The 60948-nt window shown below is 41.3% G+C and overlaps 2 protein-coding genes across 3 annotated transcripts; both read right to left on the bottom strand.

Moving 5' to 3' along the window:
• Nucleotides 1–35359: 35359 nt before the first annotated feature.
• On the bottom strand, nucleotides 35360–47958 carry epm2a (EPM2A glucan phosphatase, laforin). The gene is made up of 4 exons (XM_030046544.1): nucleotides 47571–47958; nucleotides 46518–46692; nucleotides 38561–38805; nucleotides 35360–35860 (listed from the first exon to the last, which is right to left on the bottom strand). The coding sequence occupies exons 1-4, from the start codon at nucleotides 47815–47817 to the stop codon at nucleotides 35577–35579; spliced, it is 951 nt and encodes a 316-aa protein (XP_029902404.1). The 5' UTR covers nucleotides 47818–47958; the 3' UTR covers nucleotides 35360–35576.
• Nucleotides 47959–53849: 5891 nt separating this feature from the next.
• Nucleotides 53850–58403, bottom strand: LOC115356345 (F-box only protein 30-like). 2 transcript variants are annotated; one of them, XM_030047463.1, is made up of 3 exons: nucleotides 58247–58403; nucleotides 55654–57773; nucleotides 55056–55250 (listed from the first exon to the last, which is right to left on the bottom strand). In XM_030047463.1, the coding sequence occupies exons 2-3, from the start codon at nucleotides 57706–57708 to the stop codon at nucleotides 55056–55058; spliced, it is 2250 nt and encodes a 749-aa protein (XP_029903323.1). In that variant the 5' UTR covers nucleotides 57709–57773; nucleotides 58247–58403. The 2 variants fall into 2 exon arrangements, with proteins under 2 accessions (XP_029903324.1, XP_029903323.1); XM_030047464.1 differs by lacking the exon at nucleotides 58247–58403 and having other exon boundaries at nucleotides 53850–55250; nucleotides 55654–57708.
• Nucleotides 58404–60948: the final 2545 nt, after the last annotated feature.

The following is a 60948-nucleotide window of genomic DNA, read 5'->3' on the forward strand; positions in this document are numbered from 1 at the left end:
AATCAGATTTGTAAAATATATTCTGTTTAAATGTTGTTTAGAAATGTCAGGTGTCACGAGATATTTCTTAAGCTACACATTTTCAGCCACAGCCCTCCATTTAATGATTGTGTGGGCAGAAATATTGGTGGGATTTGACATTTTGGTAAGAAGTGTGTTTTGGGTGCAAAAATTTGCTTGCTTATACCAGACAGCCAATCAATGAGAAGTTTCTACATGATCTTGGCCTGCAGGGAGTGAGAACGCCCTTCAAACAGAAAATCTAAGTTCAAACTCCTGTTTTGGAGTGCACCTGCCCTGCTGAAGTGTCCTTGAGCAAAACACTATATCCCTACATAACAGAAGTTCCCTAAAGGGATCAATTAACAACCACATTACTGTTATTATTGTGCCTTTGCTCTGGATGTGTGAGTGTTTTGCGCAGTAGGACGTCCATGAGCTAATGAGGTGATGTTAAATTACACTTCCCTTATGCGTGTCGGCTGCTGTGGGTGCAGTTAGCCGATGTTTGTGTGAATATGCACAGTGGTGTGTGTGTGTGTGTGTGTGAGTGCGCTGAAGCGTGGCTGCACAAAAATCATTTCCAATGCCAGAGTTCATGTTTAGCTGCAAGGTAAAATTATGTTTTAAAGTTAAAGTTTAACTTTGCATCATTGGGACTGAATGGGAGGTTGCATATTGTTCTCTGGACTGAAAAAAAGGAATGCATTTATTGTAAAGGTCATTCAGTACCACGGTGGCTATTGAGTTTCTCAGAAATTTGCCCTTTTCCTCTTTCACTCCCGCAACAAAATGCACACACACAGACACATGGATACATACTGTAAAAAAAACACACACACAGCCGCATCTTGTCCACTGCTGTCTGATGTACACACTGAAGTCTGGGAGGAAAATGTCAGGGTGAAGAGGGGGGTTTGAGAGGAAAAGCATCCGCCTGGCCATTCTGCTGGTGAATATTGAAGCAGACAAGAGGAGAGCGGCTAAAACTGAAGGTGAAAACTCTGAGGAGCACAAAATGAGAGATTGGGGAGAACATTTCAGGGAGAAAATATCGCTTGCAGAGGGGAGAGGAGCCTCATGTCTCAGTCGCTACATCAGGGTCATTAAGTAAAGGAGTCGGGCTAAATATATCGCAGAGGATGTATCACTGCAAAAATCTCCATCTTAACAAGAAATTTAGTCTCTTTGGTCAGTTTTACTATTTCACTTTCTTTTAAAACAAGTGAAACATCCATCAATGGCTTGAGATAATCACACGTTTCCAATGCTAATCAACTTTTTGCCACAATTTTCTTGAATCAAGTGTCATTTTCTTGATCCTAGAGTGCTTTTCAACATAAGCACACTTGTTTCACGAAGATTTTCTGAGGGAAGTGAAACATCACTGGAAACATGTGGGACTACAGTAACTCATCCCACTGGTTTTAAGAAAAACAGTTTGATGATTAAATGTGAGACTAAATGACTGGCTAAGAGGGAGAGTTTTTGCAGTGTAATTGCAATCTGTTGCTGGAAAAAAAAAAAAAAAAAAAAAAACAGCAATCAGATGAACTTTTCCTTTAATTGCGATTTGAGGGTTTTAAGTAGAGAGAACCCAGCCTTAACAGGAAACGATCAGGATTTCAGTGGATTGTGTTACTGATTATGAGTGTGAACAGGTAATCAGTCATCAGGGGATTTGATAATGACCTTTCGGTGTAACCTTTCCACAGCTGCCACTAATGTTGTCTGCTTTTCTGTCTCCCTCTGCACTTCACTCGCTCTGACTCACCGCTCACATCTCGGTTTGTCTCGACAAATTTCTAAAAACGTTAAAAATGTTAACTGTCGTGCTCCCCTCTGCCTTGATTTCTCTCTCTGTCTCGTTCACACACGGACACGGACACAAACACACACTCCTGCCTGAACCTTGCCGCCCTGTTCAACACTTCCCGTGGGTGCGTGTGAGGGGGAATAACCTCTGCACTGCCGGTTCACCTTCCCTCCTGAGCTTATCTCCTCTTAATGAACACAGCCACTCGTTAATTCCTGACAAATGGACACAGGGCTGCTTAAAGTGGGGAGAGTCACATCTATTACCAGCCACACATATTCACCGAGCTAATGCTAATATGAAGAAGACTTTAATGAGGGCTGTCTCGACGTCTTAAAAAGTGCTCGGTGGCGTGCACTGCATGGTGCAGAATTCATAACAAGGGGCCGTGTTTCACCTACACACTTCCTCTGTTTCCACCAAACGTAATTATGATAAATATAATGCGCTTCCTACACTGTTTCAGCGCTCTCTTCTCTGACTAATAAAATGAGATGCATGCTTGCTTGAGTAATGTTAAATGGTCCATGCAGATGTAACAGTGTAATATAGGTTCAATTACGGCATGAGGAGCTCAAGCTGAATGCTAAAAGACAGCTTATTCGTGAGCTGACCGAGAAATACTTTGCAAGAGGGAAAAATCAATGCATGTCATTTATATCCTGACCGAGGCCCTACATACGCGACGTTTCTAAATTAACCAATTCACCCTGACGCTTGAAACTGCAATCAAACCTGCATGTCAAACCGTTTTTGAAGTGCGCGCCCCCCCACACACAGGTTTGACCTGCGCAATTATTCAAGGTGAAATGAATTCAAATAGCCCTCTGATGAAACTGGCACAAGCTTTGGGCAGAGAAGGTAATCGCAGCCACAGAATGAGAAACCCAAGTAGGGCAGCAGCTGGCTGCAAAGAGAAGAGGATCGAAGCGGAATAAAGAGATCCTGCTCAGAGCCTGAGGGCGAAAGCGGTGCCTCTGCCCTGGAACAGAGGGGCGCCATCAGGACACCGGCAAGTCGACTTCTTCTTTCATTACACCACGGATGCAGAGAGGCGTCTGGTGCACGGGGACGCACAGGGACCTATGGCACAATTCTGCTTCTACTCTGCTTTTAATACTGCTAGCCTATACTTCCCGTGGCCCACAGTCACCTTACCTCAGTTGCCTTTTTGTTCTCCTCCTCTCCCCGGCTCAAATGGCTGAAATTCAGCAGTAACTTCCATGATTAAAACTGACAGGCTGCAGATGAGGGCACCAATCAGACAGCCGTCTCTCCCATCATTTTCTTTTTCCAGTAGTCATAAATTTCTTTCAAACAAATTAAAGTCTAATGTCGCTGAGCTTAATCTTTGAAAGGTCATACTTCCTATTGCTCAAGAGACTTTGGTGCATATTAATCCTACTTGCTGATCTTAGTGCGGCATAAATGTACATCCTCATAAAGAATTAATATGAACGGTACTCACTTTAAGTCAAGTTAAGGCAAACATTGTAGGAGCCTCAGAGGTCAGTCGGCCCTTTATTAGTAATGGACGAGCTCCTGTATAATATCAGTTATATAATATCACTTTATACATCATCATATAGATAGTTTATAGAGTATAGGCTGGAACATTAGTTCTCTGCTTTCTTCCTCTAAGAGAGAGTTGCCTTGAGCTGCTTCTAAGTTTTCCACTGCCATTAAGTGAGTGCTACTCCCCTTTCACATGAGTCTTTAATAAGTCACTAGAATGACTGATGAAAATGGCAATGTCAAGATCTACCAATGGCATCAATAAAGCTACTTCACCTTGTTTCAATCTTACTTTTAATGTTTAATGTTTTCAGTGCCGTCATAAATTGAGCAACAGTTTTCAGCGGAGGTGTCTAGGAGAACAGGTCGAGCCTCTGGAGGAGCTCTGCTGTGCACAGAGGGAAGCTCCTGTCGTGCTTTTTTTCCTTCACCTTCCCAACAAAGCATGGGCGGTGACACCAGACTGAGCCTTAGTACATACTGGACCAGAGCAAATGAGTTTCTGCATAATCTATTCATCTTGAGACACGGTTATTGCATGGTAAATGGGTGGAAATATCATTACTGTTTGTTTGACACAGTGGAAATAATCTATTGTAAAGGTCCAACCCAGAATCTGTGGGACAACACCACCCGTGGAGCAAACAACACTTCTGCATGTGCTAAAAACTAATACCTTGGGCAGTGGAAGCCTGAAGAAGAGGGGAATGGATTTGCGATTGCACGGACGGTTGCTGATTTGAATCCACAGATCACCGGGGAACATTTCTCAGGCTCAACATCGGTTACATTGCATCTTCAAAATTACAAAGAAATCTGTTTGCTTCAATTAATCACACCCCTCAAGAATTTCTCTGCACATCTGTGATTGATAACACTCCTGAGCAGAAGTATAATCGAAAAAGAAACCTCATTAAGCAAAAACCCAACAAAACGCCATGAGTTGTGTTATTAATAAGCAAGTTGTCACTGATGCAAATCATCTCTGAATCTGTTGTGATAATTAATTGGGCCACTCATGCAATGCTAATCTTACTTTTGTTTTTGGTTGTGCATGATAAGTTTACATCCTGTTTTCTGGCTGCGCAAACCCCATTACAGATTAGAGCAGAGTAGAATAGACTAGACAAGTACAGAAACTTTACTTTCTCGCTCGACTTGTTGAAATTTGCTGTTGGCTTCACTTTGGTAGAGCTAAAAGCAGGCAAGATAAAAACAAATCCATAATTAAACAACACAAGACACAGGGCAAATACAGCAGAGCTTCCAGGACAGACTCGAGTTCATGTAAACCGGAATGCTGGATCACCAAAACTACACATTTTCTACTCTGCTATTTCATTTTCCTTAATGTGCATATTCATGTGCATGTGCACCAGCATGAAATTACATAACTTTTTCACTTTAGCCATTGAACAGGCTTTCTGCAGTTCAGTCACCTCCCTGCAGGAAAATAAAGCCTATAGGCAACGGCTGTGTGAGCTCCAGTCCAGGGACGCAGCTTTCTATCTTTCTCTGGCCTTCTGGCTCCCGGGCCAGACTCGTATGGGAACTTTTCACGCAGGACTGCAGTAATACTGATTTTAACGACTGTTTGTGCGGTTTTAATACGCCCTCAACGCCTCACGTTGGCGCTAATAGCTCAAGATAGTAAACCGTAACAAGGATTTCAGTAAATAGAGCAGAAAAACACTTTCACCTCACTTCACAGCACTTTATCAAAGTCACTTTTAAACTATTCCGAGAGTTTTGTAGTTTGCCATCGAGTCCTGGATCATGTATTTAATGCAATCTTACAGTAAATACTACTCTGATCTATCAAAAGGCTTATCTTTATCTGACGGTTTTCTCATAGCTGTGCTTGTGCAATAACAATCTACAGGCTACAAATCCTGAGCTGAGCTGTCTCCTAATTCACCTTGTAAACATGGTGTCTCTTAGTGACAGCAGAGGCTCTCAGAGGAGCTGAAATCACTGCAGGCGGGACAAGCGGAGGAATTTAGCGGTTTTCAGGATCGGCTCAGCTGCTCAGTTAGATGTCAGGCTGAGAAGCTACATACAAACTACTCTGTTAAAACATGAATTTTTAAAAACTGTTGAAATATTGAGTCTGGATTTATGCTCACGTCACACCGGCTAATCCAAAGAGTGATTCTGCTTTCGAAACCTCCAGTTATGGTAGATTGTGTTTCTCAAGGTCACTGTGTGTTTTCCCGTTGAAACTTGACTTCTGAAACCTCCAGTTAACCAGCGATGACGTGCCCGCTGCCCCGGTTCTATGCTCCTGCTGAATAAGCTGAATAAGTTTCTGTCATCCACAACAGAATACATCCCCAAACATCCGTGCATACAGGCAGGCGTGTTCGTCAAACGATAAACTAAACGAAATAACAACTTACCTCTTGTGTATCCACTTGGCTGGCCAAATACAATTCAAGCTCATTACCTGGATTTCTGCACGTGTGCATTTCTCATTTCTCTCTCTCTCTCTCTCTCTCTCTCTCTCTCTCTCTCTCTCTCTCAGTTCCAAGGTGCATTTGCTCCAGGTGGAGAATTTCATTCAGGTTAAGAATTCAGCGTGACACAGATGCCAGGGGCCCGTACAGTATCTCTGCAAATAATAAACTCTGTATTGACTCAGTGATGCTACGAGATAAATACGCTTCTCATAAATTACCCCCAGTGAGCAGTAACGATGATCGTCCATTAACCCAGCAACACAATAGCTAGATCAATGCCGCCCTGGCACCGAATGCCTGGTGTTATAATTGTCTGCACGAGCTGATGTCCTCGTATAAATGGGCAGATCTGGAGCTGGGAAAAACAGGCCTGTCTCGCGTTCAACAGTCGACCAGCATCAATTCTTGGTACCAATTTATTTTATGTATTTGTTTATTTATTTTATTAAACAAGGACCATCCACAAAAAAAGCATTCATCTCAAACTGAGAAGGGATGATTTACGCCCGATTTAGCTATTAGCTATTTTTCCATCTGCGGTCCCTAGGCAGGTATATTAAGAACTGGGACCGTATTTCTCCCCCGAGTCCATAAAATATGATTTCACATATCTATTTTTTTCCCTTCCATCCGAGGTAGCTGCACAACATGATTGAGTATTTAAGGAGCCTGGGGATAAACAACAGGCTTCACAAAGACATCAGGAATATACATTGCTGGCTGAGCACAGAGGGATGGGATGCACCAGGGGGTAATTTGTTGTGGACGCTGAGATTCTGGCTGTATGCCAAACGGATGAAATTCCCCAGTTGGAGTCGTCTTTGGAATGCAAATCTGAGAGTACGGAAACAATAAAGGAAGGTGCGTCTTTGATCGATCTATAGGTGCACTAGCTCGTCACTTTGTGTTTGAAGAAATTCACAAAATTCACACAGGAGCACGGTAGCCCACCCTCATCTGTTATCTGAGATTGAATTAAATGCCAAATTGATAAAATTGTTAATGATTTAAAGGTAAAAGTTCTTACAAATGTTTTTTTTTTAAGCTGTTTCTTTGCTCTGTTACCAAGTATTGCTTCAAGGAGACTGAAGTCTTTCTTGGGAATTTTTTTTTCTTTTCTTTTCTATTTTTTTTTTTTTTATGAAGGCTGTCTTTGAGTCGTGTTCTTTCTCGCCAAGGATAACTTGTTCTATGGACTCAATTATTGTTCACCCACTGTGCCCTGTCCTCTGCATCTGTCTCTAACAATATGTCATCTTCTCTTCGCAGTCGGTCATGACGTCGATGTTGTGGCTGTGATTCTGTCAAAAGTCTATTCAGCCGTTTGCAGCGTCTCCCATATTTGACGCTCAGATTTTGAAGAGAAAGGTTTTTCACAAGCAGAACAGTTGCTCATTTTTACCCCACCCCATCTGTCCTCTTGTGTTTCTTTGTGTCTGTGCCATATAAGTTTTCACCCACCTTTTGTGCTCTGTAAGCATCTCAATGATGAAGATGGCTTTGTTTTTCTTAATCTCTTTACTCGTCACTTTTTCTCCCCTCTGCCGCTCTCCCCTTTGTTCCTTAGTAAATTGGATATCCTTTTTGGATGTGTCCTGCTTTGCACGCATCTCAGGGTGCCGTCACAGACAAATATAGGTGGGGAGCGGGAGAGGGTGGGGAGTGAGTGTGTGTGTGTGGGGGGGATTTTTTGTTGGGTTGCTGCTGGCCTGTGAAACAGTGATAAAAGCCAAGTGTGAGATGTAACCGCGGAGTGAAAATGACATTAAAATAATCCTATATAAATAAAATAGTCCCATCTTTGTTGCTTTGAGTAAGGTCAACATCGCCGGTCAGCTGTGTGCCAGCATGCACACCTGTTTACCTGCAAGCATGTGTGTGTCAGTGTGTGTGTGTGTGTGTGTGTGTGTGTGTGTGTGTGTGTGTGTGCGCGGTATTGGGAAGGTTATTTTTGAAAATGTAATAGGTTTCAGTTTACGAGTAGTTTCCCTGTTAAAATGTAATTAGTGTAACTATTTTAAATACCTCATCAAAGTAATGTATCTAATTACACTTGAATCCTTTTTGATTACTTTTCTAACAAATGTTTTAAACTGCACAGTAAAGCTGAAAAGTCTTAAAAACATCTCTTTAAACCAGACAGCATAAACCTCACAACAGAGCTCACCATGGAATGCTGTCAAAATTTTAGCTCTTCAGTATAACTTGAATTAAGATTAACATTAAGATTTTTTTTTATTATTATTATTTATTTTTAAGCATAACCACCCTAAGCAAATCAGTACAGCGACCCTGAAGGTTCAGGGAAAGATTTTTTTTTTTTTTTTTTTGCATTACCTCGTAATACTTTTCTACTTCCGTTCCATTCCCTCTGAGCAGTATGTTTTCACTTGGTTATTCAAAGGTATTGCAAAGCTATTGTGAGAGACTGCAAAACATACAACATGGTGAGAGTTTTGTGAGGGAGTGCAACACTTTTTGTGAGGCGACGCAAAAAAAATAAAAAATAAAAAATAAATAAATCTCACTGTGACCCTTTGGAGCTCCGTATGAATACTATATTCTACCTTTACATTTTTTACAGAAAAGAAACATAATCAGACATAAACCCTTTGTAATCATCTATATTTTGGTCTGTAACTGTAATTTAATTACTTTTTTTCTCAGAAACGGATTACAATTACATTTATTTTGCAGTGTAACAAGTTACTCCCCCACACAACTGTGTGTGTGTGTGTGTGTGTGTGTGTGTGTGTGTGTGAATGGCAAGTCTGGTAATAACTACATTGTCCACTTTTTCTGCTTATGGGGGGATTTTGGGTCTTTCTCCTCAGCCCGTTTGGTTGCCATAATTAAGGAGCAGCCAGCTCAGAGCAGCTAAGTGGAATGCTTCCCCATCCAAGGCCAAGTATCATTAATCTGTGTGTGTGTGGGTGTGTGTGGGTGAGAGAGAGAGAGAGAGAGAGAGAGAGAGAGAGAGAGAGAGAGAGCTGAAAGCTGTGTGTGTGTGCTGAAAGACACACACTCACACTTGGACACACATGCAGCATTTCTCACTGCTGCCAAAGTTGCCTTTCAGGCAGTGCAGAAGGTCAACCGTAATAGTGGCCTTCCTCAAAGCAACAGATAAAGTCAGGATTATAGAACAGATTTCTCCCATTTCAACCTTTTCTGCAGACATTAGAGTGAACAGGGTTAGTTATTATAACAAGCGTTTTCAAGTCGAGTTCCCAGAACTTCCCCCTTCATCACAATAATGAGCTTGGGGCGCTTTATTTATTTGTTATACCGTACATCTGGAGAACCCAGCACTAATAATTCCCTCTTCTCTCCTATCTATAATTTGCTGTGAAATGAAGGCTGTGAATTGTATTCCAATGCATGTTTTTAATTAATTGCAGCTTGTTACATTTAATTATGCAAATCAGTTGATGGATTTTGGTCAGGGGGATTTTTAAAACAGAAAAGCAATTTTTCCGTGCTTGTGCTTTGAAAACATCCACACTAACAGCGGAATTAAGTGGAATATGCATGCTAAACAGAAACATATGTTATTCAATTGCAGGCAAACAGTGCAGTTATTTTAGCCATTCCAATTTGTGCATGTGAGTCAGCTGTAGGTTTTTATGTTAATTATTCGTTTGCATGGCAGTATAGCTCTATTTATTCCCTGCTTATTTGTTCTAGGTTAACTTCCCTATGATTGAACAAGCTGTGGCGTTCGGTACGAAATGGAGAACTCGGTTTTACATACACAACTTATAATGCAAGAGGCAAAATGTGTCTTTGGTAGAAAATTTACATTTTTCGCACACACAGCCACAGGCTCTGGAGACTACCAAGATACCAAAAATACTATTACTGTAGCAGTAACAAGCTACAACAGAACTGCTACCAGACCATGGAAGTGGTGCTGAAAACTGGCTTGAGGCTGTGCCATGTGAATGAACAATGCTGTCTGTATCCATTTCATTAGAATGTGTATGAGTAGTGTGCACCTGACTTTTCTTATTTTAATTTTCTAACTTTCCTTCTTTCACTTTCATGCCCTACTTTGTTTACTTTCACATTGTCTAATGGTTGTATTTCTTATGCAGATTGCTTTGTCATTAAAAAAAAAAAAAAAAGTTTGTGTTTACACCAATGCTATTGAGACTTGAACCTCTGTGACAGTTTGCATTAACTATCACGTCTAGTATGTAATTAGACGCAAACTTGCCTCTGTTCTGCTCCATTACTTTTCATTTCAAGTGTTTAAGATTTTGTCAACATGCTGATTCGTTTTCTATATCGACTTAATCCTTTTCAGGGTCAGAGGGGCCTGGAGCATAACATTCAAATTCCAGACCGTGCATCACCTAATGAACACTCATTATCTTGGAAAAAAACAATTTTGCGATTGCGAGTCATCTTTCCTGTGGATGCAAAGTATGATCCTGTAGCACAGCAAAATATTTATCTCAGTGTGAGCTTCATTCATTCATTTTTAAACTGCCTCGGGTCTGCAGGCGGCAGGAGACTTGAGCCTATCTTAGCATACGTTCAGTGGAAGGCAGGGAGACTGGAAACTACAGGGCTAACTCATTTACGCTGAGCCAAAGTCTCACCACCATCTGTGGCTGGAAGCAGGTTAACCGGCATTTCAGTCCCTTGCTCTGTTCCCTGCTGCAGTCAATTACTGGCTTTGGCTCAGACCGGCAGAGGTGTAAAGGGGTCACCCGCTAAATTTGTGACCTGCACAGATGCAATGATACGGAACATGCTCTACATTTTAGGCAGGTAATCCTCAGCTTAGGCTCCGGTTGAATAGTCAAAAACACAAAACAAAACAAACAAACAAAAAAAACATCTTGTGTCCTTTCCTAAAAACTTTTCCTCGACCTAGATGGAGAAGGTCATGAGGTCAAGGAAACATGTGAAGGAGAATTCATAAGGACTTAGGAAAGCATGACAGTGGTGCTAAGAGAATCGGACTGCACTTAATGAGGCTACGTAATTATGTGATTATCATTAAGCCATGGTGAAACTACAATCTTCCAAAAGTGGAAAACAAAAAGCACATCTTAGATACTTAGATACCTATTCATTTTTACCGTGTTGTTTCATGCACGCTTTATAAAGGTGGACAACACGGTGGAAAATATTACTTCTTTACCAAGGTTGAAACTGAAATTAAAAAGGAATATAGGCTACCAGTTACAAAAGTGAAACCTCCTTACACAGAAAAGACTGTCCAACCACAGCTTTAAAGTGACTTCCCAGTACACATACATTGATGTCTGCTATAGATGTAAGACCACAATCAGCTGAACGTTGGAGAAGGCATCTTGCCCACGTAGATACAGCGCAGGCATCCCATCTGGGTTTTAAAATACATCGGAAACCGAGTCATAACTCCAATATTGTGCTGATGAGATATGGTATGCCATGAATAGGATGTTTAATGTTGTGAGGATGAAGGGTCACTGTGAGTGCATTAACCTATGAAATATGATAATGAACAAGTAAATCACCATCTTTAGGATCGGGCTCTGTCTTAGGTTCTTTATGTAATGACAGAGCAGAATGTCAGAGAAAAGGCCATGTCACCTGCTTTCTTTTAGCAATGGGGAAAAAAAAGGATATAAAAAGCCCTGGTTTAGTATAAAAGTGGCGACAGATAGACATAAATACTTTCACACCTATGGGCAATTTTAGTGTTCAATCCATCTTGACTTGGATCTCTTCGGAATGTGGGAGGAAACCAAATGAGGAAACCCACGCTCCCACTTGGAGAGTATTCAAGCTGCACATAGAAAAACAGAGTCAAACCACCAAACTCCTTTGTTAGCAGCACTGTTTAGGTGATGATGCATTAGCATGTGGCATTCTGGGTACAGCACTGAAAGTCACTGACAGTATACGACTCTGCAGGTTGCCAGCTGCTATGGCGCACAGATTGATGGTGATGTATCGCCAGTATTACTGTGCCATTGTGTTCTCTGATAAACATAGCATCAGTCTTCATGCCTGCCGGCTCATTTATCTCCCAAGGCCTAGCTTAAAAAAAAAAAAAAAAAAATCCCTGCTGCACATACACACAAATGTGTGACACAGTTCCACACTAGGATGTTTGTGAGTGTGTGTGAAAGAGGGGCTGATATGTGGGTGGCAAATGGGACAGATGCTTCACTTCTCGATGCATTCAATATCCTCCTCGTTCTCAGCCATTCTTTTCTGTCCATGAAAACAGCCATCGGGAAGATATTAAAACCTGATACAATCTCCGAGAGGCTCGGCCATCACACCCCCAGGAGGCTAAAAACAGAGCGACACAGATGGTAAAGCAAAACACAGAGTAAAGTGAAAAAGTATAAAATGAAAGCTGTGCTGGTGTTGCTAATGAACTTCCTAGGGATCGGGGTGATTGTCCATGGAAGAGACTCCATAAAATCATAAAATACTGAGTTAGCAAATACTTGTTCTTTTTCTGTGTGTGTGTGTGTGTGTGTGTGTGTGTGTGTTCTTGCATTTTAGAATGTGAAACAGTGGTGTACTCCACTGCACAATAGGCCACAGAAGTCTGACGCAACATTGAGCACAAACCTTTGTCCAAGTCTGGAATGGAAAATGGTGGAAATGCATGCAGATTTGCACATAACTGTCTCTATCACCGCCTGTGATTTAAGCTGACATTTAAAGCTTTTATCTGCAGCTGCATCTCTCGCAAATGAGACCGGAACCACTGAGTTCTGCCACTGCGTTCCACCTGAGATAATTAACTCTGCAAACAAAAGGCTAACATCGCCGTACATGATACACACGTCACAGCTGGTTGCTTTGTGACCGGGGTGACTGTAGCATGCCACTGAGCCAAAAAAAAAAAAAAAAAACTAAATTAGCAAGCTACCATGTCCATTTGTTCTATTTCTCACATGAGCAAGGAGTAAAGACAGATGTGTTATTATCCTCTGGGGAGGGGTTAGGCTCCCCATATCCTTGGATGGTTACCATTAGTCAAGGCTTTTCCTGCTTTGTTAGGCAGCACTGCACAGCTCTCAGCTCTCACATTAAATACTGCACATTGGGAGTTAGTGTGGATCTGGGACCTTTATCAGATCTGGTTCAATGTGTCTGAACCGTCTATCCACACACACTATTAAGAGCTATCACTAAAATATAGTATAACAAGATGCTGGGTGTGTTTTCTTTAACATCAATAAATCTTTACTACAGTTGAGACATTTGTATAATTACCCTAAACAAACATGCGCATTGGTTAGGCTGGTCTCCTATATATATGAAGTGACCAAGACTTCCTTAACCCTGTAATGCCTGAACCATCAAATAATTGATAGAAAATTCCAATTCTTTGAAACTGGAGCCATTATTGGTCCAACTAAACAGCCAAAATAATAATAATAATAATAAATAAAAAAATAAAAAAATAAAAAAATTCAAATAGCAATTCCCAACTATGAGTTTCAATTTGTGTCATATTTGGCACTTCATCAGGTAATTGATTTTTTTTTTTTTTTTTTAACAAACAAAAACATCATAAAACACAAAAATTCTTTAACACATTGGTAATTCCAAACATAAAAGAACACTTTTCCTTCCAAACACAGAAAATAACACTTTTTCCATTATTTAGTATTATCTTTTTATTATTTTGACCAATTTGGTGAAAATGACCTCAGTATACCTGCTGTGTTAAATTTAAGACAGTCATTTTCAACACGGTTTTACAAACAAAAATGTTATGAAATGTTAAGTAATTTCACATTGCATCAACTCAGTAACTGTTCCCATCGATGTTTCAGTAAAAATTTGCTGTACAAATGCTGTACAGTTGATGTGCAAGGCTGAAAAACATCATATCTTAAATATGACACGTGCGGCTTGATAGGGTTAACAACGCATTACATGGTGGTATCAAGGAATGGGTTAAAATGACATGCCAGCACAACAGAAACAATGCAAAGTCAGTTAGGGTCCTCAGTTGTGACACTTGAGTAAAACAGTCACCTATAAAAAGTGAAAAAGTCCACATTAGGATATTGGTGAGGTGGCTGATGGGTCAATCAATGTGACTTTCATTCAAACAGCCTGAGTTTGAATCCACTTTTAGGTGAGACCAGTGTTTGGTTTTTGTGTACGTTACCTTGTTAACATCAACCATGACCTTCCCCTAACTGTAACTAAGTTGTTTTGGTGCTTAAACCTAACCAAACTCTCATGTAGAGCTAATGTTGGCTTGATGTCTGTGCACACGTGTGTGCTTTGGCGTGGTTGCAATGCGTAATTTGAACCCATGGTGGTGTCATGTAATTTTTCATTATTGACTTTGCATTGGCATTGATTCTGTGGCACCACCATGTGATGCCTTGTTAAGAAAGTCGTGGTCTTTTCATGTTTCTATGAGACCAAGTTGGCACTGGTAGCACCTGCCAGGATCTACAATGGCTCTTGATTTGTGTTCAACGAGGTCGTTTCTCACAAAATGTTCTAGTCTGCCCTCATAACACATAATGAGACGGCTTTATTATAAAAAAAAAAAGAAAAAAAGAGGAAAAAAAAGACGAGGAAGGTCAGTAAAATAATAAAAATACTAAAACTACATCCATTTTTCTGGCCATTTCTCTGTTGTATCTTTTTTAAGATGGCACAAAAAATTATTAAGCGGAGGCAGCATCACTATAACTCTGGTCATGTGAGGATGATTTTTTTTATTATTATTATTATTTTTTAATTGCACTTGTTAGATTAGATTATAATAAATACAGGAAAACTGTACTTTTTCATATACACAAAAATGTCTAAACATTGACGTTGAATTGGTTTTGAATGAATCAAAAGCCCATGAATTTCTCTCATAAATTTTCTCAAAAATACTAACAAATCAGAAACAAACGACGAGACAACTTCTGTGGCTTTTGTCTTCACTGGCCAATCAGAAGTGCGTGGTAAACAAATGTATACATATAATAAATTAAGAATGCAATATGTCAACAAGTCAACAAGAGTTATACTTTCTATTAGGGTGATGCAAAAAAGCTGTATGAGACATTTTTGTTGTGGGCCTTGTTTGGCAGGCAAGCAGGCAGAGAATACTTTCTGGTGCACTCAGCAGCAATTATTTAGCAGCTCTTATGCCAGATCAAATGAATCAGAACTTGTGCAAGTGTTAATATCGCTGCTTTTTCTCTAAATAATTTCTGTGGCATTTACAAAATGTTCTGAACCCGGTGGAGAGGAGTTTTCACCAACCTTTGCCATATCTTGTTCGTGCTCTTGTCTTCTGACACTCGTTTCATTTCCTCCCATTTCTCTCCACTTTCCATTTTGAAACTTTTGCTCATCAGCGAGACGTCGGCGTCTTCACTCAGGAAAAATTGGCCCACAGCCTCCGATCCAAGCCCAATCACTCGAACAAAATCAACCCTCTCTTCTTGTTCATCCATCCCTCCATTTCCTCCCGTCTCTTTTGTCTCAATGCTTCAAGGCAATCAGAGCCTAACGCCGTCTCTGCCCCCAAATTACCGAACTCATTCAGAGACTTTGTTCTGAAGAACTCATGATTTGCTCTCTCTTTTCAAGCACCACGCAAATACAGTCATTATTACCACGGTACATTGCTTTTCATCATCAATTTCAGTCATAATAATTATGTAGCATGTATTCTTTTTTTTTAATCGGTGTGGAATGTCTTTTGTTAAAATCTTTGTGTGAACTGTGTCAGATAGAAGTTACATCCACTCTCTTATTTTCTGTGCAACAAAACTGAATGAATTAAATGAAAGCCGTAGACATGATGAATGCCATAGACATGATTTTCAGTGAATTTCCGTAGGCCTGCATTATCATATCGTGCCTCCGGGGTTTCAGCATATGTGAATAACCTTCTCTCACTGATAAGTAAAAGCGTGTTATTGTCCTCTGCGGAGGGGTTAGACTCTGCATCCTCTCATGATTACCATTAGTCAAGGCTTTTCCTGCTTTGTTATGCAATATCGCACACCTCTCACTTCTTTCAGATGCACGCACTTCAAATTGGGAGTTGGTGAATCCGGGACCTTTATCAGGTCAAGGTTTCTGAGGAACTGAATCAAAGCGGTTTTCTATCTGCACACGTTTCTAAGATGAATTGTAATAAGACCTTTCTGTCCTCAAGAAGTGGTTTGTAGCCTCAGGACAGACTCTGATTTTCATCTGTAATGAACAGGGCAGTGTTAGCCTACAGGTGAGGGAAAGCAATCTTGTCACCAGAAGGAAACCAGTTTGAGTCCTCAGATTAACTCAGAAAATCTCGGTGGGGGAAGTAAATGAGATGAACTCCCTTGACAGCTTTCATCACAATGTTCCCAAACAAGACATTTAAAACAGCTTGGTGTTGCACTTTAAAATCAATAAATCACCACATTAATTTGAGACATTTGCATAATTACCCCCAAACAAAACAAAAGCACTGGCAGCCTGCTACAGTGCCAGCACAATAACATTTTTGTGCCACTAAGTAATTTTCGCAAAACTGGATGGCCTTATTGCACAAAACATGAGGAACGTCCACTGTTGTTCCAGCACAGACACAGATAAAGGTTTCAGACTGTCTTGCAGTGGTAGATGGTGAGTGAGTGACAGGCTGAAAAATCACTTGCAACATGTTCATCATCTTCCGTAACGCAGAAAGGACACCATTTCAGCAGTGAAGCAAAGAAGGCAAGACAATTCCCAGTTTTGAATAAATGGTGTGTGTGTGTGTATGTGTGTGAGTGTGTGCAACCCTCTCTTTTCCACAAGCTACACTCCAAGGCTTCTGTTGTAAATAAGAAATAAGAATGCATTCTTCAATTGCCAACTTGTCTGCTTTAATAAAAGTTGAAGGAGTTTACAGCACCTTGAAACAGGGCGAACAGGGACAGTTTAATAGATTGTATTCATTCATGTTTTACCTCATGCACGGAGGGCTTTACAGTTCTGATTAACAGCCATTCAGCTCCACTGCGTGCTCTTCATTGTTCTTCTCAGCTTAGTTGAACGAGTACAGCTACTCTAGAAACTGTTTGACTTGTTCGGTTGGCTGCTGCAACACAGGGCCGATTATTAAACGAAGCGGACGGCTGTCGAGAATTTCCACTTGAGACTTTGCACCTCTGGAGTTGAAATGCTGAAATGGCCAAGGTGGTAAAAACTTATATGCATGTAATAATCATGTGAAATTAAATATGGAGTCTCACCTGGGTCTACTCCCTTTTTTCCCCCATGTTTTGCTTTTGCTACTCCTATATTAGGGCAGGTAATCAGAGCTCAGGTAGACCTCAGGGAGGGCACTGACATACAGTTTTTGACCAAACTTCATTGTCAGTTGTTTGTTCTTGGTTATAACAAGCTTTTAAGGCTACTGTGACAAACCATTCTTTAACTACAAATGAATGCTAGTTATTTTTTACATCAGATCTCTATAGTCTTTATTTGTACTCCAGTTCGGAGTGTGTCTGACTGCCTTCCCTATACCTGGAGCCTCAGGCAAGTTTGGTTTTTCAGTGACACTGTGCTGCAACACACTGATACCAAACAAAACTTACTTCTGTCTTCATGTCTTCACAAACAACAGTGTGGAATTGGGCTAGACTGGGCTGGACTTGGACTTGAACACACACACAAACACCCACATATACGGGCACACACACACACACAAACACACACACAGAATTTAATTTGATCTCTGGACAAGCTTGCAGCATCATGACTCAGTGTCAAGCCCACATACAAACATTTCACTTCTCTCCACTTCGCTTTCTCTCTCTCTCTCTCGCTCGCTCTCTTGTTCTTTGCAGTGCGAGACCCTTCTCCCTGAGGGTGAAGGGGGTTGAGAGCGAGTTGGAAAGGAATATTTGGCATGGCAGTGCAGAGCAATGCGTGAGAGGTAAGTGGAGAGTCGGACGTGTCAGAGCTGGCTGAGTGCTGAAGAAGCAAAACCACTCTTCACAGTGGACAAAGGACATGGCTCTTAGCGCGAGTGAGTGCTGAGGCTGAGAACCCTGACAGCGGTGTGTGTGGGCTGGAGTTCATACGGGGCTTTTAAAGTCAGGCCACCGGACATGATGCCATGGGCTTCTCACAATGATGGATGCCCAGAGCAGTAGCAGATTTTCTCAGCAGATTTTCCCTAGAATCTGCACCTGCTGGTTTTCAGAGAGGAATACATCAGAAAAAATAAGCTTGAAGATGTTCTATTCTGTTTGGCGCTTATAAAAAAAAAAAAAAAGGCTTTTTGTTTAGTGGAATTGTTGCTAAGTGTTTTGGGAGGAGGGTTTTTTTTTTTTTTTTTTGCATCACCACAGTTTGAAATACACTGTGAAACCTCAGTGTGTGACAACTCTTCTGGGGAAAAGACAACCATGCCTGAAATGAATGTACTGTCTATTTGTTTTTTGTTTGTCATGGAACATCACAATGATGCACTTTGTTTCCCAGTACAAAAGCCAGGATTTTGCAGAGGATCATCCAATAAATCTACTGTTCCCTTTGTAACATCTGCTGTGCAAAATGGTCTTTCATGGACTCTCAGGCCACTTTGCAACACGGTGAACATTTAGACATGTTGGCCTGTTTTGAACATCAAAAGTATAATCAAATCAGGGCCTTTGTCTTTTGTATTTGCATGCAAATTGTTTACACAGGTGGTAGCCTCATCTGTTGAAGCCATTACTTTGAAGGCGTTTGACCAAGAACTTTCTCTGCATCTATTCTGTGATTCATGCCTCTTTTAATTTGTTGAATCATGTCTTGGTCCTTTTTCAATCTCTTCCTTGTCCTCCACCCCAGTGAGCAAGTGAAAAGCATTTCTGTCTTTCTTGGCAAAATGAGATATTGTCTTAGCCATGGCCTCTTTGAAGCATGCCAAAGAGTGAAAGGCTTGATTTCTCTTGGTGTGTGTGCATGGCAAGAAAAAAGGTTGGAGGGATTCACGTTTGACTGCATCTGCTTGTGTGTGAGGATGCACCGTTTACCGTACCCACTGAAGCATGGACCCAAACATATTCCAATTTTCTGCCTGCGGAGATGCCAAACTAAATTAACAGCAGACACAAAAAAATGAGACAATGTAGTCAGGCCTGGCAGTCAACGAAGCAGCCAGCGCTTTAGTGTTTTTCCCCGTGTCTTCTTACTAATGGACATTATAAATCATGTGTTTATTTAGAAAATACTACTTTTAAAAGGCAAAGCCAGCAGACAGTGGTATGGCGGTGTGAGGCATACTAAAAATGGAGAGAGGAGAGAAAGGGGAAAAAATGGGACAGTGTGAGATGATGGAGAAAGCACAGAGGATGGGAGATGAGGGAATGGTGAAAGAGAATGACAAGACCAGGAAAGTGAAGGTGGAAAAAAAAAGAGAGCGTTAGGGAATGGGTGATTTTGGAGAATGAGAGGAAACGCAAGGGTGAGGTGAGAGGAGAGAGAATGAGATTCACTCTGAGGCGATATAGAGAGCCGAGATTAGATCACAGATTCTATTGGGTGACTGTCTCACCTGAGTGATTTACAAAATGACCAGAGAAGAAGACAGAAACTAAAAGAAAGGAGAAGGCGGGCAACCTTATAAGACGTGCAGACACAAGGGGAGAGAATGAAAACAAGAATGTTTAATACAAAGGAGAGTAGAAAGAGATTTAGGAGGAGGAAGAGGAAGAGGGTGAGGATAATGAGAACCGCTGATCAAAGTTTACTCACATTTCCGTTTTCCACCCAAAAGTTTCCCGGCCAAAGTTCCTGGATCTTAGAGGCTTTCAGGGGCAAAGCATAGCACTAACTTCAGCAAAGCACTCATCTGTAAATTTAATTCATACGTGTATTAGTTGAACATAAGCACAAATAGTTGTTTCTTTCATGACTGTTAGGGAATATACGCTATTGTCAAAGAAACATGTAAAGAATGTATTCTTTGACATGTTCATGCTTGGCTGCATGTACAACACGTAACTTCTGCATTTTATATTTTTTAACTTGATCAACAATTTCATTTGATGAATAAAATTTGTGAGTGATCATTTTTTTGGCAGCATTTCCTCAAGTTCACAGAACATTCAATTAAAGCTGTGCAGTTACAGTGGAAGTCTGGATTTTTTTTTTTTTCCCCACGCGATCCTGGAGGACCTCATTTGGCCAATACGTTATCCAACATGGGCTTGGGACGCCATCTGCAGCTTTGGCATAATGTTCATTATTGCAATGATTGTTTGAGTCATAAACCAAGAAGTCAGTGTATTTCCTCATTGCTGCATAGGGGACTTCCCATTGGTCTGAAGGCCCATTAGTCTGATGGCTCATTATCCTGAAATCAAATGCCCATTATTCTGAAACCCCCCACAATGTGAAAAATGCCCACTCTGCAAATGTGGTTATGTTGAGGCAGGGGTTTCCCCAGGTTATGGTGAGGTTAAACAGGTTAAACAGAGTGGATGCATTTCTCAGCATGGATGACGAACACCAGCAGTCACTGAACTCAAACAACCCCCGAGTGTGCATGTTTGGAGCAACGGGCCTTGGGAGCAATGGCCGTTTGTTTTTGGGATAATGGGCCAGCTAATGGGTTTTCAGTCCAATGGGACATTTTTCAGACTGCCGGGGTTTTGTTCCTATGTTGCTAGTTATTAGCTGCTAACACTACCAGCCAGTTCTTTATTTATGAACCCAAAATGTGCAGAGGAGCTGCTTCATACCACAAAAGACACTGATCTCAGTCGGTTCACCAGGGTGACATCCTCAACGCGGTCTTGGCTCGGTTGTTTTAGTCTGCATTTGAGTGCAATTGCCGTTTTCACAGCTGCCCACGCAAACCACGCCGAGGTGGCAAACACACAGGGATTCGTTTCAATCGGATCCAACAAGGCAGGTGTGAAAATGCTCTAAGAATAAGTTGTGTCTCAGAGGAGAATTTCGGCGAACAGCGACTGCTCTGTGTCCAGGATGGATTGCGTCATGTGATTGGCGGTGGGCCGGCTGTGCTGTTGGGTTGTCTACAGGTTCACTTTGGCTTGGGAAACAGTGGCCTCTGGCTGTAGCTGTCATCGTGTGTTGTAGCCCAGATACAAATAGCAGGAGGTTGACTGGACTTTGAGAGCAATAGTTTAGTCCCGCCATCCATCTTCCCAAGGTAACACAAGAACCTCAGAATTTGACGGAAACAGAATTCATTCACCCCTATTAATGGGGCAGAAATAAGTGCAAGGGTAAGTATGCTGTAAATTTATTCTCAGTTATCCATGCACTGCTGAAGTGGCAATGGCAGCATATGATTAGCGAAGCAAATGAGACCGTGGAGTGAGATAATGGCAATATTCAGAGAAACATGTAATTTCCATTTGTTTATGCAAATTCATAAATGTGGAAAAATTTAAAATGCCCCTCAGAAAAATACACAGACCGTTTTGAATATGTGGAAAAAAGTAAAGTATTTGAAGAGAGGATGTGCTGTGACTTTGCCTTTTCTGTCACTGTGTGCTGTAGGCTATTATCTGTCCAAAGAGACATCAGTCTGCTGGAAATGTGACATGAAATTACCCACAATCCCCCTCTGCCCTCCCATCAACTTGGCAGTTTCACAGCCCCCCAGAGTTGCAGGATAATTTAGGGAGGGATTTCAAGTGAAATTGTGTGTGCTTGTGTGTGCATCTGCATGTGTGCGTGCGTGTGTGTGTGTGTGTTTCGGGGAATGAGAAAGAGAGAGAGAGATAACTGGTATACTCAGGTTGAAAGATTGACATTGAATGGAATGGAACTTTCCTTCTGAAGATAAAGACAGATAGGAGAGGAGCCCAAAAGTGCAAACGTCTTCCCGCTCCCGCTTGATTTGCAAAGTCATGATCGACTAGATTCCAAGCGAGTGATTCGGCGGGAAAGGAAAACTCTTCAAGTGTCTCATTAGCTACGATATGAACTTCACCTACTATTTTACTCCTTAATATCGGCTTGCTTAAGAGTGCCTGACAGCTTGTGGTTTGCGAGACTAATTCACCTTTGAGTACTGCCTCAAGGCATCGCCATCACATTCATGCTCACCAAACTTTGAGGCTCTACTAAAAGGCCCTCATTAATGCCTGTGGGAACTTTATCCGACCAATATATTCCTGATTTAAGTTATGAACACCTGGCTCGGTCCCTAGACTAAGGACAGGCCTCATCTACTCTCCATCTGTCTGGCTGTGGGACCCAGATGTGCTGACGAGGAACAGTAATGAATGTGAGGTAGAGAGAACTGGAATTCAGGACAAGAGGGAGCAAAATGCACCGAGCAGTGTGCTTGATAAGGTAACCAACACTCTTATAGTTACATTCCTAATAAGAGATGTCTGCGCTCTAAGTTTGTGCGTGCAACTTAGTTTTTAGCTATTCAAATTCATGGCTAACACCGGTTTTCTTGTAAAAGTCCATTTGACTATCTCTTCACAGAGCTAATGTAGAGATGGGCAATCCAATCTTCTGCAAAAGGCCTGCATTCATTATCTGTTGACACTGGTGATTTATGAGTCTGGCTGTCCGGGGCTCTGGCAGCCATATGTTTGCTCATCCCGACACACACGGGACTGTCCTATTAATGATGTTCGGATTCATCATCCAAAGACACAATAAACACACCAAATGAACTTTTAATGGTATCGACAGCGCCAGAGTTTTCTTCCTTTCAGCTCCCGGCTTTGCTAGACAAGCATTACAGAAAGACTTCGATTTGGACAAGAAAAAGCTCCGCAAAGCAATTCTTGGTTCAGATGAAGGGTGCTGTTGCCAAACGGCGACAGAAAAATCCCCCCTTTCCAATTGTCTAACAGCCAGCACAGTATTAGGATGAAAGAGAGAAAATCACATTAGGTCCAAAGATGTCCATTAGCCGAGGGGTAATCTGAATGTGCCTCCCTTTGTGTTGAGTGAGTCATTATCTGGTTAGCCTCTCTAATGCTGTGTAAATGATAAGATGCACATCATCAGCTTTCAGCGCTGCGAATACCCAGGCTATATGTAAGACTTTGTGCATAAAACGGTAGTTAGCTCGGCATTTTACTGCTTACTGGTGTCGTCTCGTAAATCTAACTGGTCATTTTAAATTTCTCCTTTAAACGACAATTAAACAAAGGTGTGTTTCTTAGAGCAACTCCTCTGTGTGACCAGAGAATCAGGTGTGATTATCCACAGTGGTGAAAAGAGGTCAGTGGCAGTGTGTGTGTGTGTGTGTGTGTGTATTTATATATGCTTGTTGGAGTCTGGTCCATCTGTGCAGGGTTGTTCACTCCTCTGTGGTAAATGTTATCTGTTCTGGCAGGGAGTCCGTGTCAAATAGCGTGAGGGTGAGGAGGGTGACGAAGAGGGTTAGAGTCACGGTCTGTCCCTGTCAGCTCTCCACAGCTTTCCCTCTCTCCCTCGCTGGCCTGCTGGGTCTCTATGATCACCGACAACTGCGGACATACTGGGACATCAGATGGGACCGTGGCAGCCATGTTGGATCCATTTTCCTCAGTGAACGCGCAGCCCTGCCTCGGACTGGTACCCAGAGACACTCAGGGGACATTGGATTGGTCATAGCCGGGAGCGGAGCCACCACAGGCGATCTCTGCCCCGAAGTCGACGCTTCCCCAGGAGATAAGGGCGGAAGGAAGAAGTGGAGTGTTGAGATAAGATAAAGATAAAGGCAGAGGAATGTGGTCGGGGTTGAAATCTGCGGTAATGATCTTGTGCTTTGTACCAAATGTGCCAGTGTGTGCTGCGACATGTAACTGCAAAAACAGAGAAAGCACTTGAGTTAAATGAGGGATACAAAGTGGTGTGTCTTTGCGGGAATTTCACCATCACAGTCTGTGCCCGCTGGCTCTCAACAGGTCAAGGCCGGTTTGAACTTGAATCTCGACATTTTTATTTGGGCTGCACCAGGCTTAGTTTGTAAAGTCCTTAAAAAATGTATTATAGCATATTTAAGATGCATTAAATTAAATATTGTAGTAACAGAGCGTGTGAAACAGTTATGATTGATGGCTATAGCTGTAAAGCTGGGTTTACAGTGCATCATAATGACTTTTGTAGAAAATGTGAAGTGATCGGTTTTGCAATTAAGAAAATAGCCTCACTGATTGAAAACAAAGTGATAAGCACAGGTGTACTAATGAGGGGATATTTATGTGGAAATTACCTAAAAATTAGGTGTTTGCCACCTATTTAGTTGGTGATTAGGTAATCAACTGATAATTGATATATATAGATTTTTTCCCCCTTTTTGTTCAGGTACAGGTGCACATGCTGACGCGGCTGCAGGAAGCTAAACCCGGGAGGAAACTGATGACGAGCGCACCAAAAGATTCAATTCCACCTCTGAGACCCTGTTCACCCATTTCTTATTTTCCATATCACAACGCTGCACGACTGATTCCACCCATCAGTTCTTTGCATGTGTCAGTGCAAAGAAAAGAAAGACAAAGGCACAGGAAAAAAAAACAAAATGCACAATCCAATCCCAAACTGCAGTCAACAGAGAATTTCACTCCTGAGCTCACCCCATCCGATGAGCATCAAAGCCGAGTGAGGCGAACAGGTGAGGGCTATCATTTCTAACCGTGGAGTGCACACCTTCAGAGATACACCCACCACTCAGGTGTCAATGCAGTGCACACATACACACCTACTACACATGCTATTCAGACTCACACAACTTCTTGCCTTATGTTTCTGGACAGATTTTTTTTTAGCCAAATCAACCACCTAGATAAATTCCTGTGCATTTACTTACTCTACAAGTGCTCAGCAAATGAAGTGATTCTGATTATTAATAGATGCGTTTCATTCTTTATGCAGTAGCACCTTCCTCCTCCCAGCTGACACTTTAAAAATGCATTTAAGAAAACAAATGCTATTGTTTAAAAGGACAAAATAAACCGCCACAATAAATATCACATGGCAGCCTCTTTCCCTATGGAGCCTCGTCGAAATGATAGACGCATCTTTCACTGGATCGTTTAGCGCTCATTGATCTCATGATTACCATGTTAACTGAGCTGTCAGCTTTGGCATCTGGCATCACTGATTCAGGCGAGGGGAAAGAAAATGGTGAGGCAAGCCCACTTATCATGCATGGCCACACAACCTAGGTTCTCTTTCTTTAAGTGCTCGTCGGCTTAATTATGGGCTAAAAAGTTCTTTAAATGAGCTCCTTTCGCAGAGCAATGTATACCTGTCCAGTCTGGTTTGGCTCAGGCGAAATGACAAACTCATGGAGAAGAAAGCACAGGAATACTAAAACTTTGTACACCCACACATGCACACACACAAGTGCATTATTCTCCAATGAAGACATCTCATTTCTTTGTGATGTGTTGCCTTCCGCCATGTTCCCAAGGAAAGCCACATGATGGATTATTGAGACCGGGGATAATATACCATAATCAAGTCCAAAATTAAAGCTTGGGACTTGATTTAGAGAGGAGGCAGAATTGACGGATGTGTTTTGATAAACCTGTCAAACATGTCTGTCTTTCTCTGGAGCCAGATGAGGTTAGAAACTGGAGTGTGAGCACCAATAACAGTTTAATGATATTGACTTATGGCATCTGAAGCCCAGATTTATAATGCTGTAAATCTATTGAACAGCACTGGGAAAAAAACGAGCATCTTCCTCACACACAACCAATTTGCACCAAATTCAATTAAATATCTTCAGGGGATCCCCGGTGTGATTAACATTCCAATCAAATACCTTTTAGTTTGGTTAGAATACAGAAACAATGGAGAATTGCTCTCATTTCATTAAAACAACTGTTTTTAGACCCACAGGTTGTCTGCTCTGAAAAAGGCTCTCGAGAGGCAAAGCGGTTCATTAGGATTATTACCTTTTCTTACTCAGAATTTCAACTTTTCTCTATGAGTTCAGTGCGCGCTCCGAAATAATACTTTCGTCTGTCTCATAAACACAAAACAGTGAAGAAATCCACTCGGTGAAGACAACTTTCATAAGAGGTGAGTGAAATAAATGAAGTCTGTTATCACCCGTGCGCCTGTTCCTTCGCCTTACGGAGGAGAATTACAGGATTAATTTTGCAACTTATAAGTCTGAGTGCAGGGATAAAGCTTTTATTGTTAACAATGCTGCATTTGTTAAACTGACGGCGCAGCTGGCTTAGGAGAATAATATCCATTCATTTCAAGTGGTCTAACTTTGAGTTGTTAATGCGGGCTGAACTTTAAAGCCTGAGAATGTGTTGAAATGCGTGTGTATGTTTAAAAATTCAAGATTACAATAGTGAATGCAGGGTTTGTGGTGTCTTTTGGTATTTTGGCATTGTCTTTAGTCATAATTCAGTATCATACATTGACTCATAGTTCATGGAGATCACCAGCTGCACACATCAGGGATTAAACCCATAAAAGTGGTTTAACGATCCAGAAAAAGAGGTGTCATTTTGGATCTTTCTCTGCAAGACTTCTGTCTGTTTCTTCTCAGCTGAGGTCAAGGTAGGGTAATCATCTCAGAGGACACGCGGCAGACAAGCCACCAGGGCGGCCTCTGATTGCCGCCTTGATGCCTATCATCTCCGAGGCCACAGATGATCTAACACAATTGCCACGGACTGCCGCAGCGGTGTTTTTCACTTAAAGGGTGTCATTTTCATCACAGCAATAATACGCCAAAGGCCGTTCTTTACTGTGATTACGGGTGTGACTGTGATACAATCGAGAACTTTCAGATGACGTGAGACACTCCGTGTGGTGATGGGAACGTCGGCTCTTTGACAAGAAGCCGCTCTTATGGCTCCTTTTTGAGAGCTGATCAAAAGTCACACCCCCCCACCTCCGCCCCGCCCCCTCGGGGTTGGGTGGGGGTGGGGAGTGACACAGTTTATCTATGATATATGCAGGAGATACAAAAATACAATTTGATAAATGAGCTTTTTCATGTTTATCTATTTATTTCATTTTATTTATCACTTTATTAGGCTATTATTCTCTCTCATTCATTTATTTATTTGAAATTTGCTCCTGTATTGCTCAATTCTAAGAGTTTTAAGCCAAAGGGGCTTAGCAGGTCGTTCCTATGCTGCTGAAATAAGATCAGTCTTACAGGCACAGAGATTATTGTGTTTCATTGTCGTTTTTCTCTCCTTAATGCTCTATTCTGTTTTAAGTGTAAAGTAACCGCACTTGGGAACCATCTCGAATCACCACAAAGAGCTATCAGAGAAAGTATAATATATATCATCAATATGAATAATATTATTTAATATTTATCCTAAAAATGACTTTGGTGTCCATCTGAATCCAAATACAGTTCCTCCTGCGTCTGGTCAGAAAATGTGTCGTGCTTGTTGTTATGTTGGCTAAAACAGCTGTGATATGAGAGCAGCAAAATCTCTCTCACGCAGCCATAACCCTAAAACTAACCACCTGGGAGCCCAGAACTCTGCTGGGATTCATAATGAGGTCACATAAGGTACATAAAAAAGAACATTTCTCAACTAGTATGATTTTGTTCCTATTGTTCACACCAAAGAGCCGCTCAAAGGATATTATTCAATGAACGTTTATTATCAGGTATGGAAAATATTGTTCTTCTTATGTTTAGGGAAAATAGGCTTGAGGAAATGACTGCAGATAGCAAAAGCAGGTAGGCTACTGTAACATCAGACTGGGCAGTGTAGGGTCTTGGGAACGAGGGCCTGGGAACATAAGGTGGAAACTGTGATTGGAAACAGCTGAGTGCCTCTCTGAACTTATGATTTTGCCATATCAACAAAAAAATTTAATAGACATGATTCATTCATTCATGCTTATGTTGCCAACTAGAAATCGCTGTGCTCAGCTCAAACTGACAGCGTGGATGGGATGCATGTTTGACCAATGAGCTGGCTTGTCTGAAACAACTGTACCTGCTACTAAAAAAACAGCATCTTCTTATTTTCCAGCTAGGGAATAATCAAAATAAGTACATGATGACACAAATATAGGGCCGGATGACACATTGATATCATATTGATATTGTGATGTGAGACTAATATCGTCTGGGATTTTGGATATCATAATGTTGTCTTTTCCTGGTTTCAAACACTACAGGGAAGCAAATTTTGTGAACTTCGTAGATTTTTCTAGTCGTTTTTTTTATTACCCTATACCTGCTTGTTCATCATATGCACATTGTCAATGATTATTTACCAAAAAATCCTGTGTAACTATCGCATGGAAGGAGCAGTAGTCCTACAGTAACATCTGCATATTGACAATGAGGGATTCTGTCAAAGGTATCGAGATATTTGATTTTGCCCGTGTCGCCTCTTATCTTACCTCCCCTGTCATGTCCGAGCGATATAAGGTCATACTCGCTACACAGAGAGGGAGAGACGCCAGGCCAGAGCCCCAGGTAGCAGATTGAATTCATCGATTGGTGATGCATCTCTCTTAAGCAAGTCCAAGGTTAGTGGAGCCGGCCTTTCCCAGTGAAGAGTGGGTTCTGTCATTCTGTTTTTGGCCATGATGAACTATACGCCGGAGGTACAGTATGCTGCGTTTGATTCACTGCGGTTAGACTTCACTTCCCACAGCAAGATGACACAGTGCACATAAAGACGTCGGATAACTTGTCTTGGTCTTGCCTCGCACAGCGCAGCCTCTCACTTTCACTGTCGTGCTTTCAGTCACACACGTGCACATACACACCACTAACTAATCACTGCGACACAGCTCTGTCTCCGTCTCGCCTATGTATACTGGGATATGTCCTGCTGACCGTGATCAATACTTAAAGTGGTAAGGTGGAAGATGGAGAGCACAACAGACGTATTGACAGCCTGAATGGATTCTACAGGAACCCAATCACTGCCGCTGTCCAGTGATTGGCTGTGGTGGAGGATTGTCAAAGCAGATGACTTACTCTCTTCGTTTCTCAATTTCACTCAACCACCTCTCTTTTCTTTTCCGATGATGAACTATAATCTCCTTAAAATGGGTGCGACGCATCGATGTTGTAAAGGAAGGCAATCACAGCTGAGAGTAATTGTCTATTTTGCATGGAGTCGTGTCTCTCTTTTAAAAATATCCGGTTAATTCTGCAACAGTGAAAAGAATGACCGTGCCATCATTACAGTCCTTTGAAACGTGAAAATAACCAAACAAACAGCCAAAACAATGGCCAAGAAAGACTGGCAAGAAAATGAGAAAAACATTACCAGAAAAAAAGAAAACCATTTCCCATGTTTATAAAAGTATATTTAAGATTAAATGTGCTATAAAATTAAGACAAAAGTACCCCAGAGAATGGCCGTGCCATCATTACAGTCCTTTGGAACGTCCTTTGGAATATTTGTAGTAAAATGTAAAAAAAAAAAAAAAAATGAAGTGCAATTTGTTAAGACATAGATGTTTCAAAATAAAAGCCCATCCATAGGCTCCTGGATTCAAAGGATTAACACCTTAAAACAGAAAAAGAGTGTTACAGGTGCTGGGTCTTTCTAATCAAAACTTGCACACACAAGACTCAATATGCTGTGTGTGTGTGTGTGTGTGTGTGTGTGTGTGTGTGTGTGTGTGTGTGTGTGTGTGTGTGTGCAATCAAGCATATCTGGGCTATGCTTATCTGCCAGAGCCTAATAACCACATGGAAAGCAACTGTCCAACTGGAACACGCGACTGAAACTGAAACTAGAACTCGACTAGACTGCAAATCCAACCATTCAGTTCATTCTCTGGGAACATTCCCGTTATCAGAAATAAATTCTGTATTCAAATGACTGCTGGCATTGAGGTAGAACCTGTAAAGGGCTGCGGCTCAGCCAAGCAGCTCAAAAGTAGGATGCAAAAGCAGGTTCGTGGAAAAGTTTAGTTTTCCTAGAAAGTACAGAAAGAAGGTTAACAGTGTGAAAACCAAGAATGACATAAACCGCTCTTTACTGGAGCTGATCCCTGACGAAACAGACCACGTTGAAAATTTAAAGCGATTATTAAATGTGAATGAGCACTACTCACCTGCTGCCATACATCTCAAATAATACAGAATATGCATATAGAATCTATGAATACATGATAGCCAGTCATGGCAGTGGCATAATCATGGTGCAAGTTTTCTTTGCTGTGGGAAATATATATTGTAATTTTTTTGAGGGGGCCTTTTTGCTTTTATATGACTCAGGAAAGACAGGTGAGAGAAAGGGGATGCCATGCAGCAAAGTGTTAGATTCAAACCCATTCGACACAGTCTTGGTACACGCTCAACCAGGTGAGCCACTGGAACGCCCCAACTCAAATAATATTTAAGTAGGCAAACTAGTGAGTAATCAGCTTGGATCACAGGTATAAAAAGTCTAAACATGAGAAAATGTGAGTGGAGGTCATATAATTAATGAGGTCTATGTTGCAAAACGCCAATAAAAGATGCATCGAGGAAAGGGCAAAAACCGGAGTAAAGTTTGTGTAAACAAGAAAATAAAGTGCACCCCGAGGCACAAGCCCACCCACTGATCAGTAAATGAACGAAGCACATGCTCCATGTGTTATGGCAGCAAACAAACTTCATATGGTATTCACAAAGTGTGCGTGTGAAATGTCAGGTCTGCATATATCTGCCTGGTCATTGTTGTGGGGGCCCGGCGCCGACAGCTGTACATTTTATTGAAAGATTATCAGTGGGGCATTGCCACTGGCTGCTTTTGAAATGACCCGACCTGAAAAGTATTGCATTAAAGATCTGTTTGTCAATGCTCTTCCCAACGGCTACAGCAGAATTCACTGAGCCTGCTGCCTTTCAATTCACTTCATAATGCACACATTACAGAAATACACATAAAAATCTATACTTCTAAAATAAAATAGGAACAAAAATTGTATTTCCCCTCCTGTGTGGTAATATTTTTGCATTACTCTGTTTGGAAGAACACATTGCCAACTAAGCTTCACAACATGCAATGTATAAAGGGCGCAATATAGTGTGACATAGATATTTATAGTTATTTTCAACACGGCTGCTGCCCGAGGACAAAAAATTACATAAATATCAGAAAATAAACATCACATATTTTCGCAACTGGCAAACTAAGATAAACTTCACAAGCATGTTTTTACCCCAAAGAGGCATTACCATCTTACCTGATGACACATTTATTAATTATTCAGCTCAGTAATGCATGGTGCCCTAGTCTCCTGGAGTGCTTGGATCTTTTATTTCTTTTTATTTCAGCCCACCCCCAGTTGCTCATAAGTCCCCATGTTGCACAGCATGTCACCAAGTCATATGCCGCTCCTGAACTGCATCAGATCGACCTGCAACACCCAGCCACCATCAGATAAACATGGAAGGTGTAATCCTGCTCATGTGGAGCCGTTTGGTCAAACCACATCAGTCCACTCCTCCATCCATACAGCAGTCAGCAGCTCCGAGGCCGGCTGGAGTTTTTAGTCAGGGAGGGAAGTCAAGAGGAGTGTCTCCATCACTAGATTTTTCAAAAGCACAGAGTGAGTCCAGATCATGCAAATGATAATGTGTGGACCTGGAATCTATTAAGGAAATTGACTAGGGGCTCCCAGAGCGAAAGTGATGAATATAAATCATTTATGGCCCTTTGTATGTGTGACTTGTGGAAGTGACGGCGCAGGTGAAAAAGCTTCACTCCTCTGCAATGAATGAGCAGCCGGTGCAGGCCGGGCAAGCTAATAAAACCTTATGGAAGATGAATGGCAAATTTTGAAAAAAGTTTATGTTGAAAACTTTATGGGACTCGCAGGGCCAAATGGTTTCTGGGAAAAAAAAAAAAAAAGGTTTTGATAATATCAAATAAGTAGAAAGTAAACACATTGTGTTTTTCATGAGTGTGTTGCTAACTGTCTTTAAATTGTTCTGTCCATCTATCTTGCAGATGTGCGATAGAAGGCAGAGGGAAGTTTAATGAGCCTAGTCAGTGTGTACTCCATGGCTGGCTGATTATCCTTCTGAAAACACTTTTTTTTCCTTTTTTTTTTTGTTGCCAAACTGCTGGATGAAATGGGGAAATGGCTGAGAATAACTACCACCAGATAATAATGAATTTTTAATATCATCTGCATGTACAGTGATACACCATATTATGTTTTGCATTGTTTCACTGCGCGATATGTAGAAGACAAATTACTCTACTTGGCCTTAACTCAATAAACACCCTTTGGTACTTCTGTTGTCAAGATAACATACCTCTACGGCGCCCTGACCTCTAAATACACAAGCCTGCCTCAGGTGACATTTGTTACGAAACTGCAAAATAAAATCAATCAAATACCGGATGTGTTTGCTGTCGACCAACACAAATCACCTCAACACGATATAAAATACGACACACGAAGTGAGAAACTTTGAGGAGGTTACTAGGCAAGACAGTGGTGACCTGACACTTGAATTTATTTCAATTTCAATTTTAACAGACCTGGAAGAATAATGTTATAAGTACATTTTAATATTAAATGTTGTATTTCTAACTTGTGAAAAGCTTTGGTTTCTTATGAAATGTGTCATTTCTTGTTGGTCACAATCATCTCTTTTGCTGCAGCTAAACAGCAATCTTTTTTTTTGGTGGTGGTGGTGGGGGTGGGGGAGGGGTGTGGGGGGGGGTCATACTATTACTATATAACGAGAATAGTCTAAATGTTTTCAATAAGCTTAGTATGTTTTCCTAATATTCCATGTGCAAAGTGCAATTAGACAATTAAAACCTTTTCATCCTGACCTAATGGAGACATCCCTGATGTTGGACTCATTGATTTACCATAAGCAAAGCAGTTGCCCCTCAAACTAAATTACCCTCATTTGATCTGTGCAGCCGGTCTGCTGCTATGGAGATATGCATAACTCACCAGTAATGACTCCTCAGCCCCACTAGAAAAAAGGTTTAATGGTAAAATTAAACACCGGGAGGAAGAGGGTGCTGACTCTCATGTGAGTAATAATAATTATTAACAACAGAATTATTGTGCCCTCATGCTCTAGGTTTTATACGTGCTGATTGGACAGGATTCTTGCAAAATTACTTAAGCTGTTTGGATTCACAGTTTCATTCTCGAGAGCAGTCAGACTGGTCTTCTCTTTTTCAAACGTTTTCATGTTCCAGGCCCTGAAGAGACCTTGATACACAAAGATACTTTGGTTTGTGTTAAGCATTAAATTCTTCAGATGTCACACTTGAGCCCTGGCAAATATCAAAAGGAGTAAAGCAAAGGAAAAGAGTGAAGAAAAGTTAAAGGTAAGGTAAAGGTAAAGAGTAAAATAATCACTCATATTTTTTTTTTTTTTTTTTTAGTGAAATTTAAGCTTTCCTCCTTTTGCTGAGGACTTCCCAAGCAAATCCTTTGAGGATCACTGGACCACACTTTGAAAATTGCTGCATTAGCCTAAATTTTGCATAAGGCAGCTGCATTTTTGACTAAATACCTCTTATGAATAGGGAGCACTATACTCAACACGCTTTATGCTGCGGGAAAATAGTCTCAGTCTTGCCTGGGCACGATCGACAGGACACTGGAATACTGTTGGAATCATTCTTGCTGTCCTTCCCATAGATTATCATCAGCAGCCCCTTGTACACTCAAGAGAATGTGATCGGCCCATAAACCGTGGTTTCCACCGCGGGCAGTGTTTTTCCTCTTAAATTTTTATTTCATTTCATTTTACAGTAGAAGGAAAACAGGAAATGATCAATCTCCGTTGGCGGATCCATTAAGGGATAAATGGGAAGGTGAACTGTGGAGGCGAATTTAAAGAATGGGTCTGTGAAGGCTTAAATCAGCAGAATGAATGTGTCTGTAAAAGGAGGAGCAGAGGGAATAAATACAAGCTGATGGCTTGCAGAGACATTGCAGAGCAGAACAATAGACACAAAACGAGTACATCGTGCATCCTCCATGGCAAATACTGCACTAAATGGATCTTACGTGTAATTCATAGATATCTGTGGGTTCTACATGAAAAAAGCTGTTTTGGTGAAAGCGGCAAATGCTTTGTAATGTTCCCTTTAATCTAAATGCAAAGACTAGGAGTAACTACTGAGGGTGATTTGCCGATCCTGGAAATAATGTGACCCTCAAAAACCTTTTTTATGGTCTTATTTTAAAATCCATCTCTGACAAACAACTCGAGGGATAAATGCAACATGTTTACCAATTACACTGGAATGCATTAAGGGTTACCCTCATCCACCCACACCCACACACACACACACACACACACCAACACTCTTACTCTCTCCCTCTCTCACCTCTTTATAAACAGACATTTCCCTCACACAATGTAGAGACTCTGCCTCCTTCAAAGAAAGGCAACAGAAGAAAAACATTTCACTCATTTCATATTCAGCCTTTGTGAATATTTTTAGAACGTTTAGAGATCCACAATGATTTGCTTTCAGAAGCACACACGCATGCGCAAACCACCCCTGATGATACCCAAACTTAGTCAGTAAGCAACACAAACACGCATAAGGTGCTCTGCTCTGCAGGGAGTCTCAGAAAAGTAATGAGCATCCATAAAAAAAAATGTGAACAAAGAGAAGAAGAATTTCCTCTCTCTCCCAGTGCAGCTGCCTTTCACACTGTCTTAAGACAGGGACAGATAATAAAAACAAAACATCTAAAAAAAGCAAATAAATCTGCAAAAGCAGTCCAGGCAGAAATTCAGAAGTGACAACATCCAAGCAATATTCCTATAATGTCTTATTATGTATGCATTAAAAATGGTCTGGGAGGGATCTTGTTTTTGTTATTTTAGGTTGGAATAGCATCTGTGGGAAAAATAAACAAAGATGAAATGCTATCAGGCTCTGCGAGAGAGCTGGGGCACCATTCTATTCTTCAGCATCTGGAAGCTGAATATCCCCGTGACAGAAAAAGAGCGGCAACGTCGGCTTTTTGGTTTAGGAATTGATTTGTTGCTTTGGCAAGCAATGCCATTTTCGGGATGCATTAAGACCTCTCCCTGACAAAAGAGACTATCATTTTTTCTTTGCACTTTTTGCGAAATAAAGAAGGGATTCTCTGAAATGGTGCGAGTGTTAGTGTCTAAAGAGTAATCCTTTCCTGAGGAGCACAACCGACTAGAAGAAGAAGCTAAAGAAAGAGAAACAGAGTTTATATTGCTCCCCTTGATTGACCTCGCTTCCTCTCACCTTGAACGGAGAAAACTCCCTGCACAAAGTCTCCGGTCTTGTTACTTTGACCCTTTGGTATTGGTCTGTTTTGCCGTGAGCCCGATCTTACTCATTACTGTTCACCCTTTAAATCAGCAAAACATCAGCTGCAACTAGCCTTCTCAAAATGTCAGCTCTGTCCATTGATTAATACAAACAAGGCTGAAACAAAAGGTCTTTCCAACAACCCCTGCGGACATTTACAGAGATCTACTGCTTGTGTCCTCAACTGGCCTCGAGTGTGCAATTCGCAAATGTATATGCTAAATGGCAGACAGTGTCTCGCAACGTTAAAAGCAAACACATCACAGCAGGATTAATTGCTTGTGGAATCTATGCTGGCAGCCGGCAGAACTCTCCCCGGATACCTGGGGATCGACAAGGTTATGACAGCCACTCAGCTAAAACGGGTCATTTGCATTAGATCGAAGTGCAAAGAAGTTTATTTTCTCTCAAGAAGTTATTTCACCTTTTGGCACCTTCCATATAGATCATGCTGACTATACAGATGCTTTTTTTTTCTCACACATTTCAACTTCAAACCATTTTTAGTTTTACTCTATCTTTCCAACAGTTTCCAGTCAAGTTCCCAGGAGTGACAATTCTACATCAATTTTTTACGGCAGCACGGAGACTTGGTGCTCATATTTCTGGGAAAGAGACAGATGATCGCAACTGTCCAAACTTCTGGATGAAGTCTGCCTTGGCTTGCACTAAAGCTTCCTCATCTATGTACACTGCCGGCCTCCTGGATGTGACAAAGTACTGCACCTTCCTGAGACTCCAGCCGAGCACATACATGAGCAGGCCGCACACGGCCGCGGTCGACCGGCCGACTCCGGCGTTACAGTGAACGTAGACGGTGTGCCCGTTCTCCAGGAGGCCGTGCAGCAGGAAGACAGCCTGGGGAAGCATCCTGACCCGCCCTGCAGAGGGAGACACACAGCGAAAACACGCTTTGAGAGCATTTTCACACCTAGTTTGTTTGGTTCGATTCATTCAAACCCCAGAGCGTTCCCTCCTTTAGTCTGGTTTCTTTTGGTTGGTTGAGGATGATGCCATTCGAACTCTGGTGTGCACAAAACAAACATGGAAAGACCCCCCGAAAATGTGGGTTTAGGTTCTTTCCCAAGTGGGCTGAAGTGGAGTTTTGTTTGTGGAGAAAACTGCACTGTTTGTGGCATGGAGGAACTGGATTAAGTTAAAATTTTCAAAAACTGATAGGAAAAGAGCTTCTTTGCCAGCTCAGTCTAGTTAAGAATTTCAGTTTAGTTGTTTGCTGTAACTTTTTATATTTTCATTTTTTGGTTACACATAGCTTAGCCACCACAGCTGCAAAACACCTGACAGGCAAGGCTCACTGCCCGTGAAGTCTGACTGACAGCCCCAAGCATGGCTCCTGATGAACACGTCTACTAGAATTTTTAATAACTTTCCTGACTTTCCCTTCCTTTAACACAATAAACCATTCATACAATAACAATTTGCAGATAAAAAGTGTAATAGCCAGTGGCACAATGTAATAAATTTCCCATTATTGCAATAAAAATGTCCTCCCATTAATGTAAAACCTTTTCTCCCTGTCAGTGTAGTAATATTCAGAGTGCACAGTTATTCACCTGCTTCACTTCGTAATTAATTTCATTAAGCAAATCTGTGAATGGATAACAGTCCAAGTAGTGAAACTGTTAGGCTGCTGTTATAACTGAAAATTTTAACTTTCCAATCACTGTGATAAAACCCAATCATGTGATAAATATTTTGTTGATGGGAGAAAAGCCATTAAGTCAATTTCAGTTGTCTATTTTTGCATTAGTGGGACATGTATCACATTAACAGGATTATTACACTCGTAAGAGCAAAACGTCATGCTAAAGGTTTATTACATTAATGAGATGTTAACATCAATCGATGTAATGCACGTCTTAATACTCGCCTCCCAACACAACTGCACTCCAGTTCCATTATCTGTCTTGCAGTTAACAGTTTCACATCACCTCTTGTTTATGCTCTCTGCAGTCTGCAGTGGGTATGACCGGGTGAGCGGTGATGGTACTCGATGGGGTAGTGTGAGGGTGTGTGGATGATCCTTGCAACAACTGTCATAAAACACTACCACTGCAGGACTCAATAGGTAACCCAAGTCCACATGCCTCAGACTCTGCTGGCCACAGCCTTAAAATTTTAGTGATGGGTATTCTGCCTCGAGTTGAGAAAGGCTCAGTGCAGGCTGTTTCTGCGCTCTGTGTGTGCCTTCTATTTTTTTTTCATGTCACAAAAATACCACCACATATTTTGATAGTCCAAGTATGAGGTGGACACCAGCCAACATGTTTCAAATTCTACTAGCAGTGCCTTTAAGAAATAAATGATGGGAATAACATTGTGTTTTACAGCAAGTTGGAAAATTGCTCAGTGTAGGTTTGTGCTGTGAGAGCGCTTTCCAGTTTTTAATGTAACAAAATCGCTACTGCTTATTTTGGTAATCCAAATGGGCATCTTAAATATTACCATTATAAAGTGTTTGGTTCAATATACAAAAACTTCCAAGCTGTGAAAAGTGGTCTGTCTGAAGGGTTTTGTTGATGTTTGATCGATCTGGCTAAACACCATTTTACCTCTGAGCTTGGCCCCAAGTCCTAGCCCGAGCTTGGAGGGCCATTATTTCACTTCATAACTGTCCAAACACAAGTGAAGTTGGATTAAGAGGGAACCACTGCTCCTGCTCCCATTGCCTGTGCAATCCGGTGATCTTTTAAAGGCTGGTGTAAATACAACGAAATAGGGTCCGCACGCCGTAGCTCCCTTCCCCAGATTTATTTCAAGCACCTGTAGTGGATCTTTTAAAGGCTCCCATCTGGGAGTGGCTGTTGCACCTAAAATGGTGTTCACGCTACAAGTGACCTGGTTGATTGGTTACTCTGTCTGACAATTATGGGCTGTGTGAGAGTCTAAATTGTATAAACGATCCCTGCAGCAACAAAGATTTGAAAAAAGCAAAGCGTAGTTTCTGCTGCTTTAGTATTGCCTTTGATAACGTGACGTTTTAACGAGTTAATGTAGCTAGCTGGCAAAATTACTTTACAGCTTACCATCACCTCAGCCAAAATATCGCTTTTCCAAGCATTATTTTCAAGACATTTATTCCTGCTTTGAATGGCTATAATCAACCTCTTGCCACTTTGGTAACTGCAAGGCGTTAACATTTTTCCTGAAATTAAATCACACTGATAGGGAAACAAGGATGCAAGCACAGGGACTGATTTTTAATTGAGGATGGCTGCAAAAAGTTCAGCTGTGGTGAACTGTTAGAAGCTGACAAACTTCTTAATCCTCCCCACGCCAGGATTTGAGGTAAACGCTGATTTGAGGTCACAGTATTTATTCATTCACAGGTTCTGTCAAGGCTTCATTCCTATGGTTGTATAGCTCTAGAGACTCTGTTGATGTGAAAGCATTCATCCAATCAGATTTTTTTTTCTGCTCTGCTGAAGTGTCCATGAGCTAGATACTAAATTCTTTCCAGCTCCATGTTCTGTATCTGAACCTCTGCTCTGACTTTTCTATGAGTGAAATGAATTTTCCAAATCAATTTTCACATTTTTCTTCAAATTCACCATCCTCACCCTCAGTGCTCATATCAGGCGTGGGTATCCACACGTACACCAGGCCACAGTCTTTGTACAAATGCATCATGGTCTCAGGCGTCATGGCTTCCCCAGTGTTGCGCCTGCAGCCGTGGGAGTTGTTCACTACATCCCACTCGGTCTGGAAGTTCATCACGGCGGTAACACCCAACTCGTGCTTCAGCTTGAGAGTCACATGTTCCACCTGGCGAGGGCAGCTACCCAGCCACACTCGTGGCAGCACCCTGAGGATAACAAACAGGGATGGACTGTTTATTTATTCACTGACATCAGAGTTCTCATTATATGCTGCACATGCTGCTGCTACTATCATCCACACAAGGAGGTGCACACAGCAACTGACTGGCCAGCAGATGTCCTGCAGAGAGAGACTACAAACACAATTGTCAAAGCAATGCTTCTTGTTCTCAAGATAATAATGCTAATTAAAATAAACATTTATACAGCACTTTTTTCTAAATAGAGTGTACAAAGTGCTTTACCGACAGTCTAAGAAACAAAACAAACAAACAATAACAGCAACAACACTCGGTTAAAGATAAGAAAACAATTATATAAAGGCTTGCCTATGAGACCATGTCTTACAAGTGATTTAAAAGAAGAAATTGACATTGCTAGTTTAATTTTCTCAAGCAGGCTGTTCAAAAAGTGAGAACTCTAATGGCAACTGCCCAATCACAATTTGTTTTCAATGCTTTGTTTTGTTTTAGACTGAAGGAGTGGCCAAGATGCTCTGCTGAAAGTACTCAGGCTGCACTTTGGCTCATTAAAAAGGTTGTAAGATGTATGCAGGCACCAGAGCGGCTTTAAAAGTGATCAGGAGAATCTTGAAATCAGTTCTGTGAGAGTCAGGTAACTACTGTAAGGAAGCAATGACTGGAGCAACGTGGTCGCTATATCTGGCACCTGTTAGAGCCCTGGCAACTACATTTTGTATGAGCTGAATGCATGAGGGATTTTTGATTGAAGCACAAGTTGAGTGTTGCAGGAGTCTGAGAGAAAATGGCATAGATTGGCTTCTCTGACTCAGAAGAAGATAGGTTTGATTGTGAATATACATCTCAGATAAAAGAAGCAGGACTATATGACTCTCTTCATCTGCTCATCAAAATTGGCCACTGGCTTCATGCTTTAAGACCGGAAAAAAGATAGAGGGCTATTTTATTATGGACAGTGGAGCTAGGGGAACCAAAGAGAATAATTTCTGATTTCCAGTCACTGAGTTATGAGAGATTTTGAGCCACCCAACTTGTAATACCCGCAAGGCATTGCACAGAGGTTATTGAGGTCATTCAGGTTGGTAGGTTTGAGGGACAGATATATCTGAGAAGTGTCTGAGAACTGTCAGTGTAGCAGTGAAATGAGATGTAACATTTCTTGATACTGTCACCATGTAGAAGCATGTATAAGGGAAATAAGAGGAGGCCTAAAACCGAACCTTGTGGAACCCCTCAGGTACAATTAGATGAGGATGATGGTGAGTTACTTTGTGGTGACAGAGAAAGTTTTACTGCTGACGTAATAGCTAAATTGGTTAGGTGGTGTATCTGTAACACCAACCCAATGCCTCTGATGGTCTATGCGGTTCAGAAAGACAGTAGCTCAGTTAAGACAATTTTCCCTACATCTTTTTAGACAGGAATGGTAGTTTGGGCTTGTAAATAGCCTTGCAGCTGTTGAGGACTGTTGAATCTAGACTGGGGTTCTTCAGAAGGGCTGGATTATTGTTTGGATTAAAGTGGAAGGAAAGAAGCCAGTGGTCAGTGAACTCTTAATAATTCTGAGAAAACAAGGGCTAAGAATGTCAAAAGAATCCTTACAAAATGTAGCTGGAGGAATGTCGATGAGAATAGCGGATTTCATAAGAGAACCAGCCTCTTCAAGAAATGGTATGGTGATATGAGCAAAGCTGGCCAATTCAACAGAGATTTAAGGATAAGCAGATAAATCCCGGCAGGGGCTGAGACAGCCTTACATTCTCAACTATCTGGGTGAAAAAAAAAATGAAGGAATGTTTCAAACTTAGCTGGGGACTAAACTAAAGAAAAAGTAGGAGGCAAGTTATTGACAAAGGTGATGACATGAAACAGTTACCTGGGATCACGATTACTCTCTACTTGAAAAAAAAAATGAGAGAGGAATCATGCTCAAGCTTCCTTGAAGATTTTCCAATAATAATTTCTTATTTTATTTATCTGGTTTGTGGAGTCAGGATGGACAATAGTAATTAGCAGTATTACCACAGCTGGAGATGAATTAATAAACCACAACTGAGAAAACTGGCCAGCTAAGGACAAATGTCTGGGTAGTCAAGTGCACTTAGGTTTTATCATACTAGCTAACTCAAACAGCTCACACTGGACATCATTTTTGACCCGCCTGTCTATTTTTTTCATTAAAATGCTGCACTGGTGTTACAATCTCTGATGTCAAATAACTGGTCCTAGGATGGTATTCTCACTAGGGTCGGCACGATATTACTGGTGATGATGGCACATGAGCTGCAACACATTCTTCGCTGTGGGTTCAGCATCATTTCAAAAGCTTCTTGCCATTAGAAGAGAAAGTGGGGGATATCGGGATGCTCCTGAAATCCCCCATTATGTCTTCTTTTAACCGGCATCTTGTAATTTCACATGCAACCTTCAAAATTTCATATTGGACTGGAGAGTTGGCTGGCTTTCCATTTGCAGTGATGCAGGACTCAATAGCACTGAGTCACACAGGAACAGAACGGGCCTATAGAGCGCTGGCAGAGAGAGTGAGAGAAGGAGCTATGGTATGAAGAAATGTGGTGTGAGGAATTAGAGGTGTAGCAGTGTCCTATACCAGACAAGATGTAAAGAAACTGTCACTGACGGAAAGAGGAAAGAGATAAAGAGAGATGGGAGAACAGAGGCTACTTGCCAGTGTAGTGGGTCGGAGCACAGAAGTTCAAGTGATTCCCGAGAAAAAAGGATAAGATATTTTTGGACGGTATCTTTCAGACAGACCACAGGCAAGCTGAGCAGTTCACTAATCCAAAAGGCACGGAGAGGCAGCCTTTGTTAATTACGCCCCAAAACTCTGGAACAGTCTGCCTGGGGATCTTAGGGGCTCCAAGTCTGTGGACATTTTCAAACACAATCTTGAGAAACATCTTTTTCATCATTGCTCTCTCCTTTTTTTGTGTGTGTTCTTTTTTCTGATAGTTGTTTTATCTTATTTTGTCTTATCATGTGTTATCTTGTTTTATCTTGTCTTATGTTTTTTAATTCAATTTAATTTTATTATTTTATTGCATATGCTTTGTTTTTATTGTTTTATTGTAAATGCTATGATTATCTGCTCTTGGTTAAGCACTTTGTGTTGCATTTTATGCATGACTTGTGCTTTGTAAATTGAGTTTAATATTATTCTATTTGTCATTATTGTTATTGTTATTATAATCAAGTCCTTTTTGAGAGGAAAGGAGAAGAGAATATTGTCAGAAGAGCAAACAGCCTTAAACTCTCTCTCTCTCTCTCTCTCACTCTCTCTCTCTCTCTCCCTCTCCCTCCTTCCCAAAAGTGATATTTTATTGACCTCTCGTCCCTCTCATTTTCTGCCTGGTCACTCTGGTCTGAAGCAGACTCCATTTAGAGCTCATTAGCATGCATAATCTCAGCTGCCAGAGGAGGTGACACATAAAAGAAAGGACACTGTTACTCTGTGATGTCCAAGAGTGGCACAGCAGAGACCTCTCTGGCCTTGTTGGTGACTGCCTGCTGACAGGTGACCTGCAATTTTTACTAATGAACCCGATGCAAAAATAATTTGAAAAAGAATCTCATTCCATTTGGTAATGTCTGACTATTAATTATTGGATGGCTGGCTGGATGGATGTAATTATGGGCATATTTAATAATGCTTGTGATTGTATTTGATGCGAATATTAACATTTGACTGGTCTGTGTTTGTCTTTTATAATGTACAAGCTTTACTGCTGTTCTTGATCTCAATGTTATTGCTTGACAAAATAAAGGAAAGAAAAGCATTCTTGTAGATTATTCAAATGGACTTTGCTGCCACTAGTGACATACAAGACAGAGGAGCTCTGCTCTCACAGAGGACAGCAGTAAGAAAACTGCACCTAAGACAAAAAAAAAGTACAGTTTCCTGTTATTGAAATAAGTAACATCTGCACACTTAGCTGGATTTCATCCAAGCCAACCAACCCAACACCAACCCTGATATGAGTGGCCTACCTCATAAAGTTTTGTTTGACTACTATTACAGCCACTTATACTAGTACTACTACTAATAATACCATATCCCTTAAGATCCCTTATCCCTGTTGCAATTTCCTGAACAAAAAATTAAAAAATAACTTAAAACACACTAGAGAAAAAAAAAAGAGACAAAAACAGGCACACAAAAAAGAATAAAACTTGTTCTACATTAAGACTGTGTAGTTATTGGCTGCAAAGAACCCAAAGTAGAAGTGAACCCCTTGTGAACAGGCATGACTTGATCAACCGGAGTGATCATCGTCTTAATGCTCTAAACTGCAGTATACTGATAAAAAGAAATTATAAAAAAGTTAGCACAATCAATTTTGAAGCTAACAAAATAAGTATTTGTTGAAGGATGTACAATTTTAACATCTCTGAATGGAGTTCTTGGGTTATGGGTGTTCTCAGAGAAAACGTTAGGGAAGTAGCTGTGGCTTCTCTTAAAGCTTCAGTGTATTTATTCAGGCATTAGTTGCCTCATATGGAGGTGAAGAACTTGTAGTTTTTCCTTCAGCCTTCCTATATCCCTTTTCAAATTGCAGCAATCATAATTTAAGCAGGGATTATTGCTTGTTTAGACCTAGACTTAAGAGGAGCAAAGATGCTATAAGTTGACAGTAAGAGTTTTTTAAATTAGTATGTAGTGTTACACAATTTCATTTTGAGAGAATTGTGGTATGGGAACTGACAACTTCATAAATACAAAAGAAAAGGCTGCAGATTGAAGGTTTTTGGGATGCATCTAGTTGCCTGATGCTTTTGGGAGAGTGGAGCTACCCGCAGAACAGAATGAAGAATAATATATTCATGGTCTGAGACAAATTCCTCCATATAAAAAGAGGAGACAGACAGCCCCAACCCAGGGTGTGCCCCTGGTTAGAAGTGAAACCTTGAACATGCTGAATGAAGCTAAAAGAGCATGGCAGGTCTTTGACAGTTTGCTAATCCTGCCTGAGAACTACAACCAAACACTCTAATCTATCAAAGTGAAACAGATTAAGAGGAACCAAAGATATATAGTGTAGTATATAGTGTAAGTTCTAGAAACTGATATTATTTTCATCTTTGTTTTCATTGTTATTATCATGAAAGTAGGGCTGTAACAAATAAAACAAAGCAACAAAGATACAAGCCGCCTCTAAATTGAAAAACAAGCATCTAAACCGACCACGGTACCTGATTGTGTAAAGATAATAAAATGAAAACCTTGTTACAAAGGTGGTCACTGTGTCCTTGGGGTCTCCTCTAGCGTGGATTTAAGCATGACGCACAAGTCACCTGCAAAGTGAGCTGAAGTCTTTCTAAATCAAATAATGAGGCACACATTGCAGAGGTGAGTGTGTATGATACTTGGGGCTACACTGATACAAGGTCCTGGAGACTAATTTAAAAAGCTATTAATAGGTGAGATACAAGGGCACAGTGCCTCCTACTGAACACAGGTCCTTGACATAAGCCTTGTAAGGTCTTTGGACACAAATTAAAACCTGATGTCACCAGCCAAGCCCGCTCATTCTTATGCAAGGTTTGTGCTCATTGCCTCATGGGGGCCCAGTCTCATTTCTTCTGTGTCTGGTAGAGCAGACACTGGTATACAGAGTACTTGCCTTTAACAAGGAAGGCATATGTGGGGAGGTTAAGTGTGTGTGTGTGAGTGTGTGTGTGAGTGTGTATGTGTGCATCTATTTGGCATCATCAAAATTATGCTGTCCACACTGGCCCATCATTTGTGAAGCCACAGATTCAGTAACATTATTACCGGTTGAACTCCATTTCAGCTGCAGCACAGTCACTGCTTTTAATGTAACCATTCAATCTGGAGGCAGTAAACGTCTTAATTTAGCCAAACCTGTCATTGAGATGTTATGAGACTGAGCCAAATGGCTATCTCCCTAAAAGGCTTGTGAAGAGAGAAGAGGTTCCAAAAAAAAAAAAGAAAAAAAGAAAAGAGAATGGAGATGAGAGCTCTGCCATATACACACAGTTTCTATCACTCATCTCTGCAAGATCTTCCTACCTCTCTTACACAAATCAATTTAGGGTCTTTAAAAGTTTCTCGTCCTTCTGCAGGATTCATCACAAGCTAATAACAATGAGCTAGTGCTGCATGAAGTATCCGATAGATAAAAATGAATTCTGGGAAGATAATGCAATACAACCCTGAGTGGTTTAATTTTTTTTTTAAAAGGACCCTTAAAGGTTTGCCCATTTCAGTGAAGGGATAATTGATTCAGAGGAGCCACATTCACACATCAATACCAAATGAATGGGAAAGGGCAAGGTTATAAAAACAAAAAGCTAAGAGTAGACATGAGAGGGTGACTGAGGCTTTGTCTACTCCACAACAGAGCATGAGAGGAGTTTGAAACTCAGTAGCATTCATCAGGAAAGAGCAGGGAACTGTGAGTATAACTTTATCTGTGTTCTGTCCCTCACTCAGAGACATGCAACGAAAAAACACTGAAAAGACACTGAAGATATTTTCTGTTATAAACCAATCAAGCTAAAGAGGAATTCAAATTTGCACATAAAATATAAAAGAATAAAAGAGATTCGATGAAAAGACTGGTTCGCTTTGAAAGCTATAAGGAAAGTTTGAGAATAGAAGCTGATCCGTTCCTCAGTGTTGTTAAAGAAGCCATCAGACTTTAGCATGGAAATGCACTGGCCCCAGGAGACCTCATTAACTTTATAGTGTTATTAAATTAAGCGCTCACATCAGATTTCACATCACAAATGCACACATACGATAACTTCCAACAAAGCATCTCATTCCATTAGTGTGGAGGGGTATGATGCATCTCTATTAGTAAAACTCACTGCAGGTTGCATAGATGAGTGCTTAAACAGTTTGCACATTGTTGCAGCAATTTCTTGTTAGAGACTAGAGAAGTGAGGTGAAGGCAGATTGTGCGAATATGCAAATGACTGAAATTCACAAGGGGAGGATTGAGGGAACCGCAGTAGTCATGCAGCAGGAATCACTTGAACAGAAAAAGGTGAACTCTTGGCGAAACTGTGCAGTGAACACCTTCAGCATGCAGACATCCAGCAAAACAAGCCAGAAACAGCCCTGTCACTTAAGCAGCTTTTTCCATAGATCCGACTTGAACACTTCCAGGGTCTGAACAGCCACTCTCCACTTCTCCACTGCGAGATGAAAGAGGAAGGGGGAGGGAGAGAGAGACAGCTGCTACAACTGCTAAACAAGTAGTGTGTTTCCTAGAGCTAGACCCTTCAGGATCAGTAATAATAGTAAATATTTCGAGGACTGAAGTAAGTTTTCTCTCTCTATAGTGATACTATATTGATCCCTCAAAAAGAAAATCTCTCTCTCTCACCTCTCCTTGTCAGGGTTTGCTGCAAAACAACAAACCTGGAGCAGGTAGGGATTCATTGTCTTGCTCAAGGACACTTCTGCAGTGTGGATGCCTGCTGTCACAAGGGCTTGAATATCTTGCGGTTGAACAACTGCCTCTCCATACTAACTAAGCCATCCAAGCTTCCCATCTTGAATTCAACTTCCAAGTGCCTCCATGGAAACCTTCAACTTCATCTCTACTGTCTCCACCATCTTTTAAATCATTTAAGTGACGCTGAAGCTGTTTCATTTTATTCACAATGCTCAGATATTTATGACATGCACATGAATAATCATGCCGAGGGGGCTTTTCTTGTATTACCTGGAGAAGTGCATGGCTTTTTGACCAGCCACACCAAAGTAAAAGTTGGTGGTGTGTTTCATCTCATCTGTGTGGCCCGTCTCCTCTATCCAGTGACCGATCGGGTGGCAATGCACTCCATCCACCACGTTCTTCTCATCATACACACAACACCTGTCATGGTGGGGACCATTGCCTGGTAGCAAAGAAAACAGCCTATAGTGACCAAAATGCCCAGTGTGGGACAGTAAGGATAAAATGGCATCTTTAAAAAAAATCCTTCCAAGACAAATGCATGTGCTATAACTGCATAATATTTTTGTAGGATTAAAGAATATATTTACACATAATGTACATACTTTTTATCAACTAAAATTAATGCACAGGTAGGACTGATGCACATATTTACACATGATGCACATACTTTTTTGCAACTAAAACTAATGCACAAGTAGGATTAATGCACATATTTATACATAGTGCAGATTTTTTCCACAAATTTCTTATGCACATATTTTTTGTATTTCTTATTCATTTCTGTTTCTGATTATTTCACTTATGCTTGTGATATATTCTTCTCTTGAGAATTCCAGGCACTGCAGCTGACCCAGTCTCCCCTGGGGGATCAATAAAGTTTCTCTGATTCTTACTCTAACCAAAAAATAGTATAGGCTACAAAGCTTCCTCAATGGCACAACATATTATAATTTGCTAAATGACAAAGCAGCTGAAACCTTAAATAGAAAAAGGCCTGCATAACATGGGTTTCTGTGATATGGTGCCAAATTACAAAAATACAGAAATACTTTATGGTGGGTCCTGCTCATATATTTGTTAATATCTGGATACACTGGATTGCAGCCATGTAAAAATACTGCAGCGGCCACTCGGCATGTAAATTATAACGTGTCTTTACCGCCACCGCGTGGTTGTAAGCATGTATAGCAAAGAGATTAACCAAAGATGGCGGAGGACCTGTCATTATTATAGAGGGAGACAGAATTAAATACGTGACGAGACAGACACCAGTGGTCGTGCACACAACTCATGCTCAAGATCACAATATCGATCTACCTTCCCAGATGTAAGAGCCTTTGACTTTTTTGATGAACTTGAACCACAGGCTCTCTTTGTACGGCTCCGCGAGCTGCACCGCGCCGGTCCACAGACAGGGCTCGTGCTGGGACAGGACTTTGTGTGAGGCTGTCAGTGGGACCGCCCGGTTCGGCTCCCAGTGTCCCATTTCCGGACGGGAGCCCAAAACAAACACCTCAACATCCGAGCACTCCGGAGTGAGAATGACACCGAATCTGAATAACATTATCGCAGCGGAGAGAGCAGCACAGTGTTTCAAAAAAAGACTCACATGGCGTGATTATGCGGGGCTTGTTGGGTTATTCCAACCCGCTGCTCCTCATTTTATTTTGACACGTGTCCGGAAGTTGGTGTCGCCCCAAAATAAACACCGAGCCCCTCTGCTTTTGGTTGGTCCGTTCTGGAGCAAAGATCAGGTAGACAGAAGAGCTTTCGTCTGCACCTATTTTTAGCACCACTCGCATTGAACCCGGATTATAATCTGCTCTGAATAATAATTATAAACCGCAAACTGTCAGTGGCGGGGTGCAAGTTTATGGTGCAAATAATTTGACAGTGGGAATAGACACTACGCATATGTGCACTGCCTTTATGTGCAAGAAGAAAATCAGCCCCTTTTTCAGTTATGGCAATAATTTTATCAGTTTGATTCCCTTGTCATTATTATGATGGCCCTCTAAATCATACATATTAATTGAATGAAGAAAAAGTATCAGAAAAGAAAGTATGTGCAGATTCCTATCTCTGGACTCTAAGGGTTTCATTTGTCCTTTATTTATTCACAAGGGTCTGATTGAAAAACGATATATCTTTTAGGTAATTTAGGTATTACCTCTTCTTTCAAGGCACTGGTAACTACAAGACTTTGGCTGACAAATTACAAAAGCTCCAAATAACCAAATTCTAAAGACACTGCTGAATCCAGCATTTTAACTTTTTAAATTGAAGCAAGCACACAAATGGCCTTTATAAATTAAACCTTTTCTGATTGATTTTCCTCCAGTCCCTGTTCGCTGTAGCCCACATAGATTTTAAGCTAAAAGGCTGAAGGTTTTTGGTGTAAATTAGAGGCACAGATACACAGATCTACAGATTTACCGATACAAATCACTCTGCATGTGCTTGTAGGTGGAGATTCACAAACATATTTCCATTGAAAAAATATGATGTTAACATACATCATGATATACAAGTGGTAAATTAGAGGCACAGATACAGATTTACAGATACAAATCACTGCATTTATTTGTGCATTATGTAGCATGAGTTATGTAACTTGACATTTGTTTGTGAATAATGGGACTTTTTTGTTTTTTATTCCCAGTCCTCTCCCACTAATCCTGAAAGCTCATCTCCATGAAAACTTGATTATGGATTCTTGATTGCTCTGCTGCAGCTCTTAAACTGCTTCTTTTAAGATTAAGATAGAAAAAAAAAATCCCTCTGCAAAAAAATTCACATTTTCATCATGCAAACAAGCCCTTGCATAGCAGACAAAAGTGGTGTCGGGTCAAATGTGTCAATGGATTCTCATTCAGCTCTTTGCATGCTCTTATCGTGGTGTTAATGTATTCCTCGAAGCCTCCTTGTGATGGAGTGATCTAATCCAGTAAAACGGCTGTGAGGCCTCTCTCTCCAAAAATGAACTGCAGGGGAATTTAGTTATTACTGAGTGTGTAGCACCTGAGGTCGCTGATCTCTATCACCAGCTCAGGAGGCACTCCATTTCTCCTGTGTATGCTCAAAAACAGCGATAATTATTTGTGAGTGCGATTGTTGCCAGTGACATCTTCCTTTGTTAAATCTCAGTTTTGCTACACAGGCATTATGAGTTACCAAACCCCAATATCTAGAATTATCCATACTATTAAAATATTCACTTTACTGTGTCTGTGTACACTTTTAGTTATGTTGCACAAAGCTACTATTTGCTGATTTTTGTTAAAAAAAAAAAAAAAAATGTAGACCTCACATCAGCATGTTTTAGCTGCTTGCTGGGAATTTAAAACAAAATGACACTTGTTGACAGCTTAGTGTAGCTAGTGTACTGTAGTAGTGAATTGTGGACCTTAATTCTGTAGAAATTAAAAACGGTCGATTCGTGAGAATGTCCTATAAGTGTAAGAATAACAAGAAAAGGCTCTGACCTGTGGTTTTAATTCTCTCCATATATCCAGCAATCTCAATTCTTTCATAAAATAATTAATGATCATTCTACACCCATTATGTGTCTGGTCTATTCCTGTTGATCTATCTATCCTGGGGTTCAATGCACAATTAAAATCTCCTGCTGATATATACTGTCCTGTAAGTGATGACAGAGTAAGGAACAGATCTACACAGAAGTTATGATCATCTGTGTTAGAGCCGTATAAGTTCATTAAGTTTATTTTCTGATAGCAAAGAACCTTGAATTATTAAATCTTCCCATTCTGTCTTTAATTACATTTTTCACTTCGAAAGGGATTCGAAGATTTATGTATAAACAGATGAGCATGCAAGATACTTTGACTGGGCAGCTACCAGCAACATAAGTAGGCTATTGTTGTTTTGTTTGTTGTTTTTTTTCTCTAAATGGTCAACATAAAAAACATTTGCCCTTACCTGCAAGCTATATACCTCCCCATACCATCATGTAATATCTACATTTTCATTTATTTATTTTTATTTTTTTTTTTTTCTTTATTTATTGAGATGTTTATTCATTTTTAAAAATGAAGGGTCAGCAGGGTCGGCTCTCGCTCCAGCACGCTGTCTGGTCTTTTGAGGGGGATGTTGACACTGAATGGAGTGTCGTCGCTGCTCTTCGTGCCATCTGCAAAGCTCACAGAGGGTTTCAGGTGGTTCATGACCTCTGTGGCGATGAAACTTCAGGCAAAGATGGCAACCTGGGCGTCCTCCATCAGCACCTCTCTGCTCAGCCCGACATGTGGCAGAGCCGCACTGAGCTCGGTTTTCAGAGGCCAGCAGAGCTCCTGGCTCAGATTGACCTGCAAGAGATTCACAAGCAGCATGTGTGAGCCATTTTACAAAGCCTGACTTTATCCTCTTATGCTGTTCCTGTGCTCATTTTAAGTGAACACACATTCTCGTGAATTTTTTTTTATTGAAACCCAAATGAAATCAAAGCCTACCTCTGGCACGGGCTCAGTGAGGCGCTGCAGTCTTTGGAGGAAGACTGTTTTTTTTGGTGGATTTGTTGTACCAGCTCAGTTTCGAAGGCCCTGGTTTTGATGTTCTGCGGGCAGCACAGGGTCTCATCCCGGCCTTTAAAAAGCTCCACGAGGATGGCTCGGATGGTGGACTGCTGCACTTCAGCTGCAGAGTCATCAGACAGCTGCTGCAGAGGAGACTGGAGTGATGGGAGAAGACAAGAGTAGAGGTGTCTCTGGTCTCCACTCAGTCCTGCAGCTCCATTCCTCAGAGGCTGACCTTCAGCACTCAGAGAAAGGTGTGCTGGGGAACTGGTTCTTGAAGGCGAAGAATTTCCCCTCTACTCACACTACATCCCCATTTGAGAAAGTAGCATTATAGTGGAGGGGCATTCCTAATACAAGCAAACCTGTGGGACCTGCAAGATCCTCTGCTATGAGAGAGTAAAAAATCACAGTCAAAAATGTCTGTGCTGCTTTTCAGCTATCTAAAGAGGAACTAAAGCACAAAATCTCTGTGAAGCCTGACCTTGAATAGTGAATAGAAGGATAATATCAACAAAGACCAGGCACCCTACTTTTCACCGTTAGAGGTCAGAACCACAGACCCTTGGATTGGGGTTTAGCTCCTCTTTAAATTAACAGCAGTAAAATAGTAAAGTCATCACAATGTGAAATTTATGCAATCTGATGAGAAATTTAATGTCAGTGCTCTCTAACTTCCAGTCATCCAAACATGAATCTGGATGGAATTGTGGGATGGATTCAGAGCAACCAATGGCAGACAACTTCTTCCTTTTGATTACCTTGACTGGGGGCGGGGCCTCCTGCCGGGTCGTTCTGCCTAACTGGCTGATCCATAGTCAGAAACTTGTGTTATGTTAGTAATATTTTTCCAACATATTAAAAGGGAATATGATTTAATCTCCAGTTATGAGATCAGTTGTTTGAGGTGTTGACTGGAGTCAGCAGGTAGTGAGCAGAGGATGAAGGAGACACCTGACCTCCTGCCTCTCCTCTGTCACCTGGACTCAGTCAAAGTCATCATTTTACATTTCAAAGTTGTATTTCACTTTATCTTTCAACTTTAAATGCTGTTTGACTCCCCGTGAAGAAGAGAGCTTCAGTGTGAAATGCTGAGGACTGTAGTGTGCACTGCACTGACGGACAGGCCTTTCTGAAGAGGAGCCTTCAACAGTGCAGGTTGTTAAATTCTGGTGTCAATTTGAAGTTACATCATTAAGACTCTTAAGACTCTTTATCAGACACATGTTGCTTGTGTGCACACAAGCGGGCAGTTTTCCTAACAATTTGGTGAAGCAAGATGTTTTGTCTCTGACATTGGGCTTGACCACTGCAACTGTACATCTGAGGTCTTGTAAACCCAGGAGCGTTTGGCATTTTAGTGCATGACACACACACACAAATCAGATCTTTATGTATTTACCGTGCGTGTCCAGAAGGAAGGACTGAGCCTGCAGAGTTCCGTGCGTCCACACCTGGCATTAAAATGCGTCTCCACAAGCATGTCGCCTCCGGATCTCACTTTCAGATAAACGTGTATCATTTACATTTGCAAGTTGTTTTTTTAGTAGACACACACACACACACAGAAATGTATTGTAATATGCAGTTAAACAATCAGTTACACTGTACAAGGAAGTTCTTACTTTGCTAATCCTCCTTCCATACAAAAAAAAGTAAAAATAAAATGCACTTAACTAGCTCTCTCCAGCTTCACTTTAATTCCCTGTTAATTACTTGATTTATTTTATTTTTATTTCATTGATATACTGAATTATTCAAATGTGCAGGTGGGCGGGGACTCTTTCACTGTCATGACTGTCATGTGTCACAACTTACAGAGATTAAAAAAAGAAAACTAAGCCCAGAGGATGGTTAGACATGCGCACATCACACTGTCGACTGTAATATTTGTTGTATTTCTATACTAAACCACTAACTGCTAACTAAATTGTGTCAAGGGTTAGAAAAAACATATTTAATTGTGCTGAGGCGCAACATTTAAGAAAGGCTGCCACCTCCAAATTTTATATGGAAGAGAAACCCTGCATATTGTCAAAACATATTTTATTATATTTTATTGTTTTTAAGGGAGCTCATGTCTTCTTCAGGGGAGCTGGGCTCCTCCTAGCTCCCTTGTAGTTCCCATCCTGCAGGTAGACAGTTTGTGTTTTTACTCATTAAGCAGCTGCTTTTCAGCTGACCTGCACTTCAGTTTGCATTTGGCCCATCAGCTGACAGTTCAGCAGCATTGAACTGTTTTCTATTGGAGAAGTGACAGTGTGGCCGGTGTCGGGGTGCTGTGCTGGACCTGAGCTTAAGACAGAGGAGGTCAGATTAGAAGGCAGTCCTTCCGTCCTGGGACACACGTCTGTTTACACTTCAAATGCGATGTGGACAAAAGCGCTCCAGGCCTCCTCTGAATATGGCCTGGGTGATTGGGTCTCAAGATGCAACACATTGCTGCTGTTTACACCTGTACTTAGAGGTGTTAGTGTGTGATTGGATCACTCAGGATGGATGTTAATGTCAGGTGTAAACAGGGTCGATGTGATGGCTCATTCTAAAAATAATGTTAAACTTTTATGAATCTTATTACATGGAGTATGTGCACTTTGGCCATTTTCAAGCCATTTGATGAAATATTTGCTTTATGTAATGTTAATACCTTATTCCATTATTTTGTGAAATAATCGTCTATTAAACTTAGGCTTCCTCCAGACAATTATTTATAATCTCAATAGATATTTTTGACCAGAAAAAATCCAAAACAAGATGAATGTTTTTAGGATGGTTAAACTTCTGTCACTGTTTAACCTTGAAAGCTTTTTAAAATATTGCTTTCACAGTGGAGTCAGTTTTACAATTTCTGAATTGGTCATTATGCTTGGCTGCCTTCACTGTCACCACTAATAGGACAACTGCCATTATGAAGGCATGTTGCAGGTGAGCAGCAAATGATACTTGGACTTCAAAGTTCTTTTTTCTGGTACATCTTTTTTTTGATGATGATGCTTTATAAGCATTTTACAAAGCTGGCAGAACAGGTTGTATACCTAGTTAAATAAGAGTAAGGCATAAAAGGCTGTAAAGACTTTATTAAATGGTAGCAAATCACATGCACTATTGGGATATCTCCACGTGACATCGCTTCTGTTATGACTTGTTTGTTGACATTCATGTCCTGTCCACCCAGACAACTTGTCAAGAGTCCAGTTTCCACTGGGATGACACTCTCTGTGGGGATTACAAAGACTAGATGACCATTTGGGTAAAATATGTAACTGATTAAAGTAGGAGGGATTCACAAATTTCATTTAAAGTGCTAGCATAACTCTTGTTATGAAAAAATGGTGCAATATGGCAAATAATTTGCTTATCCCATGGCTACAACTGAAAGGCAAGACAGTGAGAACATTTCCACCTTTCTTCACTTTCTCAGAACAGTATCTCACAGAGAATAATATAAATCTGCTATTGTGCATGTGTCTTCAAGAAAATATATTTTGCCAGAATAGGGCATATTTGCAGCACAAATCCATGCAAAGATAAATGTTAAACTGCATTTTCGTTCCTCTTATGAACCACCCACAAGCACAAAGACCTCCACTGTAGCATGTTAAGTGTTATTTCATTAAGGCTCTCCTCTCACATCTCTGCTATAATGGTCATTTTATACTTCTATGTCAAAATGGGGCCATATCTACACCGTCTGTTGTGGCTGTGGACTGTCCCACAGAGGCCGCTGCTGTAATTTACGCACACTTCTCCCCAAATGTAAATTTATGTGGGGCAACACAAGACTGCAGGATCAGTAAATAGTCCTCCACACCTTCTATGTGTTGCTGTTAATGTCCGCTTAAGAGTGAAGATATATACCAGCTTGAACTGAGATGTTGCCATCCCAAAATTTTACAAACTGCAAGATGTCACTAAATTCAAAGTGAAAAATATCCCATATCATCACAACTCTTTGGAGCCCACCAATTCGTCCAAAAGTGCAAAATAAATAAAATAAATCTTGACACTGTCAAGATTTAATTTTCTCTCTGGTGTTTCAGTGAACAGCTCAATGTATGTACAGACTTTCCAATGCAGAACTACAATTCCTCAGGCCACTATGGCATAGCTATGGTAATACTTCAACGCAGAAGTGTAATTTGACCTTAGCACAGGAGTGTTTTTTTTTTTTTTTTTTGCAAAACAGAAAACAAATCCAACTTTTAAAACTTATATTAAATTACACAGTGACTGTGGGGCAGCTACAGGAAGTTAGGCAGCTGTAAGGTCAGGTGTTGATATGACGAAGGACACGACGGAGGGAGTGTCCATCCCGTGCAGTGCACATGGCAGGAAGAGGCACAGGCTCCGTCTTGCGCTCCACTGTGTTGAAGTGGCACTTCTTCAGATGGTCCGACATGCTGGGGAGGTCCGTGAAACCCCACGTCATCACTGGGTTGAAGGCAGTGCTGAATCTCCACACCTACGACGACAGGTAAAGACAAAGAAGCTGGAGGGTGGTTGCAGCATGTTGCAAATTTGTAGGTTTAAGGATTAGCTGCAGTATTACCAATCTAAGCCCTATGCAGATGCATACACTTGTTATTACTGTCCACTTAAAATACATTTATCCTATGTATTTGACTTCATGTATTACTTTAAATCTATTTGTGACACAGTATTTCCATTCATCACTAATATCTGTAAACTGGTTGTGTAATCTGTCATTCTTCAAATGGGGATCATTTTTGTTAATAGTGCTGTAGACGTGTGTTACCATTTGGAATCTCTTTTGCTAGCACTTTCACTGCTTTGATAGGTATTTTCTACTTAAAGTACTTTTTCAAGCAAAAATAAGTAGTTTGACAAAGCTCTTTTCTACTTACTCTGTTTTTGACCTGCCATGAGACAGTGCCATGTACAGTGGGGTACTGCTTTCGCTCCCACTGCAGCTCCACAATACCTCTGGTCTGGAGGAAGCTGGCACACACCTCCCTCATAGTCCGTGACACCATGGACAGCTGGCACAGGCTGAAGCTGTCCAAGAACCCAGCTATGTGCCACAATATTTCAATGGGAAGCTCACTAAACTGGTCAGACTGGGAGACACTTGGAAGTTTTGCCCCTGGGCATAGTTGGACGCCAAAGGACCTGAGATGCCTGTCATGAACCACTTTGGCCCCCTGAGTGGAAGGGTAGAATCTCCTCTGGGAGAATGTGCAGCCATAGTAGGCCAGAGGGCAGCGGTGCTCCATCCAGCCATTAAGGCCAGCGTGAATATCACCATGTACATTTGTGAAGTGCGAGGAAAATTGGTCCCGCCGGAACGACTGGCCACACACGAATGGGAACATGTGCTGGTAGCGGGGGTTAGGTGGGAGGTAGCGATTGTGCGGGACCTCCTCCACCTCCAGAGCTTCCAGGACAAGGCCGAGGCGGAGTGTGCGGAAAGGGCTGGGGTAGGAAAGCTGGGGGGCAGCATGGTCACAGGCAGATGCAGAAGCCATGTCACCCACTCTAGTGTTAGTTACCAAGATGGCTGCTGGGAAAGTGAAAGTCTGTGTGCCAAAGTCAACATGGTAGCCATCTATGTAGACCGTGTCTGAGATCCTCCTACACTCTCTGGACTCCTCTAAGCAGAAAAGCAGGGCGGCTGTGATCAGATCAATCTCTCCCAGACCCATGGGGTCATCCTCCTGCTCTAGGTCTGAAGTATCCACTGCCTTGTCCTCCATTTTCGGTCGCAATCTATAGAGGGACCGCTCAGGAAGCAGACCCCTCCTCCCAGTAGGTAGTGAAAACTGGCCTGGGCCTCTAAGCAACTGGTGGCTGTTAAACTTCCTATCTAGCCCACGGTTTTCTAAAAGGACTAGCCCCCTGTCTTCCATCACCACATGACCAGCCCTCTGTGCAATACCTTGGCTGACATGCAATGGTGGTGTCATCAGAGAGGCCAGTGGCTTCTGAGAGACATCAGCATTCATGTCATCCTGCCTCTTAAAAGAACACTCTGCCTCCAGAGGAACCCCGACAGTCCCTGACACTGGTCCATTTGTTGTGTCTAAAATCTGCAAATCTGGTCTCTTTTGAGCTCCGTTTCCACTTAAACAGCCATAACAAACACTTGGCTCATCCATCTCTCTTACATCAAAACCCTGAGCACCCACAGGTGTTTTGGCCTCCAGTCCATTGTGAAGCTCCGCATTCCTGCTGCTGCCCTCTTTGTTTGTACACTCAGCTGGGCTGGCACCGCTGAAGATGTCTAAGGCAGCAGCTAAGCTTCTTGCTGTTTCAGCCGTGGCCTCATAGAGTTTACTGAAATGCTCCTCATTCAAACCATTAATTCCGTTGGCAATTTTCTCCTTTGCTGAGCCGGGTGGGGGTGGTTGTGGCTGAGCTGAGGATGACAACTGTGGAGGTGACTCAGAAGTGGAGGCCAGGAGAGAGGCTGCAGGCAAAGCTGAGCCTGTGGAACCACCCTCCTCCCTCTCAGCGACAACTGCCTCTCTCTCTTTGGTAGGTGCCATGGCAACTACCTTGAGAGACTCAAGCAATGTACGCTGGTCCTGAAGGGCGAGCGCCATGTCCAGCTGCTCCACCTCCTCCATCCCCCGACTCAGGCTCTCATAGGAAGTGTAGTCCAGACAGCTAACAGGCCATCGGTTCCACTCCATTGTACAGCATACCACCCCAGCTGGACACACCTCAAGGTGAGCAGACATCCTGTTTCGCACAAGGGAGACAGGGCAGCCATAGCCACTGTTCAGGCAGGGAACCCTCTCCAGTGGGCACAGAAGGCGGTGCTCAGCGGCTTTACAAAAATGAAATACAGCCCCACACACCAGAGGACAGGAGATGAGATCACAAGAAATGCCTGGTTGAGGTCTTGTCATGCATCTCTGATTCACACAGGACACACAGTGGACATGGTGCTCCTCCATCTTCAGAGAAATCAGGCTGGTGAACTTGTCAGTGTATCAGTGGCAGTGGAATAGACTCCACTACCCTGCCAAACAAGAAGAAAAATAAATGTTAATTCAGAACATTTTCTAAATAAATAAAGTCTAATAAACATGGACTTAAAATTTGTATGTGCCAACAAGGCAAAGATAGGTACCCAAACTAACAAGATCATCACAAGGAATATACTAAGCTAATGTTTAGATAACGTTAGACGTGCCAACTGTTGAATTATGCTGAGCACAACAACCTGGCAAAGGCACTGACGACATCAGCAGCTTCTGTCACTAGATATCTAGTAACGCTACCTACAACCTTCTAGCTAACTATCTTGTTTCAAACTGTTGTTTTTGCTCGCAACTCAACTTGCTTTAGCTACAGATAGCGAGCTAGCTTACACTGGCCCGGCTAACGCTGGCTAACAACAGTTAGCCAACTCGGAAGTTCGACCCTGTTTTCAACAAGCGCGTTAACTGTTAAACAAGCTAACATTAAGTCAGCAGGAGAACGGCATCTTACCTTATCGTTGCGTGAGCAAGTAAACGTATGGTATCCCGAGTTTGCTTTAATCGCTATATCGGAAATACAACTAGCTGTGGAGACAAACTCCTAACGGCAGCTAACGCCAGATACATCCCAGGTCCGTGTCTGCTCCCTCCGGTGACGTCATGCTCGGTTCAGATTCTCATCCCACAGACGAAACATGACGCTGCCTTCAGGTACACCGCGGAAGCTCCGATTTCTCAACATCAAAGTAAATACGCGTTCAAGTCGCGCATTCGAGTACTTCTGGTGAGGGGAAACACACACACACACACACACACACACACACACACACACACACACACACACACACACCAAAAAAGGACATCGTCATGAAGCTAGTTTTTGGTGGCTGATGATTTGTTTTAGGAAACATAAAAAACGAAGTAAGACAAAAAAGCTCATCAGGCATGCAGTTGTGTTTCAAGTAAAGTGAAGGCAAACATTAGGCATACATTCCGTTTTTGCCATTATTTGTTGACATTGTCTCCCACGGTCTCAATCTCCAAAACGTCATTATTAGCAACTCGGGTTTCAGAGATTAGCCTAAACTTTCCAGTCGTGGTTCATTTAGTGTATGTTTAATCCGTTATCTCAGCACATGAAGGAGGTAGAGGGTCTGACAAAGTGTTGGGCTGTTGTCACGGTAACGGAGGATTTCAAAGCAATTAAGAAATATTGTTTGTTAGGTAGATTTAAAAATCCTAATAGTGGACATCAAGCAAAATAAGTGGTGAAATAGGAGACAGATTGGAAAGTATGATGCCTGTCATATAGAGAGCCTGCACATAATAAACCATTGGGAGCCTTTACTGACTTCACAGCAGGGGCCAAAATGCTCCCTCATCACCAGTGTGCTTGTGCTGGAGCAGTTGTCCTTCAAAGGCCATGGTGCTGCTGCCTCCAAATTTAGGCTACAATAGCTTGCATGTGCCTGTTGTATAACCTGAGCTCAACCTGCAGAGACCAGCGTTAATCAGGAGAGGACACTGTTGCACAACGTTTGCTTACTGCAGCACTTTCTGGGAAGTTGTTGTGTATAAATCCAGCATGCTCAACAAGTATGGATGGTTTACAAGACAGAAAAATATCCCCATTTTAAATTAAGTGATGTTTTGTACACCTTTAGGAAATTGTTGTTGGATTTGATTCATCAGTGTGTCACTTTATTCCTGTAGGATGTCTACTTGAGCTTATCCATTAAAAAAAAAAAAAAAAAAAAAAAAAACTTACAGGAAGACTATGTGGTTTCAAAGGGGAAGGTTGTTATGATTTGGGAAAGAATGATGAATGCCACTCAATTCTTAAAAAAATAAATAAATAAATAAATAAATAGAAATGTCTTTGGAATCTCTTTTATCCCATCATAACCCAAAATATACACACATTTCACTTCATTGTTTTTTGTCTTTGTGTTCATTTGACATCAAAATATTAAATTCAAGACAGATATTTGAGAGTGTCACATTAATTCAATGGGTTATTAGTCTTGGGATGAACCTGAGAGTTTTAATCCTTGCTCAGCCTCTTCCTTAACATTAGTAAGCAAAGTGGTGTGCCCTGCTGTTTGAAATTGCATAATCTTCCTTTAACCTGGAGGCTCACTGAGAGTAAAAATCTCTTCTCCAAGAGTGTCCTGGCCCAGACAGGTGACAGCTCAGATAACAAGGACATATAACAAGTTACAAGAAAAATAGGAGGTAAATTACAGAAGCATAGAATATAAAAAATAATCAGCACAAGAAATTGATATCATAGATCATAGACAGGCATTATGAATCAGTCAAAACATCTTCAGCCAGATATGCCCACCGCTGAATCATTAGGGATTATCCTTTGAGTCCAAGGTCACGGTCAGCTGTGCAGTAGCACCCCTGGGGAGGGAAGCGGCTCGAGGACGGCTCATATGGGCGGTGGACAGCAACAAGAGAATCGAAACTGAGTCATCCAATTGAAGATCAGCCTTGGACTGTAGAAAGTATCCTTGTGATTATGATTCATTAACCAGACATGTGTCATATTTCCTGCCACTGAGAACTGGCACTTCCCTACAGTTATAAATTATTCATAACTACAACAGTAACAAAAACATAATTATATTATAACCCTGCTATTATCTTTGGGGCCAATTTGACCCCATTCAACGTTAACACCTCTAAATACATAGTTTTTTGCTTCATATTTCATGACTTTTCCTAATTTAATTGGGACAAGTAGGTAAACATAGAATTAACATGATGATATTTATCAGTGTCCTACATACATTTTGTACTCATCAGTGTTTCTCTGCAATCAGTTTGACCCCAGGCTGTATAGACCCCAACTGTATAAAACATATAATAAATATCAACATTTTACACACATTTACTTTAGTTGTTTTGGATGACACTGAGGAATCATAACATGCCATTTATAAAGAGTTGGTGGAGGTTATGTTTTATTTACAGGGCTATTTCGGTAGTTAACAAGACACATAAAGTACCTGATACAATATAAGGGGTCACAATTTGTAAATCTGAAGGTAACAGAAGGGGTAATAAAGGTAAAATAGTACATTGCACTTGTAGCATGAATGCGACACTTTCTTGAGTAACTTTCTGCCACATTTGCCCCAGTGCCCCACCTTGTGTATAGACAAGGTCTTGAGTGCATTCTTTGGTGATGTGGAACCGCTGGGA

The sequence above is a fragment of the Myripristis murdjan genome, chromosome 24 (genome assembly GCF_902150065.1).
Source record: "Myripristis murdjan chromosome 24, fMyrMur1.1, whole genome shotgun sequence".
Lineage (NCBI taxonomy): Eukaryota > Metazoa > Chordata > Actinopteri > Holocentriformes > Holocentridae > Myripristis > Myripristis murdjan.

What these genes read in the sequence shown, in the direction of transcription:
- LOC115356345 (XM_030047464.1), bottom strand. Translation starts at nt 57,708, where the DNA reads ATGGAGGAGCACCATGTCCACTGTGTGTCCTGTGTGAATCAGAGATGC. An exon ending in CATGGCAGGTCAAAAACAGA is followed by an intron (nt 55,251 to 55,653) that starts GTAAGTAGAAAA and finishes CTGTCGTCGTAG; the next exon opens with GTGTGGAGATTCAGCACTGC.
- epm2a (XM_030046544.1), bottom strand. Translation starts at nt 47,817, where the DNA reads ATGTTATTCAGATTCGGTGTCATTCTCACTCCGGAGTGCTCGGATGTT. An exon ending in AGGCTCTTACATCTGGGAAG is followed by an intron (nt 46,693 to 47,570) that starts GTAGATCGATAT and finishes CTTTGCTACCAG; the next exon opens with GCAATGGTCCCCACCATGAC. An exon ending in AAAGCCATGCACTTCTCCAG is followed by an intron (nt 38,806 to 46,517) that starts GTAATACAAGAA and finishes TGTTATCCTCAG; the next exon opens with GGTGCTGCCACGAGTGTGGC.